Source organism: Eleutherodactylus coqui, chromosome 13 (genome assembly GCF_035609145.1).
Source record: "Eleutherodactylus coqui strain aEleCoq1 chromosome 13, aEleCoq1.hap1, whole genome shotgun sequence".
NCBI classification, from domain to species: Eukaryota; Metazoa; Chordata; class Amphibia; order Anura; family Eleutherodactylidae; genus Eleutherodactylus; species Eleutherodactylus coqui.
The window spans coordinates 129,698,776-129,770,864 of record NC_089849.1 but is presented as its reverse complement, the minus strand read 5'-3'; the positions used below and the strand labels follow the sequence as shown (position 1 = coordinate 129,770,864).

Here is a 72,089-nt window from a genome sequence, read left to right as displayed (position 1 = left end):
GTTTTTTCAGTACATTATATGGTGCATTAAATGGTACCATCTATATATATATAAAGACGAAACCCTCACTGACTGACTCACTGACTGACCCACTGACTAGCTGACTGACTCACTGACTGACTGACTCACTGACTGACTGGCTGACTGACTCACTAACTGACTAATTCACTGACTGACTCGCCACTAATTCTCCAACTTCCCGATGTCGTAGAAGCATGAAATTTGGCACAGCCATAGATTATGTCCAAAATAGGAAAAATAAAGAGGTCCCAACTCGATTATTCAATTCTAAGCGCAAAAGAATTAGCGTCCAAATTTTACGTACGTCATCTAATTCTCTAACTTCCTGATGTCATTTTATATAAAGGAAACGTCGCATGGCTACCTCCACGTGGTGTTTTCTGGGTAACGCAAAGAACCATGCAAAATGGTGAACATATGTTTTTCCTCAGTATCTCTAAAGTAACCACGACTTCATAAGATTTTCCGTGTGAACACCAGATAAACACCAGTACCAAATTAACTCGGGTGAAGCCGGGTATATCAGCTAGTTGAAAAATACAACTCGTCCTGCAAAAAACAAGCCCTCCTACAGCGACATCGGTGGATAAATAAAGGAAGTACGCTTTTTTAAAAGGGGGGAGGAAAAAACAAAAATGGAAACAAAAAAGCTCCGTCACTAAGGGGTCAATAGCCAATCCAATGTCTGGTTTGTGCAACTAATCCTTGAGGAGAGCATTGTTAGTTTTTGTAAAGTGTACCTAACTTTTCAGTGCCACGTGTGTACATGAGGTATAACACTATTTCTAGCCATTATATGACTTGTATCCAGTAGTTTTCCTAGCTGCAGGGTGTACATCTAATTCTCAATCCTCTCTGGACAGGTTGGAGGAGCCTGCTGCTGTATTGTGTTCTATATACCGTACATAGAGAACTACAGATACTTAATGTATGTAACAGACAAAGTCATGTTGTAGTACAGCGTTCAGCGAGAGTGAGCAGTGAAATGTGATTGCTATAGCTAAAACAATGTAAAAAAGTGACCTACCATTAGCTTGCAGGCAGCTTCTGTGTGAATTTCTTCTTCCCTTCCCCTCTGCTCTATATACTTTTCAATGGTCACCATGACTCATCCTCCTCCCTCTCCCCTATACTAAGTTCTCCACAATGGACAACAAACCAGGAGGAAGAGAGACAGCACTTTTTTTTCAGCACAAAAACATCATTTTAGGTAAATCAGCAGTTTTGCTATTTATCACAGAAGCACAAATTGTTTGAAAGGTTAGTGACTAATTAAAGTCCAAGAGCAGTCAGACAAGGGGTCTGGTGCATGACAATAAGAAAAGGTAAGGGGAAGGGCTTGGGTCAAAATATCAAACTTGGCCTACACTTTATGGGATCGGGAAGAGTATTAGTTGCCGAAGCCAAAGGAGTTGAGATTTGAGAAGGAATGGCTGAGAGATGGGGATAAAAAGCCAAGGAAAAAGATGACCTGATCATCCAGTCATTCAGCAAAACTTGTAAGAATTTGATTTGAGAGAGGGATGTTAGTATTTGTATGAAGCCTTTCGTGGCATTCTCAACAAACTTGATGGAAAGGATAGCGCAATGCTATTTTTGCAGTCAAAATGTTGGACACCACAACAGAAACTTGCAGACACCAATCTAAGTCGACGAGGCTCATACATGTTCTATCGGCAATAAATCTGGCGACTGAGCAGCCACGGAAATGTGGCAATGTTGTGGAGACATTCCTGTGAGATCCTTGTGTGTGCGGCCGAGCATTATCCTGCTGGAAAATGCCTCTTGGAAGTCACGAGAGGCAACATATGTGGCTGCAGGATGCCCTGAACATTGTCCCTCATACCACTACTAGGGGTGACCAACTCATATGCGATGGTCCCCCAGACCATCACATCAGCAGGGGGCTGTGTACTGCTCCAGAGCAACAGTAGAATTAAATTGCTCACTACTAAGTCTCCAGATACAAACACGACTGTTGTTAGTGCCCAAACTAAACCTGGATTAGTCAATGAAGACAACCCAGTTCGCCTTCGTAGTCCAGTTTCATCGTTCATGAGTCATGACACTACTGCAAACGGAAGTGATAGTGAGTGTCAATGGCAGTACAAGTAATGGGCACCACAAAACCAAATGTCCTTCAGTTAAGCACCTGGAAATTGATCTAACAGACACAGGGGTGTAACGATGGTGCTATTAACTGGATGGCGGACAACAAAACAATTGGAACTTATACTTATCAGACGGTCCTCTCTACTGGTGGTCTGTCGAGGGTGTCCTGAGTCCGGTCACCTTGTGTGCCCTCACACATCCACTGGTCCCAACACCTCCTAACAGTCTGGTCAGATGCTCCTCTATACTGGTGATCTGTCGGGCGGGCTGAGCCCAGTCACTTTGCATGCCCCCATACACTGATCCCAACGCCTCCTAACAGTCTGGTCAGATGCTCCTCTCTACTGGCGGTCTGTAGGGGGCGTCCTGAGCCCGGTCACCTTGTGTGCCCGTACACATCCACTGGTCCCAACACCACCTAACAGCCTGGTCAGATGCTCCTCTCTACTGGTGGTCTGTAGGGGGTGTCCTGAGCCTGGTCAACTTGTGTGCCCCCATCAACTGGTCCCAACACCTCCTAATACTCTGGTCAGACGCTCCTCTCTACTGGTGGTCTGTAGGGGGCGTCCTGAGCCCGGTCACCTTGTGTGCCCTATCCACTGGTCCCAACACCTCCTAACTGTCTCGTCAGATGCTTCTGTCTACTCGTGGTCTGTAGGGGGCATCCTTAGTCCAGTCACTTTGTGTGCCCCCATCCACTGGTCGCAACACCTCCTAACAGTCTGGTCAGATGCTCCTCTTTACTGGTGGTCTGTAGGGGGCGTCCTGAGCCCGGTCACCTTGTGTGCCCCCACACATCCACTGGTCCCAACACCTCCTAACAGTCTGGTCAGATGCTCCTCTCTACTGGTGATCTGTCGGGCGGGCCTGAGCCCGGTCACCTTGTGTGCCCCCATACACTGGTCCCAACACCTCCTAATACTCTGGTCAGACGCTCCTCTCTACTGGTGGTCTGTAGGGGGCGTCCTGAGCCCGGTCACCTTGTGTGCCCTCACACATTCACTGGTCCCAACACCTCCTAACAGTCTGGTCAGATGCTCCTCTCTACTGGTGATCTGTCGGGCGGGCTGGGCCCGGTCACCTTGTGTGCCCCCATACACTGGTCCCAACACCTCCTAATACTCTGGTCAGACGCTCCTCTCTACTGGTGGTCTGTAGGGGGCGTCCTGAGCCCGGTCACCTTGTGTGCCCTATCCACTGGTCCCAACACCTCCTAACTGTCTCGTCAGATGCTTCTGTCTACTCGTGGTCTGTAGGGGGCATCCTTAGTCCAGTCACTTTGTGTGCCCCAATCCACTGGTCGCAACACCTCCTAACAGTCTGGTCAGATGCTCCTGTCTACTGGTGGTCTGTAGGGGGAGTCCTGAGCCGGTCACCTTGTGTGCCCTCACACATTCACTGATCCCAACACCTCTTAACAGTCTGGTCAGATGCTCCTCTCTACTTGTGATCTGTCGGGGGGCCTGAGCCCGGTCACCTTGTGTGCCCCCATCCAATGGTCCCAACACCTCCTAATACTCTTGAAGTATGGTCATCTCTACTGGTGGTCTGTAGGGGGTCTTGAGCCCGGTCGTCTTGTGTGTTTCCATTTACTGGTCCCAACACCTCCTAACACTCTGGTCAAAAGCTCCTCTCTACTCGTGGTCTGTAGGGGGCGTCCTGAGCCCGGTCACCTTGTGTGCCCTTACTAGAGATGAGCGAGCACACTCGTCCAAGCTTGATGCTCGTTCGAGCATTAGGGTGTTCGAGATGCTCGTTACTCGAGACGAGCACCACGCGGTAGTCGGGTCAATTCCATTTCCTTCCCTGCATGTTTAGCGCCATTTTTTAGCCAATAGACACGCAGGAAAGGGATTACCACTTCCTCCTGTGACGTGTCAGCCCTATCCCACCCCCCTGCAGTGAGTGGCTGGTGAGATCAAGTTACTGCCGAGTACTTAAAGCGGTCCCGCCCGCGGCTCGCCTTAGACACACACTAGGAGAGATTAGGGAAAGTGCTGCTGCTGCTATAGGGAGAGTGTTAGTGTAGGATCCTGTGCTCAAGAACCCCAACGGTCCTTCTTAGGGCCACATCTGACCGTATGCATTACTGTTGTGGCTGCTGGGACCAGTTTTGCACCAATTTTTTTTTTTTTCATCTCGGGCTGTGCAGGCTATTACAGCTATAGCGTTCTAAGTCTGCAGTCTGTAATACAGAGTATAGGGAAAGTAGTAGTGTAGAATCCTGTCTACAAGAACCCCAACGGTCCTTCTTAGGGCTACCTCTGACCGTGTGCATTTTACAGGTTGTCTGGTGGGAGTTGTAGTGCATCACTATTGCACAGCCAGGCCTTCCGTATAATTTTTTTTTGCCTGCAGTTTGCGTTACAATACCGCTGTCAGCCTCCAACTGTACGCCAATAATTCCATAATTATTTACACCGCTCTGTGTCGGCTGTCAACTTCAGGCACAGCGTATGGCCACAGCCACTGATAGAGGGGAAGTCATATACACGCTATATAGCCTGTATTCTTTTTCAAAAAAATTAAAATAAAAGCTCCTTCGTTGGGCTACCTGTGACCGTGTGCAATTTACTGGGTGTCTGGTGGGAGTTGCAGTGCATCACTATTGCACAGCTAGGCCTGTTTGCATACTTCCATATTCTTTGTTTCTGCCTGGAGTTAGCGTTACGATACCGCTGTCAGCGTGAAAGTGTATGCAAATAATTCTGTGTCTGCTGTATTCGTAATCCACCATGCTGAGGGGTAGGGGTAGGGCTAGAAGACGAGGACGAAGAGGTCCAAGTGAGGGTGTGGGCACAGGCCGAGTTCCTGATCCAGGTGAATCGCAGTCGGCTGCTGCGGAATTAGGAGAGAGGCAAGTTTCTGGGGTCCCCAGCTTCATATCACAATTTATGGGTCCACGTGGTAGACCTTTATTACAAACAGAGTCCGTTTGTGGAAAAAAATGTGTAGATCCGCACTCCGAGAATCGGCACTTAGCAACAAGTTTATTCACACAACGCGTTTCGTCCCTACATATGGGACTTTTTCAAGTGTATCCATACCTTAAAACACAATCTATTTATACAAATATCTACATACCTTATCTTCATGCGGTCTGCTCCGTCCTGTGTCTCCTCCAGCGTCCTGCGGCGTCACGCCCCCTCTGTGCGTGTCACATGACTAGGTCACATGGTGCTGTGACGTCACAAGCTCGGGCGCTGCTCCTTCTGTGGGAGAGAGAGCGGACGGGCACGATCGCCACTATACAATACATAAGAAATACGAATGTTACTGGCCTGCATTCATATCCATATCTATCCTAAATTAAAACATTTCTTCTGATATTATTGTTGTTATATCTATATATGAACCGATTTCTTCGCATCCATATATTTATGTCTCATATCTTTGTTAAAGTGTGCAGCATGATTGTATATACAATATAAATATAAAGTTACCTGAATTTCTATAAATTTCATAGTCATAAATATAAATACTAATACTGTATATCCTATTAAAACCATCCATTTTTAATGTCCTAAGAATTCATAATATTATTAAAATATATATAAACTTATGCATAAACATTTTTTTTTTCCGGCAACTGTGAATTCCGAACGTTACTTAACTATGCTGCAGGATTTTTTCCAGCCAGCACTCGAGGCAATGCAATTAGAGGATACATGGTTTCAACAAGATGGTGCCACTGCACACAGCGAGAGTTACCATGAATTTTTGGAGGCAAACGTTTCCTGAACGGCTTATCTCTCTGAGGGGTGATCTTAACTGGCCGGCACGCTCACCAGACTTAGCCCCATGCGATTTTTTCCTTTGGGGTTACCTGAAGTCTAAGGTGTATTGCAACCGTCCCAACACCCTGGAAGACCTAAGGAACAATATTGACGCTGAGATTGCCAGAATACCAGTCGACATGCTTGAAAGAGTGCATGAGAACTTCAGAAAACGTATGCAGCAGTGTGTGGATAGCGAAGGTCAACATTTGCCAGATACAATATTTAAAACCAAATAATTTGTAAATTCCACTACTGTTCAATGTAAATAAAATATAAAATAAAGTTTTTACAAGTTCATTATTTTTTTATTTCACTCCCAAATTAGCAAATTACCGCGCTCCATCCAAGACGACTTGGATAAGGGGTGTGAGTGAGGATCCTATAAACAGGATCTTCACTGAGCACCGGGTGAGTGCAGCAGAATATTATTTTTATGAATATGATATAATATACCAGTATACTCTGGAAGCGCTATCCTGAACTTTTTTTGCTTATTATTTTTATTACAAACAGAGCAGTGTGAGCAGGTCCTGTCGTAGATGGCAGAAAATGCATCCAGCAATGTATCGACCACCCAGACTCCTACGCCGTCCACTGCTGCAACTCTGAATCCTCTCACTGCTTCTCCTCCTTCCTCCCAGCCTCCTCACTCCATGAAAATGACACATTCTGATGAGCAGGCAGACTCCCAGGAACTGTTCTCGGGTCCCTGCCTTGATTGGGAAAGAATGCTTCCTCTCTCACCTGAGGAGTTTGTCGTGACCGATGCCCAACCTTTGGAAAGTTCCTGGGTGATGAGGCTGGGGACTTCCGGCAACCGTCTCAAGAGCTTTCAGTGGGTGAGGAGGACGAAGACGACGAGACACAGTTGTCTATCACATCTAGTAATTGGAGTAAGTCCGAGGGAGGAGCGCACAGAGGATTCGGAGGAAGAGCTGCTGGACGATGAGGTGACTGACCCCACCTGGTTTGCTACGCCTACTGAGGACAGGTCTTCTGAGGGGGAGGCAAGTGCAGCAGGACAGTTTGGAAGAGGCAGTGGGGTGGCCAGGGGTAGAGGCAGGGCCAGAGTGAAGAATCCCCCAACTGTTTCCCAAAGCACCCCTTCGCGCCAAGCCACCGTGCAGAGGCCTAGGTGTTCAAAGGTGTGGATGTTTTTCAGTGAGAGCGCGGACGACCGTCGAACAGTGGTGTGCAACCTGTGTCGCGCCAAGATCAACCAGGGAGCCACCACTACCAGCCTCACCACCACCAGCATGCGCAGGCATATGATGGCCAAGCAGCCCACAAGGTGGGACAAAGGTCTTTCACCGCCTCAGGGTCGCACCACTGCCTCTCCCCTTGTGGCCCAACCTGCCACTCAGATCCAACCCCCCTCTCAGGACACAGGCACGAGCGCCTCACGGCCTGCACCCACACCCTCACCTCCGCTGTCCTCGACCCCATCCAGCAATGTCTCTCAGCGCAGCGTCCAGCTGTCGCTAGCGCATGCGTTGGAGCGAAAGCGCAAATACGCCACCACGCACCCACACGCTTTAAACGTGCACATTGCCAAATTGATCATCCTGGAGATGCTGCCGTACAGGCTTGTAGAAACGGAGGCTTTCAAAAACATGATGGCGGCGGTCCCCAGTTGCCACTATTTTCCTGGTGTGCCGTCCCAGCCCTACACCAGCACGTCTCCCGCAACATCAATGGTGCCCTCACCAACGTGGTTACTGGGAAGGTCCACTTAACCACGGACACGTGGACAAGTACTGGCGGGCAGGGCCACTATATCTCCCTGACGGCACATTGGCTCACGTGCTACCCACACCTAGAATAGCGGGTCCTTCCTCGGTTCTGGTATCTGCAGCGGTCTATGCCACCTCCTCTGAACCCTCCCCCTCCTCCTCCTATGCAACCTCTACCTCTCAATTAAGAAATGTGAGCAGCACGTCGCCAGTAGTCGGTGTGGGGCGGCGCGGCAGCACAGCGGTGGGCAAGCGTCAGCAGGCCGTGCTGAAACTACTCAGCTTAGGTGACAAGAGGCACATGGCCCCCGAACTGTTGCAGGGTCTGACAGAGCCGACCGACCTCTGGCTTTCGCCGCTAAGCCTTCAAGCGGGCATGGTCGCGTGTGACAACGGCCGTAACCTGGTGGCGGCTCTGCAGCTCGGCAGCCTCACACATGTGCCATACCTGGCCCACGTTTTCAATCTGGTGGTTCAGCGGTTTCTGAAAAACTACACGCACTTATCTGACCGTGTCTGCGCACATTTCCGCAAGTCCACCACGGACGCTGCCACCCTGAGGACCCTGCAACATCAGTTTAATCTGCCAGAGCACTGACTGCTGTGTGACGTGCCCACATGGTGGAATTCTACGCTGCACATGTTGGCCAGGCTCTATGAGCAGCGTAGAGCAATAGTGGAATACCAATTCCAACATGGGCGGCGTAGTGGTAGTCAGCCTCCCCAATTCTTTACCGAGGAGTGGGCCTGGATGGCAGACATCTGCCAGATCCTCGGAAACTTTGAGAAGTCTACCCAGATGGTGAATGGTGACGCTGCAATCATTAGCGTTACCATCCTGCTACTATGCCTGCTTAGAAGTTAGCTGCAAGGCATAAAGGCAGACGCTTTGCGGTTGGAACAGGAGACGGGGGATGACAGTATGTCGCTTGATAGCCAGACCACTCTCATGTCTATATCTCATTGCGTTTTGGAGGAGGAGGAGGAGGGGGAGGAGCAGGAGGAGGAGCAGTAGGAGGGGGAAGAGACAGCTGGGCACACTGCAGAGGGTACCCATGCTGCTTGCCTCTCATCTGTTCAGCATGTATGTGCTGTGGAGGAGGAGGATCCTGAAAGTCAGCTTGCTAGAGAGGACAGCCATGTCTTGTGTGCTGGCACCCTGGCACACATGGCTGACTTCATGTTAGGCTGCCTTTCTCGTGACCCTCGCGTTAGGCGCATTCTGGCCAACACGTATTACTGGGTGTACACCCTTCTTGTCCCACGTTACAAGGAGAACCTTTCCACTCTCATTCCAGAAGAGGAAAGGGGTACGAGAGTGATGCAATACCGCAGGGTCCTGGTGGACAAAGTGATGCTAAACTTCCCATCTGACAGCGCTAGCGACAGAAGGCGCAGATCCGAGGGCCAAGTAGCAGGGGAGGCGCGGAGATCAGGCAGCATGTTCAGCGCAGGCAGTGGAACACTCTCCAAGGCCTTTGCCAGCTTTATGGCTCCCTAGCAAGACTGCGTCACCACTCCCAAGTCAAGGCTGAGTCGGAGGGAGCACTGTAAAAAGATGGTGAGGGAGTACGTAGCCTCTGCTCCATACAACTATTGGGTGTCAAAGCTGGACACGTGGCACGAACTTGAGCTGTATGCCCTGGAGGTGCTGGCTTGCCCTGCCACTAGCTTCTTGTCAGAGAGTGTGTTTAGTGCCGCTGGGGGAATCATCACGGACAAGCATACCCGCCTGTCAACTGCCAGTGCCGACATGCTTACACTCATAAAGATGAACAAAGCCTGGATTTCCCCAGACTTCTCTTCTCCACCGGCGGAGAGCAGCAGAACTTAAAGATTCTTTTCATTTAGCTTTGTCAATCTCTCTCGGATACTAGTCCTCCTCCAGAAACAACTTGTCATCGCGCTGAACTGCCAATTTTTCTGCGGCCCAAAAGGCTCATCTAGCAATGTTTTTATGATTTTTAAAAGTTTCAAAAGTATTGATACTTTAACATGAACCAATTTTTTCAACAGGGCTGCCTACAGGCTCTGTTACAAATTAAGCAACAGCGAGCTGTATCTTTCAAAAACTATTTTTGGGTTTCACCTGCCCTCTCGGTTGATAAATTTTTCAGAGGTACACTTGTACTCTTGGTACACTAATTTTTCGGGCCACGCCTACACTCTTATCCAACTAATTTTTACGGCCTTCGCCTACACTCATGGTACCCCAATGTTTCAGAAATTGGCCTATACTATTACTACAGAAATTTTACTGGGGTCTGCCTGCCTATACTTCTGCTACAAGATTGTTACTGGGGTCTGCCTATATTTCTGCCACGTAAATGTTACAGGGGTCTGCCTATACTACTGCTACAAAAATGTTACAGGGGTCTGCCTATACTTCTGCCACGTAAATGTTACAGGGGTCTGCCAACACTTCTGCTACAAGAATGTTACTGGGGTCTGCCTATTTTGCTGCCACGTAAAAGTTACAGGGGTCTGCCTATACTTCTGCCACGTAAATGTTACAGGGGTCTGCCTATACTGTTGCTCCATAAATGTTACAGGGGTCTGCTTATACTGCTGCCACTTAAATGTTACAGGGGCCTGCCTATACTTCTGCTACAAGAATGTTAATGGGGTCTGCCTATACTGCTGCCACTTAAATGTTACAGGGGTCTGCCTATACTTCTGCTACAAGAATGTTACTGGGGTCTGCCTATACTGCTGCCACTTAAATGTTATAGGGGTCTGCCTATACTTCTGCCACGTAAATGTTATAGGAGTCTGCCTATACTTCTACTACAGAAATGGTGCTGGGGTCTGCCTATACTGCTGCTAAAAGAATGTTACTGTGGTCTGCCTATACTGCTGCCACGTTAATGTTACAGGGGTCTGCCTATACTTCTGCCACGTAAATGTTACAGAGGTCTGCCTATACTTCTACTACAGAAATGGTGCTGGGGTCTGCCTATACTGCTGCTACAAGAATGTTACTGTGGTCTGCCTATACTGCTGCCACGTTAATGTTACAGGGGTCTGCCTATACTTCTGCCACGTAAATGTTACAGGGGTCTGCCTATACTGCTGCCACTTAAATGTTACTGGGGTCTGCCTATACTTCTGCTACAAGAATGTTAATGGGGTCTGCCTATACTGCTGCCACTTAAATGTTACAGGGGTCTGCCTATACTTCTGCTACAAGAATGTTACTGGGGTCTGCCTATACTGCTGCCACTTAAATGTTACAGGGGTCTGCCTATACTTCTGCCACGTAAATGTTACAGGAGTCTGCCTATACTTCTACTACAGAAATGGTGCTGGGGTCTGCCTATACTGCTGCTACAAGAATGTTACTGTGGTCTGCCTATACTGCTGCCACGTTAATGTTACAGGGGTCTGCCTATACTTCTGCCACGTAAATGTTACAGGAGTCTGCCTATACTTCTACTACAGAAATGGTGCTGGGGTCTGCCTATACTGCTGCTACAAGAATGTTACTGTGGTCTGCCTATACTGCTGCCACGTTAATGTTACAGGGGTCTGCCTATACTTCTGCCACGTAAATGTTACAGGGGTCTGCCTATACTGCTGCTACAGAAATGTTACAGGGGTCTGCCTATACTGCTGCCACTTAAATGTTACTGGGGTCTGCCTATACTTCTGCTACAAGAATGTTAATGGGGTCTGCCTATACTGCTGCCACTTAAATGTTACAGGGGTCTGCCTATACTTCTGCTACAAGAATGTTACTGGGGTCTGCTTATACTGCTGCCACTTAAATGTTACAGGGGTCTGCCTATACTTCTGCCACGTAAATGTTACAGGAGTCTGCCTATACTTCTACTACAGAAATGGTGCTGGGGTCTGCCTATACTGCTGCTACAAGAATGTTACTGTGGTCTGCCTATACTGCTGCCACGTTAATGTTACAGGGGTCTGCCTATACTTCTGCCACGTAAATGTTACAGGAGTCTGCCTATACTTCTACTACTGAAATGGTGCTGGGGTCTGCCTATACTGCTGCTACAAGAATGTTACTGTGGTCTGCCTATACTGCTGCCACGTTAATGTTACAGGGGTCTGCCTATACTTCTGCCACGTAAATGTTACAGGGGTCTGCCTATACTGCTGCTACAGAAATGTTACAGGGGTCTGCCTATACTGCTGCCACTTAAATGTTACCGGTAGTCTGCCTATACTTCTGCTACAAGAATGTTACTGGGGTCTGCCTATACTTCTGCCATGTAAATGTTACAGGGGTCTGCCTATACTGCTGCTCCATAAATGTTACAAGGGTCTGCCTATACTTGTACAGAAATGGTACTACTGGGGTCTGCCTTTACTCCTGCTACTGAAATGTTACAGGGGTCTGCCTATACTTCTGCCACGTAAATGTTACAGGGGTCTGCCTATACTTCTACTAAAGAAATGTTACTGGGGTCTGCTTATACCTTTTCTACTGGAATGTTACAGGGGTCTGTTTATACTATGGGTGCACACAGACTTCCCATCGTGGCGTTTTACCTATCTGGCCCAAAAACACTGACTGACTAGGGCATGAATTGTGGGCCGAGGCCAATATGTATTTTCTCTCGTGTTACCACAGTTATCTGTGAAACTCGTTTGGGCCACTGAAGAGGAGTGTTACTGCCTTAACCCCTTAACGACCAGCCCATAGTGTTTTTACGTCCTCCCGAAGTGGGCTCTATTCTCTGAGGACGTAAAAACATGCTTCCTGCAGAGAATAGTGCCCCTCGGGCTGTGGACGTGACAGCTCCATGCTGTCGGTGTCCGCAGGTAGCTGACAGCATGGAGCTGTCATCCCGGGCTGTTCGGAGCCCCCCCCGGCATTGCGATCGGCGCTATGCAATGGATAGCGCCGATCGCAAAAAAGTAAATAAAACTACATAAAAGTTAAAGATTCAGCTGCTCCGATGGATCGGATCCATCGGAGCAGCTGAAATTACTCACCCAGGTCTGGCACGCTGCTCCCCGCTCTCCTGCCGCTCCGGGGCCCGAAGCCGGTCTTCTGCGCATGCGCGCCAGGCGGCATTACGTCAGCCGCATGCGCAGAAGGCCCGGCGGCGCGGGAGATTTAAAATCTCCTGGCTCCCGGCTCCTGTAGGTAGCCGGGAGGCAGGAGATGTCAGCGGGGACTGCGGTGAGCGGTCCCCGGTACCGCGATCGCCGTTATCCAATGGTTAGCGGCGATCGCGAAAAAGTTAAAAAAAAGTTTTAAAAAAGTCAGTTTCACCTCCCCTCATGGATCGGATCCATGAGGGGAGGTGAAAATACTCACCCCCAGTCCTCAGCGGTGTCCCGATGTCCCGGGACCCGAATCCCCGTCTGCGCATGCGCGCCCGATGATTGACATCGGGCGCGTGAACAGACGGGCTCGAGCCCCGGGAAATTTAAAATCCCTCTGCTTCTGGCTGCCATGTGTAGCTAGGAGCAGAGAGATTATACCGGGGACATGATCACTGTCATCCAATGGATGACAGTGATCATGTAAAGTGAGAAAAAAGTGTAAAAAAGTTAAAAAAAAAAAAGTAAAAAAAAGTTTTTAAAAGTTTAAAAAGCGTACGTTTCATCTCCCCTCATGGATCATATCCGTGAGGGAGGATGAAAGTACGTACCTAAGGCCCCCAGATTTATCCGCGGACCTTACCACAGCTTCTGCACACGCGCCCGTCGCCAAAATGGCGGGCGCATGCGCAAAAGCTGTGGATTGCCAGGATAATTTAAATTCTCCCTGCTCCTGGCTACAAAACGTAGCCAAGAGCATGGAGATTTAATGGGGGTCCGCGGTGAGCGGTTCCTGGTCACGTGTTCGCCATTATCCAATAATGGCGATCACGTAACAGTAAAAAAAAAAATTTGAAGTTTCATCTCCCCTCACTGATGCGATCGGTGAGAGGAGATGAAACTTTTTACCGGAGGCCTGCGTATTTGAATCCCGACGCGATCTTCCTCCGTGGACCTTCCAGGATTCTGCACATGCGATTGCCGGCAAAAAGCCGGACACATGCGCAGGAGTCAGGGAGCCCAGGAAATTTAAAATCTCCTTGCTCCCAGCGACCAACGGTCGCCGAGAGCCTGGAGCAGCAATGGGTGGCCTCGTTGAGCGGTCCCCGGTCACGTGATAAAAAGGTAGCGATCTACCTTTGGCCGGTCTCACATGACCAGATAGGAATGACGGATTCCGCATGCGTCTGATCCGTGGTAATACGCAGATCAATCGCATTGGATTACACAATTCCGCTCACATTAGCGGGTCAGAATTGCGTAATCCACTCGCAGAAAAGAGAACGCAGCAGGTTCTATTTTACTGCGGATATCGGCAACATAGAGCCCATTGTGCTCCATGGTCGCGGATATACCCGCAGTCCATAGGCAACTACATTGTATACGGGCTGCGGGTACCCGCGTCATCGCTAAGCGATGGTGCGGGAAATACAAACAAAGGTGTACTGTGCATGACCGCCTGTGTGAGTACGCAGTTATGCGCAGTACATTACGCAGCCGTACGCAGGGTCACAGCCGGGCTCACAGATGGGATCCGCTGTGGGCCTCCACAAGCGGATTCCGCCTGCACCCGCGTGAGCCTGGCGTTATTCAGACCGCTACCTGTGATACGTATTTTACAAGAAGCCCCGGGAACGCTCGCTTTCCTGCAGTTCCAGGAGCACCTTGTTGAGCGCCTTCTGTGTGAGACCGCCGCACCTCATCAAGCTTACGGAGACTCACGGAACGCCACTTTTTACACCCCATACCCGCCACTGAGGTCATGAAATACCCCCAAAAAGCATGAGAGGAGGGGGGGGGGGGATACCCGGTTTTATTGCCCCATGGGCCCATTCCAACCAGCCTCCGTAATTACCCCTGTCTTCGGAAATACTACACAGTTCACATTTTTACTTTTATCTAAGATTTGCGAACGCCAAAAAGGGCGCGGAGGGGGAGGGGGGGAATTTTAAGGGAGTCAATCTTTATTCTGTACAAATAAGCAATGGGGCCTGGAATTTATTCAGTTGTGCCCTAAAATCCAACAGGTGTTCCGTCCTTTATAGGCCTTGCCATGCGTCCTGTAAGTAGATTAGGGCCACAATGGGTATGTTTCTGAACTCGGGACAAACGGGGGTATCCATTTTGGGGTGAACGTCTTCATTCTTATGTGCACTGTACAAAAAAACTGTTTTTAAATTGAAAAAATTGCCAAAAAAATTGAAAATCGTAACTTTTTCCTTCTGCTTTGCTTAGATTCATTCAAATACTGTGGGGTCAAAATATGCAGTACACCCCTAGATGAATTCGTTAAGGGGTCTAGTTTTCAAAATGGGGTCATTTGAGGGGGTTCTTTATAGTTTTGGCCGCTCAATGGCTCTATAAGTGGGCAATGGGGCCTGAAATTTATTCAGTGGTACCCTGAAATCCAACGGGTATTCCTTTCATTGTAGGCCTAGCCATGGGTCCTGTAAGTCTATTAGGGCCACAATGGGTATGTTTCTGAACACGGGACAAACAGGGGTATCCATTTTGGGGTGAAAGCCTTCATTTATATGTGTGCTGTACAAAAAAAACTGTTTTTAAATTGACACAATAGCCCAAAAAATGAAAATCCTATTTTTTTCCTTTTGCTTTGCTTAAATTTATTCAAAAACTGTGGGGTCAAAATATGCAGTACATCCCTAGATAAATTCGTTAAGGGGTCTAGTTTTCAAAATGGGGTCATTTGTGGGGGTTCTATATGGTTTTGGGCGCTCAAGAACTCTACAAGTGGGCAATGGGGCCTAAAAGGACTTCAAGCAAAATCTATGTTCTGAAAGCCACCAATTACTCCTTTTATTTTGGGCCCCGTTGTGCATGCGGACATAAGATTAGGGCCACAATGGGTATATTTCTGAAAACAGCACAAACAGGGGTATCCATTTTGGGGTGTAAGTCTTCCTTCATATGTGTGCTGTACAAAAAAAGCTGTTTTTAAAATGACAGAATTGCCAAAAAAACAAAAATCCAATTTTTTTCCTTTTGCTTTGCTTGAATTTATTCAAAAACTATGGGGTCAAAATGCGCAGTACACCCCTAGATAAATTCGTTAAGGAGTCTAGTTTTCAAAATGGGGTCATTTGTGGGGGTTCTCTATGGTTTTGGGCGCTCAAGAACTCTACAAGTGGGCAATGGGGCCTAAAAGGACTTCAAGCAAAATTTGTGTTCCGAAAGCCACCGGTCGCTCCTTTCATTTTGGGCTCCGTTGTGTATCCAGACATAAGATTAGGGCCACAATGGGTATGTCTCTGAACACGGGACAAACAGGGGTATCCATTTTTGGGTGCAAGTCTTCCTTCATATGTGTGCTGTACAAAAAAAGCTGTTTTTAAAATGACAGAATTGCCGAAAAAACGAAAATCACAATTTTTTCCTTTTGCTTGGTTTGAATTCATTCAAAAACTGTGGGGTCAAAATATGCAGTACACCCCTAGATAAATTCCTTAAGGGGTCTAGTTTTCAAAATGGGGTCATTTGTGGGGGTTTTCTATGGTTTTGGGCGCTCAAGAACTCTACATGTGTGCTATGGGGCCTAAAAGGACTTCAAGCAAAATTTCTGTTTTGAAAGACACTGACTACTCCTTTCATTTTGGGCCCCGTTGTGGACTCAGATATAACAATAGGGCCACAATGGGTATATTTCTGGACACGGGAGAAATAGGGGTATCCATTTTGGGGTGTAAATCCTGATTTTCATGTAAACTATAGGAAAAAAATATGTCTTTAAAATGACAGATTTGCAAAAATATGAAATTTTACTTTTTCTCCTCTAAATTGAATTAATTCCTGAAAAAAAACTGTTGGGTCAAAATACTCATGACACCCCTCAGTGAATACATTAAGGGGTGTAGTTTTTAAAATGAGGTCATTTGGGGGGGTATCTATTATTCTGACACTCATGAGCCTTTCCAATCTCGGCTTGGTATAGGAAAACAAAGTGTTCCTCAAAATGCTAAAAAGTAATGTTAAATTTGTACGTCTCCTAAATAGTTAAAAAAAAACGAAAGTTTTTCCAATGTGCGCCCAAAATAAAGTAAACGGGTGGAAATATAAATCTTAGCAAAAATTTCTATATTATGTTTGCACATATTTAAGATATTGCAGTTGGAAATGTGAAAAAATGACGATTTTTTCAAAATTTTCCCAATTTTGGCGCTTTTAATAAATAAACACAATTTCTATCGGTCTATTTTTTCCGCCTAAATGAAGCACAACATGTGGCGAAAAAACAATGTCAGAATCGCTTGGATATGCAAAACCTTTCTGGTGTTTTTCCATGTTAAAGTGACACATGTCAGATTTGCAAAATTTGGCCTGGTCATTAAGGCGCAAACAGGCTTGGTCACTAAGGGGTTAATGAGACGTTCACAGCTGCACTAGCATCGGAGTCCGCTCTAGGCCCGCGCTTGCTGAGGGTGTGTGCAGTGGCCTATGTCCTCGGCGGAGTGAAAGTCTGCCATGTTTGGGCACTATCATTTCTTCATGTTTATTACTTTCTTTTAGTTCCTTCGGCTCGCCTACGCTGTGGGTGCACAAAGACTTCCCATTGCGGTGTTTTACCTGCCTGGCACAAAGTCACTGACTGACTTGGGTAGGGGGCAGAGTGCAGATGGCTTTCCAGTTGCGGTGTCGATTGAGCTATCCGACACCAACACAGAATGAATAGTGTGAAGGGACCCAGATTGCCCATTGCTATGTAACTCGCGGCACCTTGGGTACCACAGTGTGTTTGCTGGAACCAAGCCGTACCAAGGGCCTGCTCACATACTTCCCACACAGGCTACAGTGGGTCCTGGTCATGGTGTCTTGGCCTTGTAAGGCCACCTCCTCCTCCTGCTTGGGGTCAGGGGATCAGCACTGGGCATCATGTATTTTTCTCTTGTGTTACCACAGTTATCTGAGGCACTGGTTTGGGCCAAAGAAGAGGAGCGTTACTGCATTAATGAGACGTTCAATGCTGTGCTAGCATCGGACTCCGCTTCATGCCTGCGATTGCTGAAGCTGTTGGCTGAGGCCTATGTCCTCGGCGCAGTGTAAGTTTGCCATGTTTGGCCACTCTGATTTCTTTATTGTTCATGTCTTGGGTTTCCTAGGACCCACCTATGCTGTGGGTGAACACAGACTTCCCATTGCGGTGTTTGACCTGTCTGGCACAAAGACACTGACTGACTTGGGTAGGGGGCAGAGTGCAGATGGCTTTCCCCTTGCGGTGTCGATTGAGCTATGCGACACCTTGACAGAATGAACACTGTGTGGGCACATGGATTCCCCATTGCTATGCCCACGTGTGCAGCTCCTGACGGAGGTGGCACAGTATTGGATTTCTCATTGCTTCTGTACAGCATTATGGGCTATTACCCCCCCCCCCCTTTTAAAGAGGGTCGCTGCCTGGCCCTGCCAACCCTCTGCAGTGTGTGCCTGCGGTTCCTCCTCATGGCAGACGCACTTATAAATAGACATGAGGGTGCTGTGGCTATGAAGCGAGCATGTGGCATGAGGGCAGCTGAAGGCTGCGCAGGGACACTTTGGTGTGCGCTGTGGACACTGGGTCGTGCGGGGGGGTTGGGCAACATGTAACCCAGGAGAAGAGGCAGCGGTGTGTCCCGCAGGCAGTGCTTGTGCTTAGTTGGAGGTAGTGTGGTGCTTAGCTAAGGTGTGCCTTGCTAATGAGAGTTTGTCCGGAGTAAAAATTGTTGGGGGGGGGGGGCACTCTTGCCGCTATTGTGGCTTAATAGAGAGACCTGGGAGCCTGAGATGCAGCCATGCATGCTGCCCCTGCCCTTCCCTATCTGTTTCTGTGGTGTTTCCATGACTTTCGGATGTTTTCCAGAGTTTCACAAGTGAAGACCTATGCGGAGCATCGGTCATATACAAAAATGCTCGAGTCACCCATTGACTTCAATGGGGTTCGTTACTCGAAACGAGCTCTTGAGCATAGCGGAAAGTTCGACTCCAGCAACGAGCACCCGAGCATTTTGGTGCTCGCTCATCTCTAGTCCTCACACATCCACTGGTCCCAACACCTAATAGTCTGGTCAGATGCTCCGCTCTACTGGTGGCCTGTAGGGGGCGTCCTGAGCCCGGTCACCTTGTGCGCCTCCATCCACTGGTCCCAACACCTCCTAACAGTCTGGTCAGACGCTCCTCTTTACTAGTGATCTGTAGGGGGCGTCCTGAGCCCGGTCACCTTGTGCGCCTCCATCCACTGGTCCCAACACCTCTTAACAGTCTGGTCAGACGCTCCTCTCTACTGGTGGTCTTTAGGGGGCATCCTGAGCCCAGTCACCTTGTGTACCCCCATTCACTGGTCCCAACACCCCCTAGCAGTCTGGTCAGAACGGCCCGGTTGGGGACAATTCATCGATACAACCATCCAGCTTCTCACATCTCAATAATGCGCCCCCCTCTAGTAATGCGGTGAAATCTCTTCTCTGCGTCATAGAGGCGTCTAGTGGCCAACAAGCTCTACACAAGCGGAAGAGGTCACTACACACAAGGAGCCTCCGAGAGCCTCTTATAGGCAAAGGGGGAGCCACTTTTAGGGCTTCCGGTGACCGTCCATCTAATCACAACTCTCAGCATTTACAGATCTGCCTGAGATGGAACTGCAGGATGACAACTTCTTCTAGGAGTAGGATTTTCTTTACAAAGTGTGTACATTACCATTATACAGGCTTGCATCACATAAGGTTTACACTCCTATCAGTGGACCATCATTGGAAAGAGCTTCTCTACTGAGAGATGATATAACAAAAAAGGCAATGAGAGGTAGAATGTCGGCTTAATGTCCTTTGGTGAACTTCAATTAATAGAGTTATCATCCAATGTCGTTTTCTTGGCATTTCACATTAAACACAACATGTGATACAATATTTATCCGGCGCATGTGTGACATGCAGCATGTAGCACGGAGGACTCAAGGACTACTTGGTTTTTACATCAGCTTCAGGCACAACATACTGACGCCAGGATGGTAAGCTGTAGTGATACAATCAAAGGGGCCTTAGAAACGATATCATATTTTTAACTAATAAACCGGAAACTAAAACTAATTAAAACATTTTTTTTTCAATTGTATTCTATTTTCTGTATGTAATTCCAGGGGCAGCGCAGCCATCTTGCCTGAGCTCCTTACCAGCATTAGGAGAGGCTTCACAACAGCCACAAGAAACAATAGACTAGAGAGAGGAGTCATTGGACATCCAGGTATAGGAGAGTGTGCGCAACATGCTGCGTAACCTGATGGTGAGCCGCGACAATCACTATTGTGAATGGTGGATCCTGTGTTATCTATATATAGGTGTCTCCTCTCAGTGTAATGCTGCCTGTACGGGGAGGGGAGGAGGTGAGCTGTGACCATTGTGAATGGTGGGTCCTGTGTTATTTATATATAGGTGTCACCTCTCAGTGTAATGCTGCCTGTACGGGGAGGGGAGGAGGTGAGCTGTGACCATTGTGAATGGTGGGTCCTGTGTTATCTATATATAGGGGTCTCCTCTCAGTGTAATCCTGTCTGTGCAGGGAGGGGAGGAGGTGAGCTGTGACTATTGTGAATGGTGGACCCTGTGTTATCTATATACAGGTGTCTCCTCTCAGTGTAATCCTGTCTGTACAAAGAGGAGAGGAGGTGAGCTGTGACTATTGTGAATGGTGGGTCCTGTGTTATCTATATATAGGGGTCTCCTCTCAGTGTAATCCTGTCTCTGCAGGGAGGGGAGGAGGTGAGCTGTGACTATTGTGAATGGTGAATCCTGTGTTATCTATATATAGGTGTCTCCTCTCAATGTAATGCTGCCTGTACGGGGAGGGGGTGAGCTGTGACTATTGTGAATGGTGGGTCCTGCGTTATCTATATATAGGTGTCACCTCTTAGTGTAATGCTGCCTGTACGGGGAGGGGAGGAGGTGAGCTGTGACTATTGTGAATGGTGGGTCCTGTGTTATCTATATATAGGTGTCTCCTCTCAGTGTAATCCTGTCTGTACAGGGAGGGGAGAAGATGAGCTGTGACTATTGTGAATGGTGGATCCTGTGTTATCTATATATAGGTGTTTCCTCTCAGTGTAAAATGTCTGTACAGGGAGGGGAGGAGGTGAGCTGTGACTATTGTGAATGGTGGCTCCTGTGTTATCTAGCTGTATACTGGAAAAAATGGGATACCGCGCTCCTAGGGATATACACCCTCCGGACAACCGTCTCTTTCTTTTACTCCATTTATTAGAACAACGCGTTTCGTCGATTTGACTTCATCAGGTATAAGTTAGTACATTTAAACACCCTTGTATTTATACATACATTCAATAAACAAGTTTATTACCTTATCCGGTGTTTGCGCGTATGTATGTAAGGTAATAAACTTGTTTATTGAATGTATGTATAAATACAAGGGTGTTTAAATGTACTAACTTATACCTGATGAAGTCAAATCGACGAAACGCGTTGTTCTAATAAATGGAGTAAAAGAAAGAGACGGTTGTCCGGAGGGTGTATATCCCTAGGAGCGCGGTATCCCATTTTTTCCAGTATACAGCTTCTAACTTCAGCGGCTCTCGAGACAGAGAGACGGAGGATCTGCAGACACTCTCCCCTGTCTAGCCCAGCGGGATTTCAAGGGACCCACCGGCAACTTATTCTACAGGCTCTCCTGGATTTAGGGGTGTTGGTAGGGATCTTTTACAGGGTCTCTGCCAAACACCGGGTGAGTGTGATAAATATATATATATATTTTTTTCACACATTGTTAGAGTTTGCCTATCCACACAGGAGCGCTAACCTGGTCTATTTACTTTGGTTTTTCCTGTGTTATCTAAATATAGGTGTCTCCTCTCAGTGTAATCCTGTCTGTACAGGGAGGGGAGGAGGTGAGCTGTGACTATTGTGAATGGTGGCTCCTGTGTTATCTATATATGTGTTACCTTCCATTGTCATTCTATAATAAGGTGACTACTAAAAAAAATGATCCCTATAGAACAAGAATTTCCAGCCTGTTTTGGGGCTCAGTGGTCAGGATCGTAGGGTTTATTCACATAGCGGCATGGAGAATTGGAAAAAATATCACCAAACATTCTTAGTGTTTTGTATTAAAACTGGCATCCTAGGGGGTAACAGAGATCCCCCTGCTATATGCTACAGTACTTCCAGCTGAAAAGTTTTGTGAACTCTTGGCACCCTTCTTAAATTCAAATTGACACTTTATGGCCCATTTACACGGGATGATTATTGTTCAGAATCATTGAAATTCCGGCACCCCCGTTCGTCCCGTGTAAACGCTTGCAGTGACTGGAGGAGAATTGTTACGTTTCTACATGCAGAACACTGAACATTGTCGTTCAGTGTAAACAGCAGCCGTTCACTTCTTAACAACGGTCTGCTTACTGCGACCGCTAACAGGCCGCTCCACCTCCCTGCTGGCCGCGATGCCAGCGATACTTTCTTCTATGGAGCATCACTGGCATGAGCTACTGGGCATCACTTGTCCCGTGTAAATGGGCCATAACTCGTTCGAAGGAGCTGGGTGTCTCCTCAGAGCCCCCCAACATGTGGACTCTCTGCTGTACAGGTTGTTGTTGACCGCGGACACAGGCGATTCCTGCCAGGTTTCTTCTGGGGCCGGTGGAGCGAGTTGGGTCTGTCTTGTAGACATCAAGAACTTAATTATAAGATTCTGACACGGAGAAGCTGCACAAAATGCTTAGCCACGTCTCCCACCTGTGTGGGCAATGTTCGGCCGTGCTACATATATGGTGGCCCACCAATAGCTGCCCTCTGGCCGGATGTTACTGCCTTAACTCCTCTATTGTCCTCACCGCTGAGACGGCCCTCTGGTCAGTGTTCCCTGATCCCGTGTCCCAAACAAAAAAGGGTTTGAGGGTTTGTTCCAGCACTTTTTGCTGGCCGTGCGGCAGGCGATTCCCAGGTGGAGCCTGTTGACCGCTGTGCCCTGTGGGTAGAGGCTATCAAGACTTTGATGCATTTTGAAGATTTGAGAGCAGATGAAGGCAACGCCTTTGAGGGGTTCTTCACCATATGGCAGCCATTTTGGTCAGGTTCACTCAGGGCTTTATGGATTGGATCTCACAGGGCGCGCTTTCCTCCCTGACTATTTAAGCTATTGTAGCTCTAGTACTTTTGTTGAACTGTTTTTTTCATATCTCTTACCCTCCCATTTCTTCCCCCATTTCCCTTTGTTAGGTTTCTTCTATGATTGCAACTAAGTTAGTTAATTGAAAATGCAAATGTGTAATGTCCATGAATGTGTTCCCTCCATATATATATATATATATATGGCACTTTCTGTACCATTGTTGGTTAATGAAAACCTTTTGAACAAAAAACTTGATTGAGACAATGTCATTTTCTGATGACGCATTCCCTTTAAACAAGGAAAAGTCAACTCCGTCACCCAGTTCCGTGTAAGCACGCCCTTATTATAGAAAGTCAAGTGCCACGTTGCAGGATTTTATGAAGGCATGAACACACTTCCAGATTAAAAATGACATTTAAGGCTTATTAAAATGAATGCATAAATCAATAAATCAGCGCCTGATATTTAGCCAGGTGGGTGGGTACTCACCTGGGGCTCAGTGGAATTCTCTGGATAGAGAAACCTAGAATCCACGATGGCCTTGTAAATCAATCTGGGTTCTCGATGCAGCCCACTGGAGAGTCGTCCTGGGGTTGCAGCCTCTATTAACCATATTGGTTCATATTGAGTGATGTGAAATAATAGGGATCAGGACGCTGTGAGATACCTTGTACTTACCACGTGACTTGGGATGACGCGGTGGGTCATGTGAATCAACCTGTCCGATCATGTGACACCAAGATGGCGCCCGCACTGGCGTTCTCCGCGAGCTTGAGTGAGCGTAAGTGGATGTTACATTTTACCTACATAGAGATGTATTGTATTTCATATACTGACTGCACTTCATTTAAGGCTTATTGAAATATTTGTGTAGATCATTTACCCAACAGCGAATGGCTGCACCAAAATTATAATAAAGTCTGTCACCTACTTTTTTGGCTACAAATGGAATATGGTATTAAATGTAGACTGGTACGTTGAATGTATTGACACGCTGAGAAGAAAGGAAGGTGTCTCCACTGTGCAGATATCAGCCCTTAGGGTCAGCCCGCTATATAGCAATGGACCATCTGATGGGTTGTCCACCGCTGCCCATTGTTTCCAAAGCTACCCCATTTGTGAGCATTGAACTCCCCAGCTCTGCCCACTGGAGACATCCCGAATTCCACAGTAACTGATGTCACATACGTCAGCACGGGCCAAGGAGTCACAGGGCATGCACCATCGTCAGCACGGCACAAGTACAGTGACTGTAGAACGCGGGCAGAGCGGGAGGCGTCACGACTCACAGATGAGGCAGGCATAGAGCTCGGCCTGCAGACAGCTGTTGACTGACCATCGGACGATCCATTGCTGAATTTAAGGGCTGCACAGTGGAGACAGCTGAGCAGAAAGTTCTCGATCCATCCCCTCACACATGTAATGGTGCAAACAATGGGGGACAACCTCCGTGTAAATGGCCTAGCATACATGGCGCCAGGAGTCTAACCTGTAGAATACTGTCTAGAGATCCGTAGAGGGTGGGCTTTAAGGAAGCAACAGAAGGCATGTGGTCGCCCTTGTCAGCGGCTCTAGCCTTTAACAAGGTTCCAGAAGTCTGGAGAACAAGCTGGTTTAATCTGTAAGTGCATCTAAAAAAAGCACAAGTTCTTGGTTCTGCAAGAGTTGTGAAAAGTGAGTTTGAAGAGCCTTTGGATGATTGCCCAAGGGGTTGTTCATCTGAATGTTTGTTCCCGATGTCTGCCCGTGTAAACGCGCAATCAAAAGGACAATTCACTCGTCATTCATCACATCTTGTAAATAATTTGTAGGCCGCACATGGGGGACGCAAGCGTAAACGTGGGCAACAAATGATGGTAGAATTGACCACTGATCATTCACATTTACCTCCCAACTACTGAATAGAAAGGCTAGTAAACGAGTGCCCATCGCTTATTAGATTGTTCATTTAACGCTTGTTACAAGCAATTTATCTGCTCGTGTAAACGGACCTTTACTCCTCATTAAAGCTTGTTATCCAAAACGCTGCAACGGTTGTATTGTTGTATCCTCTAGTATTTATCACAACTGCAGATTGCTTCCATCCTGCCCCCATTCTTTACACTGCCGTGCAGCTTACTGTGGACTGGACTTGTTTGGCTCTTACTGGTTCTGTTCAGAAACATAAAGGAGTCGTCAATTTTTGAACAACCACTTTTCATTTCAAAGGAGACTTGACAATAAGTAAATAACAGGGATTCAACTGCTGGGACTCCTTGGGATCTACCATTACAAGTGTGGGCTAGCTCGCATTCATTGACACCAATGGGATATCACACACACATTAAGTCCCTCGGTGGAGGACTCTCTTTATGGAACTACTTTCTATTGTGGTGAATAAGGAGTCTCAGGTAAAGGGAGCCCCTGCAGGGCATTTAAAAATGGTTGCCACTAGTGATGAGCGAGCATACTCGCTAAGGGCAATTGCTCGAGCGAGCATTGCCCTTAGCGAGTACCTGCCTGCTCGAGACAAAAGGTTTGGCTGCCAGCGGCGGGCAGGGAGCGGTGAAGGAGAGCGGGGAGGAACGGAGGGGAGATCTCTCTCTCCCTCTCTCCCCCCCGCGCCCTCCTGCTCACTGCCGCAACTCACCACTCCCCCGCGCCGGCACCCGAACCTTCTCTGCCGAGCGGGGAGATACTCGCTAAGGACAATGCTCGATCGAGTAATTGTCCTTAGCGAGTATGCTCGCTCATCTCTAGTTGCCACATTTCAGAAACTTATATAAAAGTCTGACATATATGTTTGCAAACATAATATAAACTCAGTAAGGCCCCTTGTCCACGGACGAGGCGGAATATTGCGATATTCCGCCGCAGGGGACGAGCTGACAGGTCTCTGCGGTGAGCCTATCTAACAGATAGTCTCACCGCAGAGAATCGCAGCATGCCGCGATTTGAGTCCCGCAAGTGGAGAATCGCTATGATTCTCCGCTAAGCGTGCGCTGCGTACTCACGACTGGATTATCGCCGTGAGTACCGTAATACAAGATTGCCCGTGGACAGGAGCCCTAATACAAAACTTTGCACCAGAAAATGAATCATCTTTTTTCCCCCATATGTATTTTCACATGTCTATTCAAGGTGCATTTCTGACCGAAGGTTTTACCACACTCAGAACACAGATATGGTTTTTCTCCCGTGTGGATTCTCTGATGGAGAATGAGATTCTGGTGAATACTAAAACTCTTGCTGCACTCCGTACATGAGTACGGCCGTTCTCCTGTGTGAACTCTTTGGTGAATAACAAAATCAGACTTCCGAGTAAAACACTTTCCACATTCTGAACAAAAACAAAGTTTCTCCCCGGTATGGATTCGTTGGTGTAGGACAAGGTTTTGGTGAATGGTAAATCGTTTTCCACATTCAGAGCATGGGTACGGTTTCTCCCCAGTGTGAACTCGCTGATGAACAACAAAATCCGCCTTACGGGTAAAACATTTACCACATTCTGGACATGCAAATGGCTTTTCTCCTGAGTGGATCTTCAGATGTTTTACCAGCTGAGACTTGTTGGTGTAACTCTTCTCACATACAGTACAAGGATATGGTTTCTCTCCTGTGTGGAGTCTTTGATGGAAAACAAGACTAGAGTGAGTGTTAAAGCTATTCCCACATTCTGAGCAGGAAAATGGTTTCTCCCCCGTGTGAATTCTTTGATGGGTCACAAGATGTCCTTTCTGAGAAAACTTCTTTCCACAATCAGAACATGAGAAAGGCTTCTCTCCTGTGTGTGTCCGCTGATGTGCGATAAGTGGAGCCTTCTGAGAAAACCGCCGATCACATATAGTGCATGAAAATGGCTTCTCCCCTGTATGAACTCTTTGATGTTTGCTATAGACTGACTTGTGGGTGAAACATTTTCCACATTCAGCACATGAATATGGTTTCTCTCCGGTGTGACCTCTCATGTGTAGGATGAGGCTTGTTTGAGTGTTGAAGCACTTCTCACAGTGAGAACATGAGTATGGCTTTTCTCCAGTGTGGATTCTCTGGTGGGTAATAAGGTTAGATCTTTGGGAGAAACATTTTCCGCAGTCCGGACAGGAGACTGGTTTCTCTCCTGTGTGGACTCTCTCATGTATGATAAGCTGTGCTCGTTGATTGAAGCCTTTCTCACAATGTGAACAGGGATATGGCTTCTCACCAGTGTGCGTTCTTTGATGAGCCACACACTGTTCTTGACGTAGGAAACATCTCCCACAAAAAGAGCATGAAAACCTTTTGTCATCCGTGTGGTATTTTTCATGGATACCTAGTCTTGCCTTTTGCGAAAACCGTTTCCCACAATAGAAACAAGCAAATGGTTTATCCCCTGTATGGGATCTCTCATGGACAGCCACATGGGACTTCTGAGAAAACCTCTTGTCGCAATATGAACATAGAAATGGTTTTTCCCCAGTATGGATCTTCTGGTGTGCGGTGCATTGTTCTAGACGCGAAAAACACTTCTTACAGTAAGAGCAAGAGAATGGTTTCAAACCACTATGGGTTTTATGGTGTCTACTGAGATGCGATTTACAACTAAATCGTTTTTTACACAAGGAGCAAGAAAACGATTTTGCTTCTGATTCATGCAGGTTTCCATCTTCACTTTGGGACCATTCTTCATTTAACCTCGACCCCGTACATTCTGCGGACCGATGATTATCACCGCCTGCAGTGTTGTCATCTTCACCAGAAGCCGGCTCTTCTTTGATGTACACCAGTGTATATTCAGAGAGATTATACTCTTCACGTGAAAACGATTCCTCCTTAATGTGAACAGAATTAGGATGCATTTCTGTAGGATCTATGGAAAGGTCTGTGGGATTTTCACCATTGCATGACTCCAGTTCAGGCTTAATATGAGCGGAAGGAAGTTTTGTATGATCTGTTTGTGAATCAGCATTGGGGTCTTCTTCAGTTGTGTCCAATTCGTCTTTAATAGGAAATGGTGAATATTCTCCAATACCAATAGGTACGTCAGTATCAGTATTTTCTACAGTTGCATCTGATTCCTCTTTAATACGTGCAGATGGATCTTGTTGGGTATGATCTGTGTCAGCATTTGTACGTTCTCGTTTACCATTGGAAACGGGCTCCTCTTTAATACAAATAGATACATTTTGTGTTTGACTTTTAGGTATATAAATGTCAGGGACCAGGAGGTTTCCGTTAATATGAGCGGATGGATGCTGCGTGTCACCGATGGATGTATAAGGGGCTTCGAGGGCTGGTTCCTTCTTAATATGATGACATTGAAATTCTTGTGTATGATCTATGCTTATATTAATGTCGGAGACTGTGAGATTTTCTTCATCACAAAAGAAAGTTTCTTCCTTAATTTGAGTAGATGGGCATTGTGTTTCTCCAAGATTGATGGGCGTAATGTTGTTCTCAACAGTTGATGCCGATTCCCGAGTCTCATCGCTCTCCCAGTGTTGCTTGTCTATGTCTGAATTCTGGTTTGTTAGTTCCATAACACTTTTATCTTTAGCCTTAGAATCCAGAGAAAAGACTGTATCAAATCTTCCAGTCAGATTCCTGATAGATCTAAGAAAAAGAAAAGAAAAGTTGTCAATGGGTATTTCTCCTCACTGCACAGACTTAAAGAGAATAGGTTTACTCATTAAAATCAGGCAGGGAAAACATTTTCTGATGTCACCACAACTGCACATCGAACTTTCAGCTCCTCCCTTTGCATTGCTACACGGTGGATGAATCGGGTCTGTGGACCTCTGAGTGCCCAGGACATCAGGAAACTTTCCTAATAAGGTTTGATCCGGGAGAGGTTGCGCTTTATTGTTGGACTGCATGAATCTGTTTTTCAGTGATACACCAGTTACTATGAAGTGCAAGGTTCGGCCCGCATCTCTACTGTACAACTACACAATAGGTTCAGTCCAATTAAAAAACAAAAAAGTTATATTTCTTAGTTTACTTCACTAGGGAGAAGACCAAACAGAAGAGTCTATCATGTGCGACCTTTCTACAGTTTCTTCATTTTGAACTGTTGTCTAAATGCTAGTTCCCCTAACAAGGTGCTGATTGAAGTGGTCTCTACTATTAATGCCTCAATGGGGGTCAGTAGGACAAATGCCGAGATCTCTGAGTAGGCACTCAAGAAACATACTAAGAGATGAATATAGACTGTGAGCTTCAATAGGGACAGGGCCCAATGTCAGCGAAAATCTTTGTACAGTGCTGCGGTATATGTATGTGCTATAATAATGAATAAAATAAATAAATAAGGGGAAGATAGACTTAGGCCCAATGTCCAGGGGCAGATTTGATTGGCAGAACCCGTGCAGGAGATCCGCATATCAAGCTGCCCATAGGGATGCATTAATGTCTGCAAAACATTTAAAAGCATGCGGATGTCATTTTTTCCCAACGTGCGAATCACACGCATGGGGGTAAATTTGTTTTTCTTTAAAAATCGCAGTGTGCTCTATTTTCTGTGGGTTCCCACACAGACGGCTTCCATTGAAGTCAATGGAAGCCGTCCGATCTGCGGCACACCTGTAGCTGACACTGTGGATGTGCCGCAAATCCGCGGAAAAGCAGGAGATTTTGAAAAAAAATGCACTGTGCAAGAAAGAAGATCCGGCCGGGACGCTGGAGAGCCGCACCGCATCCAGACAGGTAAGAAAACTGTCCACGCCGGTGGGCATGGGTGGATTCTGTGCGTGCCGTGAACATGAGGCTAAGAGGGCCTCCTCTGGTTATTTTAGATGCCCTAATAGACTATTTGAAGATGAATATTTAAATTTGGATAATTCTTTTTTATGTTTGAAAACCTTTACAAAAATACTTTCCTCGCTTGCCCTCCATGTTAGGCATTACAGAAAGAATGTACTAAAACCTTGCCAGTGCCAAACCCTACTCACCAGTACATTCATCATCATCATCATTTAGTTCTGGCTCACAACATTGGTCTTTTATGAATACTGGTGCAGACAATCTCTTGTAAGTTAGGGGCTATAGACAGCTTTGGATCATGTTTTTTTAAGTCACATTATATCTATTTTGTGTTAAAGGGATTGCCAGTTGTATATATTTTTTAATTCTTGCTTCCCATATGTAAAAAACCTATACAACATCCAAAACTCCCCTCTCCTGGCTCCCCGAAGCTCCGATCTCCCCTGTGAAGGCTGCAGTCAGGGGCGCTAGGCTGTGGGAGCCAATCACAGACCCCAGTGCTCGAATGCTGGGGTCTACCATGACTGCAGCAGCCTGTGACGTCCCATAAACAGGAAAGTATAGGAAGCTTTAGTAGTTCGATATTTGGGGAACAGAAATTAAAATAGGCTCAATTTCTATCTTCGTTTTCCGGGAGCTCCTCTCCACGGGGGGACATAGACTGGCTGCTATGAGGTCTCCCACACACTACACAGAGGACATCCCGGGGGAGAAACCTATGCCAAAGGCAGTAAGAACCCTCTTTTAGGTCCCCTAAAATATAACTTTTATTGAAAACTAATACAATTTTACATATGAGCAACTAAAAGCCCAGAGCCCCTACTGCCCCAGTGCAGAGCACAATATAGTCAGGCAAGAAGTGCCCTGTAGATATATGCCCACAGGGGAGGCAGCACTGCTGCACCCTCGAACACCACAGGGTGAAGGCGTGAGCAACCAGACAGGCAAAAACACCGTATATAGATCTGAAAGAAGAAAGAACTGATCCGCCCCAACATGTATCACCAGAGATCTGGCGTCTTCAGGGGACGCGGGGCTATAGACACGCCGCCCAGCAACATACAGCCTCCTTAAAGACCATGGGCTGAGCCAACAGATTACAACTAAAGCCATGACTACCAACTGTTCCCTGCCTTGGCTCCATCCACTTTGGGCAAACGGAGAGCCCTAAAGCCTCATCTACATATCCTACAGCTAAAGCACATTCAATAGCATTGGGGCTTTACATGTCCACTGACCTTTACCTAGCGAGATAAGGTAGCCTCTCGCCTGCAGCTCCACGGTTCCCAGGCTCCCAGTCCCAGACCTGGACTTAACCACAATAGAGTCCCTGATGTCTACAGGCTGTTCCTTTATCATCGTCCACTTGCTTCTGTAAGATGCCTGATCGGCCTGATTTGTACCCTTTTATTTGATAGCTCTTTGCCATTCTCTACGAACTCTCCAGGTTGTTGGGTCATGCAGCCATCATCGGACCAGACGGTAGTGTGGGACTCTCCATTGCTAAAAGCTACCCGACAAAATGTTATTATGGTTACTGGCTGTTTTGTATCTCCCAATCCCAAGTATAATGAATGCATTTCATTCTACAAAATTAGTCTTCTCTTAAGGCCCATTTACACGAGCGATGATCGCTCAGACAGTGACAGCTTTGAGCGATCATTTTGAATAAACTATTAAGCAGCTACTCAATTTAGAGTGCAAACGAAGCCTTAGCTGAATGCAGCTAATAGCCCAAGGGCTCTTATCTGCTTTCAGTTCCTTTGTTCTCCACGGGGAAACAATGCTATCAGCACTACCTGTGGAGAACTCCTGATAAGGCTGAAGGACGATTTTTAGGTTGGCCTGAATTTAACGATCAGCTAGCAGTGCACGATGGCCGCGCATTTAAACACAGTGATGATCACTAAAACGATCGCTTTTTAGCGATTTTTGAGTGATCATCACTCTGTGTAAATGGGCCTTAACACTTTTAAATCACTCCTCCCCTAGTACCACCTGCATGATTCCTGGCATGAAATGAACCCAACTAATAAAGATTTTCTGCATTTTTCGATTGCCCATTTTATATATATTTAAAAATCGACCATATTTTAGTACCTGCCTCCTTATTACTCCAACTAACACACTGGATAACACTCTGGGTTCCCTGGTCAGATCATAGCTTGGTGTCAATCATACGTTGTTCTTTAACCCCTTAAGGACACGGCCTATTTTAGGCTTAAAGGGGTTGTCCCGCGCCGAAACGGTTTTTTTTTTTTTTTTCAACCCCCCCCACCGTTCGGCGCGAGACAACCCCGATGCAGGGACCTAAAGAAAGCTTACCGGAGCGCTTACCTTAATCCCTGCGCTCCGGTGACTTCTATACTTACCGGTGAAGATGGCCGCCGGGATCCTCTTCCTCCGTGGACCGCAGCTCTTCTGTGCGGTCCATTGCCGATTCCAGCCTCCTGATTGGCTGGAATCGGCACGTGACGGGGCGGAGCTACACGGAGTCGGCATCCTGCACGAGAGGCTCCATAGAAGAAAGCAGAAGACCCGGACTGCGCAAGCGCGGCTAATTTGGCCATCAGAGGCCGAAAATTAGTCGGCACCATGGAGACGAGGACGCCAGCAACGGAGCAGGTAAGTAAAAAACTTTTTATAACTTCTGTATGGCTCATAATTAATGCACAATGTACATTACAAAGTGCATTAATAAGGCCATACAGAAGTGTATAGACCCACTTGCTGCCGCGGGACAACCCCTTTAAGGACGCAACGATTTTTGGCGGATTTTCTTCTCCATTTATCAAAAGTCATAACTTTTTTATTTTTCCGTCGATGCGACCGTATAAGGGCTTGTTTTTTGCGTGGCGAGCTGTAGTTTTTATCGGTGCCACTTTTGGGTACATAGACTATATTGTAAAACTTTTATTTTTTTTTATGATAACAGGGAGAGAAAACGCATCAATTCTGCCATAGATTTTTTTTTTACAGCGTTAATCATGCAGCATAAATGACACAATCCATTTTTTCTGCGGGCCAGTACGGTTACAACGATACCAAAATTCTTACATTTTTTTTTAGGTTTTTCCACTTTTCTGCATTAAAAACCCTTTTTTTGGAAATTATTTTTTTTCTAAATCGCTGCATTCAAAGTCCTGTAACTTTATTTTTTGATGTGCGGAGCTCTATGAGGGTTTATTTTTTGCGAGACGAACTGTAGTTTTTATTGGTACCATTTTGGGGTACACATGGCTTTTTTGATCACTTTTATTGCGTTTTTAGAGAGGCAAAATGTGCAGCTTTTTGTACGCTTTTTGTATGCGGCATAGCGCGAGATCATCCCTATGACGTAAGGGTACGTCATTTTGCAGGAAGTACTCCGCTCACATGACGTACCCTTACGTCACGGGGAGGGAAGGGGTTAATGTCCAAACCCACTACCATAGCCCGGTCCCTCAGCGATTCTCTTCTGACCATCCCTGCGGCTTTATCCCCTCTGAAAGCACAACTTGATGACCACTGTACAATAAACGGCCTTTCTGTTTTTCTCCTATGTCTTTGTGGCAGTGCTTCGCAGCTTCTGTATCTAATTAGCAGCTCGACGTACGCAGGAACGCGTAATGCTACAGTTGGATCTGGAAGGGTTAGAGATGGTGACAAAAGCACATCCATTAGAGAGTAATCCCAAAGCACTCTCTCAGGCCAAGACCCCAGTGGACCCATGCCTTACAGAGATGATTGAATGAAAAATCTAATGGTCCTGCCAACATAACTACATGTAGAATAACAAGCCACCCACATCTCTGGCTCAATCAAACCCTCCTATGGAGTCCCTTCTATAGACTTTGCACCAAATATGGCATAAGCACTGCAAACCCACTTACTATAGTCTTAAGTTCCATTTACACGCAAAGATGATCACTCAAAATTCATTCAAAAGATAGCTTGAATGACAGTTTGAGCGATCATTTTGCATAAACTACTAATGGGTACTAATGCCCATTAGTAGCTTATTAGCTTCATTTGCGTGTAAATGGGCCTCCCTTTGCTGTATGCAAATGGTGGACTGCTATCTTCATAGAGCTCTATTGGTCTCCCAGGGAAGAGCAGCTGAATACAATTTTATCAGCGCTCCAGCGGAAAATCACAGCATGCGGTTCCTGCTATCAGCTGGCCAGCCGAAGGATGGTTTTTATGCTGAACTAAAAATCATTGTTCGGCAGAAACGCAAACGATGGTAGCATTTACACATAATGATTATTACTCAAAAGAGTGATAATCATTGCATGTAAATGGGCCTTTAGAGTTTAGACACTTCCTCGTTGAACTCTACTTTCAGTCACACCCTCCCTGACATTAACAATTAGCTTTAGATTTCTAAAATATTGCATCCCCCACACTGACTGACGTATTTTTAGAATGTCTTGCCTCGAAAATTACCCTAGACGAGGTAGCAGATGCTATTAAAACACTCAAAGCTAATAAGCATCTGGGCCCGGATGGCTTTCAGTCTCATATTATAAAATCTTTTCACCAATCCTGAGTGTGCATCTAATAATTATTTTAACGCCATTCGAGAGGAATACCTGGTTGGGCAAGCTTCTCTTCTGGCAGCCATCTCTAGGATTCCTCAACCAGAAAAAGATTCATTAGACGAACAAAACTACATCCCCAATTCCCTCATAACCGTGGATATGAAACTTCTTATCAAGATCTTAGCCAACATGTCTAAGTGCAGCTCTCCCATTGATAATGGGAAACGATCAGGTTGGGTTTATCCCAGGTCGTCAAGCCCCAGATAATAATCGCCGAATTGCCCGTCTCACACACATTTGTCGCACTCGGGGTCTTCCTGCCATGCTGATCTCCTTGGATATATAAGGCTTTCCACACCCTGAGTTGTTTATATTTGTTCTTAGCACTGGTAGACTCCTACTGAATGTCTTACATGGTTCCGAGTGTCATACATCCCCTAAAGCCTTGGTTCACTACAAGGGCTTCTGTCCATCGGGGCACTCGGCAGGGATGGCTGGTATTCCCACACCCTCCTTTTTTATCTTAGCCATGGAACCCTTGGCAATTAAAATTCATAGCAAGTCAGACATTAAAAGGATCAAAATGGCATGTTCGCAGATGACATATTATTGTGGGTGTCCTCCCCCCGTGCCACTAACCCAACCTACTAACCACACTGTCCCAGACTCTTGGTTCACACTCAGGTCTAACAATGCAAAATCAAGAGCCTTTACTCTCACATTACCTCTGAATCTGCTCTCTAAGCTTTAATCAAATTTCCAATTTCAGTGGTCATCGGGGTCACTGGACTATCTGGGCATCCATTTACACATCATTATATTCTCAGAATTATACTCCTCTCCTCTGCAAATTCAGACTCCCCGAAAGCTGGAGTTGTTACCATATCTCATGGAGAGGAAGAGGTCATTCTTTAAAAATGACATTCCTTCCCAAACTGCTGTACTTTTTATTAGGGCTCTTCCGGTCAACGCCCAGGGCACATCCTGAGAACATTCCAACAACCATCTCTTCGTTTTGTCTGGAAGGGCTCTAGTCGTGTTCCACTTTATACAGACACAGACTGAAAGGAGGACGGGGCGCTTTTTGAAGTATTTTCAGGCTGCCCCGATAGCCCAACCGTCTCTAGTTTGTTCCTCTTTGGCCCCTGAGGTCCTCTCACTACTGAATTAATCTTGTGAACCCCACTAATAACCAGACCACCTATTACCAGACACTCTCTTAAGTTCTTAAAAAATGGGAAAAAAGCCAGTGAAAAAAATATTAAAAAATACGGAGAAAGAAGACGCAGCAAAAAGAATTTTGGTAGCTTAAGGAAAAAAATAGGGCAGTAAAACCAACACAGGGGTAAAATCTCCAAAAAGTGTCTGGTCCTTAGGGGGTTAAATACCCGCAGGCTAAGGGTCTTATCTCGCAAATATATTCCAGACTTGTCCACCCCTCTACCACGCACAGCTGACATATGTTTCACGTTGGGATCCCCCTTTGCTGACGAGGATTGGTCTCAGATATGGGAATCAACCAACAAGTGCTGCAATCTACTAATGTCATCATTTAACGCTGTTTTCGGGGATGCTCCTCCCCAGGAGACATGCTTCATATCTGGCAGTCCTGCCCCAAGTTAACCCCATAGTGACGGCCCCATAGTGTTTTTATGACCTGCCGTTGCAGGATGTGTATGGACAGAGATAGCGCAGGCGTCAGCTGTTTATTACAGCTGACACCCGTGCCCCCCCCCCCCCTCCCCGTGGTGAGATCGGGGGGAGCCGTGCAGGTGTCATGGGAGCTGGGGGCCTTCTTAAAGGCCGTGGGGTGGCCTGTCAGAATGCAGTATGACATAATGCTATAACATTACGTCATACTGCAGGAGTGATCAAAGCATCGCTGGTTGTGGTCCTCTAGGAGGACTAAAAGAAAGTGTAAAAATAAGATCAATAAAGTTTTACTAATTATTAAAAAAAAAAAAGTCATAAAAGTAAAAAAAAAAACCTTTTGCCATATATGCAATAAAAAATCAAAATAATAAACTCAAAATATGTGTTTGGTATCGCTGAGTCTAGAAAAGTCCGATCTATCAAAGTAATGTATTATTTATCCCGCATGGTGAACGTCATCCGAAAAAAACCATAAAGAACGCCTGAAATGCACTTTTTTGGTCACCTTATCTCCGAGAAAAAACGTAATAAAAAGCAATCAAAAAGTCAATTGTATGCAAAAATGGTACCAACGGAAACGACAGGACGTACCGCACAAAATGAGCCTCGCACAACCATGTCAACAGAAAAATAAAAAAGTTATTGTGCCCAGAAAATAATTTAAAAAAATGAAATATCTTAAAAAAAAAATACAAGTAGTACAGCAAACAAAAACTCTACAAGTTTGGTATCGTAGTAATCGTACCGACCCGTAGAATAAAGTTATCGGGTCATTTTTGTTGCAGTTTTTGTGCGCCGTAGAAACAAGACGCACTGAAAGATGGTGGAATGTCGTTTTTTTTCATTTCTCTCCACTTAGAATTTTTTAAAAGTTTTTCAGTACATTATAGGGTGCACTAAATAGCACCACTGAAAAATACAACTCGTCCCGCAAAAAACAACAAGCCCTCATACAGCGACGGCGATGGAGAAATGAAGAAGCTACCATTTTTTTAAAAGGGGGGAGGAAAAAACAAAAATGGAAAAAAGCAAAAAAGCTCCGTCACTAAGGGGTTAAGAGACTCTGGATCCCAGACACATGGGGAAATTAATCATTCTTTCCCTAGCTCCTGAACAAATCATTGACCAATCATGGTGAAGGGCATCCTTTGGCTTCTCCGAGGAAGAGCGTTGAATGCAATTGGTATTTAATGAATGAAAAATTAACATAATTGCTAATTGACATGATGAACTTCTGAGAGTCTGGACCCCATTGGCAGAGTATGCCCTCCCTTCCCAAAATAACACGTCCTTAAGTCTCCTTATACGCGTAGTAGGTCATCTGAGATACTCCACACAGTCTTGTATCTCCTTCCCAAGAGGGAAGGTTCCCCTTTATCAGTTTAGCCCTGGCCCGGCCATTACTTTACCTGTAACCCTTCCAGTATAGGTGTTTGCACATGAAGGTATCTAAGAGAGGGTCACCTGTTGTACCTTTATCTTACACAATATTTGATATGCAGTGCATTTACAATATGCCTTATTTTCTGATTGTTCCCTTTATTATAAATTTCAAAAACTTAAATAAAAACAATATAAAAAAACTCCCTAAAAAAAACAAAAAGATAACACATAATAAGTACTACAATACAAAATATTCAAAAGTCGTCCACAGCCTTTAAACACTCTGAAGCCATTAAGCTTCCACAACCATAATATTATGGCATATAGGTTTATGGAGCCCTGGTGTCATATAGAAGCCAACAGTCATTGATGGTCGAGTAGAGACCCTGGCATCAGATTGCCTACTAGTCACTGGCTCAGCCAGGAGAGGACTACTGACCACCTCCTGGTATCCATCACCCCATCGGCAGACAGTTTGTGCAGACCAGAAACAATTCTGAAGACAATACAGAAAATAAAAGAGTCTGCAGCCGCTCCTCCCATGTTCCCGGATTTCTCTTGGAGGAACAGAAGGCTTACCTCCCAACTGTTCCAGCAGGATAGTCCTGTCTCAGGAGGTCACCTGACAGTCCCACGCAGGCGGGTGATCGCTGTCCCTCAGATGGGATGGCATTGGGTCATGCCAGTGCAGGAGGCAGAGGAAGGCTTATGCCCATCCTGCAGGGCAGACTGGGCCCATTTTGGAGAAGTTGAGTCCAGAAAATGAGGCTCATTGATGTTGATGACTGCAAGGAGAAAGTAGGAGCCAAGCAGCAAGGAGATCCAGCCATCTGTGAACCGCAGCGCTGTCTTCTAAACTCTCCTTGTGGCAGCTGACTGGCCAGTGTTCAGGGAGTATACCGCTTACATTGGTGAATAGCTGAGCACCGGCAGTGCTACACTCTTCTCATTACATGGCTGGCTCCTGCCTGGGCTGCAGCATGAACTGCAGCTCTGAGGTAGCAATAGGGGGGAAAGGTGGGGAGGCGCAGGCTACCAGTCATTGCTGGGAGGATGGGGTCATACATCCCAGCAACTCTGCAAATCTGAACAGCCTTATTGACATTAGTGGGATTAGTCTTACCGGTAACGCAGCTTCTACGAACCATCCATGACGGCTCCAATGGGGTTGTCCATCATTCCTAATAGGGACAGGAAGACAGAAGAGGTTAAAAGCCCCTCGCCATCCCGCCATCACTGGGATTTACAAATGATTAGTCAGGCAAAAATACATCCTTCAACTGAAGTGTTAAGGCTGGTTTAGGCACAACGATTATCACTCAAAAATCACTCAAAGCCGTCTCTTCAGCGATATCGCTGTGTGACCGCTGACATCCTGCAGTTTTCGTTCCCCCGTTGCTCCTCGTTGTCTGTCAGCGTGCTGACGATGAGCCTCATCAGGGATTCACAGCGGGATACAGCTGATACTATTGTTTCATCCCGCTCCCTGATGACAGGCTGGTATGAAGAACAGAGCGGTCCAGCTGCATTCTCCATACCCCGCTCGGAGCGCTCAGCTGTATACCAGCTGAAGGTAGAACACAAGCGGGGACACCCCTGTATAACAGCCGGGCGCTCCGAGAAGAGAACAGCTGAATGTAGAACACAAGCGGGGACACCCCTGTATACCAGCCGGGCGCTCCGAGCAGAGAACAGCTGGGTGTAGAACACAAGCGGGGACACCCCTGTATAACAGCCGGGCGCTCCAAGCAGAGAACAGCTGAATGTAGAACACAAGCGGGGACACCCCTGTATACCAGCCGGGCGCTCCGAGCAGAGAACAGCTGGGTGTAGAACACAAGCGGGGACACCCCTGTATACCATCCGGGAGCTCCGAGCAGAGAACAGCTGGGTGCAGGAGACAAGCGGGGACACCCCTGTATACCAGCCATGCGCTCCGAGCAGAGAACAGCTGAAGGTAGAACACAAGCGGGGACATCCCTGTATACCAGCCGGGCGCTCCGAGCAGAGAACAGCTGGGTGCAGGAAACAAGCGGGGACACCCCTGTATACCAGCCGGGCGCTCCAAGCAGAGAACAGCTGGGTGCAGGAGACAAGCGGGGACACCCCTGTATAACAGCCGGGCGCTCCAAGCAGAGAACAGCTGGATGTGTAACACAAGCAGGGACACCCCTGTATACCAGCCGGGCGCTCCGAGCAGAGAACAGCTGGATGTGTAACACAAGCAGGGACACCCCTGTATACCAGCCGGGCGCTCCGAGCAGAGAACAGCTGGGTGCAGGAGACAAGCGGGGACACCCCTGTATACCAGCCGGGCGCTCCGAGCAGAGAACAGCTGGATGTGTAACACAAGCAGGGACACCCCTGTATAACAGCCGGGCGCTCCGAGCAGAGAACAGCTGGGTGCAGGAGACAAGCGGGGACACCCCTGTATAACAGCCGGGCGCTCCGAGCAGAGAACAGCTGGATGTAGAACACAAGCTACCCCGCTTGTCTTCTGCATCCTCCGCTTGGAGCGCAAAGTGATTGCTCAACACTGTCAATCAAACTGCCGTTTAAGCGATCACCTTGCCTTGTAAAGGCACACGAGGATTATCGCTCAAAAGACATCTTTTGAGCGATAATCATTGTGTCTAAACCAAGCATAACCCCTTAGTGGCTGCCGAATAGTCGTCTTATGGCAGACGTTCAGGGAATACACTCCACAGGACAGCAGGACGTTGCGGGCTGCGGTCCTCATACCTTTTACAAAGACCAATGACTGTAAATGAGAATTCATTGGAATATTTGTTCACTTAATTATTGCCCCATAAAACAGGGCAGCGATCAGCTGACAAACGAGCCAACGCTCATGGGTACGGTACCAGGAAGGGAGCGGGACCAATAAGGCTGGTCACCAATCACTGTTAGATTGTGTGGTGACAGCATCCAAGGAGCTTGTCAGCCGGAGGGCTACAGTTTCCTTCCAGTAACCAGCCCCCCCAGGTCTGCCAGTGTCAGCCCGTCAGACCACGGCATAATACTAATGCTGCTTAAGGTCTCTTAGGGGAACAAATAAATTAAAAAAGGGTAAAAATACATTTAAAGGGGTTTTCCAAGTTATTATTTAACTGTCCAACCCTTATGCTGGCTTCATGACATCTCCAAATATACATCTCCACGCTTGTGTGCATGTACTTACCGTATGTATGTATACAAGCATATAGATTTTAATGCATATTTATATCTATATACACACACATTTCACTTTCTTACATTTTGTTGTTTTGGCCTCATGCAAATTCAAAAAAAGATTTACCTTTTCCCCCTCATTCTGCATTCAGGACCCCATACTGACAAAGGATGACCGGAAAAATCTCTGTAAAATCAACTTTCCCCCCACAGTACCAGAAGTATTCCCACCCTGTACTCAGTATTAGTCGGAGCCCCTCTGGCAGTGATTCCAGCCTCCAGTCTTCTTGAGGATGATGCCACAAGCTTTACCCCCTGGGTTTGGGTTGTTCTGCCCTCTGTCAGGTTGGATGGGGGCCGTCTGTGAACAGCCATTGTCAGGTCTCCAGAAATGTCCCATTGGGTTCAGGGCTCTGGATGGCCCCTCAAGGACATTCAAAGTTGTCCCACACCTGCGTGGTCTTGGCTGGGGTCTTAGGGTCATTGTCTTGGAAGATCAGCCTTCTGCTCGGAAGTCCCTTGTGTTCTGGATCAGATTTTACTCAAAAATATGTCTGTACTTTGCTCCATTCATCTTTCCCTCCACCCTGACTGGTCTTCCCTCCCCTAGTATTGGGTAGGTGATGAGCGGCGCCTGTTTTCCATCCACCCTGACCGGTCTTTCCTCCCCCGCATGATACTCCACCGCCAGACTTCACTGTAGGGATGGTATTGGACAGGTGGTGAGCGGCGCCTGGTTTCCATCACCCCTGTCCGGTCTCCCCTCCCACAGCATGATGCTCCACTGTCAGGCTTCACTGTAGGGATGGTATTGGGCAGGTAATGAACAGCGCCTGGTTTCCATCCACCCTGGTGGAGGCTGCAGTGATGGTTGACCTTCTGGACGTTTCTCCCATCTGCACACAGGATCTTTGAAGGTCAGCCATTGGGCTCTTGGTCTCCTCTCTTACCGAGGCCCTTCTCCCCCAATGACTTAGTTTGGTGGGTCAGTGGCTCTAGGAAGACTCCTGGTTGCTCTTCCATTTAGGTATTATGAGAGACGCTGGGTTCTTAGTATCCTCTCTTACAAGACCCTTCTCCCCCTTAGTTTGGTGGGTCAGAGCCTCTATGATGAGTCCTGGTTGTTCTTCCATGTAAGTATTATGGGGGCCGCTGGGTTCTTGGTCTCCTTTCTTACAAGACCCGTCTCCCCCTTAGTTTTGTGGGTCAGCGGCTCTAGGAAGAGTCCTGGTTGTTGTTCCATATAAGTATTATGAGAGCCGCTGGGTTCTTGGTCTCTTCTCTTACTGAGATCCTTCTCCCACTTAGTTTTGGGGTCGGCAGCTCAAGGAAGAGTCGTGGTTCTTCTTCCATGTAAGTATTATGGAGGCCGCTGGGCTCTTGGTCATCTCTCTTACAGGACCCTTTCCCCCTTAGTTTGGGGGTCAACAGCTCTAGGAGGAGTGTTGGTTGGTCTTTCATGTAGGTATTATGAGGGCCGCTGGGTTCTTGGTCTCCTCTCTTACCGAGGTTCATCCCCCCCTTAGTTTGGTGGGTCAACGGCTCTAGAAAAAGTCCTGGTTGTTCTTCCATGTAAGTATTATGAGGGCCGCTGGGTTCTTGGTCTCCTCTCTTACAAGACTCTTCTCCTCTTAGTTTGGTGGGTTGGCGGCCTTAGGAAGAGTCCTGGTTGTTCTTTTATGTAAATATGTTGGCCGCTGGGTTCTTGGTCTCCTCTCTTACCGAGGCCCTTCTCCCCCTTAATTTGGTGGGTTGGCAACTCTGGGAAGAGTCCAGGTTGTTCTTCTATGTAAGTGTTATTGGGAATGCTGGGTTCTTGGTCACCTCTTTTACCGAGTCCCTTCTCCCCCTTAGTTTGGTGGGTCAGCAGCTCTAGGAAGAGTCCAGGTTGTTCTTCCATGTAAGTATTATAGGGGCCGCTGGGTTCTTGGTCTCCTCTCTTACAAGACCCTTCTCCCCTTAGTTTGGTGGGTCAGCAGCTCTAGGAAGACTCCTGGTTGTTCTTCCATGTAAGTATTATGAGGGCCATAATATTATTATTAAAATTATATTATTATGGTCTCCTCTCTTACCGAAGTCCTTGTCCCCCTTAGTTTGGTTGGTCAGTGCCTCTATGATGAGTCCTGGCTGTTCTTCCATGTAAGTATTATGGGAGCCGTTAGGTTCTTGGTCTCCTCTCTTACCGAGGTTCTTCTCCCATTTAGTTTGGCGGGTCGGTGGCTCTAGGAAGAGTCCTGATTGCTCTTCAATTTAAGTATTATGAGGGCCGCTGGATTCTTAGTATCCTCTCTTACAAAACCCTTCACCCCCTTAGTTTGGTGGATCGGCAGGTCTAGGAAGAGTCCTGGTTGTTGTTCCATATAAGTATTATGAGAGCCGCTGGGTTCTTGGTCTCCTCTCTTACTGAGGTCCTTTTCCCCCTTAGTTTGGGGGTCGGCAGCTCAAGGAATAGTCCTGGTTCTTATTCCATGTAAGTATTATGGAGGCCGCTGGGCTCTTGGTCACCTCTCTAACAAGACCCTTCTTCCCTTAGTTGGGGGGTCGACAGCTCAAGGAAGAGTCCTGGTTGTTCTTCCATGTAAGTATTATGAGGGCCGCTGGGGTTCTTGGTCTCCTTTCTTACAAGATTCTTCTCCTCTTAGTTTGGTGGGTTGGCGGCTCTAGGATGAGTCCTGGTTGTTCTTCCATGTAAGTATTGTGACGCTCCAGGGGGTTTAAATTAAACATCAGGCAAACAACCAAAGTCTGTTCGTGTTGGTTTATTCACACGAGAGGTTATAACATAAACATCTGGTATCCCAGTAAAAGTGGAAGGAATCAAAAGTCCTTCTAATTCAATGCAGTAGTACTAGTCCATAGCAATAAGCATTATAACAGTGGTAGCTCTGTTTCAGGCAGCTTTTACCAGCTTGAAGTTGAGCCTCTTTGGTAGCAACCTCCTAGCAGAGTTTTGAGTAGCTTCCTCTAGTCAGTAGTAGCAGGGACTGGGATCTCATCAGCCTCCTGGGAACACAAACTCCTGTTTTAGGCTAGGGTCACACAGGGCGGATTTGTTGCGGTTTTGCTGCGGTTTTTCCGTTGCGGTTTTGACACAGAAGAACTGCTTCTGCAGCAAAACCGCTTCAAAGGGTAATTTAGGCTTGCGGATTTTCGTGCGGAAAAATCCGCGTTTTTTCCCGCAGCGCTGTTTTACTTTTGTCGCGTATTTGGTGCGGTTTTGGCTGCGTCCATAGAGGTCTATGGACAAAAAAGCGCTGCGGAAACGACCAAAGAATGAACATACTGCATCTTTTAAAACCACGACGCAGTTGCATTTCCGCACTGCGGCTGTGCGGAAAAAATCCGTCCTGTGAGAACAGCTTTTTGGCAAATCTCATTTGTGCTGCATTGCACTGCAAGCGCAGCGGTTTTGCCGCAGTGCGGATATGTAACGGCAATCTGCAGCAAAACCGTGGCAAATCCGCCCTGTGTGACCCCAGCCTTAGTCTTCCACAGTGCACATGTCACACACGCACGCACGCACGCACGCACGCGCGCGCACGCACACACGCACGCACACACGCACACACACACGCACACACGCACGCACACACACACACACACACACTCCTTTTATATCTAGCAGGTGCCTGAGCTCCACCTGGTTCCCTGGCTCAGGTAAAAACCTGTACTGGAGAGGATGCGAGGCCTACATCACCGAGTTGAGCAACCTCTGCGACACATATCTTCCATCCCTGACTTCTCCTCTGACCCTGCTACAGTATTATGAGGTCCGCTGGGTTCTTGGTCTCCTCTCTTACCGTGGCCCTTCTCCCCCTTAGTTTGGTGGGTTGGCGGCTCTAGGAAGAGTCCAGGTTGTTCTTCTATGTAATCATTTTTGGGGCCGCTGGGTTATTGGTCACCTCTCTTACCGAGGCCCTTCTCCCTCTTAGTTTGGTGGGTCAGCGGCTCTAGGAAGAGTCCTGGTTGTTCTTCCATGTAAATATTATGAGAGCCACTGGGTTCTTGGTATCCTCTCTTACCGAGGTGCTTCTCCCCCTAAGTTTGGTGGGTCGGTCACTCTAGGAAGAGTCCTGGTTGGTCTTCCATGTAAGTATTATGAGAGACGCTAGGTTCTTAGTATCCTCTCTTACCGAGGCCCTTCTCTCTCTTAGTTTGGTGGGTCGGTTGTTCTAGGAAGAGTCCTGGTTGTTCTTCCATGTTAGTATTATGGGGGCCGCTGGGTTATTGGTCTCCTCTCTTACCGCGGCCCTTCTCCCCCTTAGTTTGGTGGGTTGGCGGCTCTACGAAGAGTCCAGGTTGTTCTTCTATGTAATTATTATTGAGGCCGCTGGGTTCTTCGTCAACTCTCTTGCCGAGGCCGTTCTCCCCCCTAGTTTGGTGGGTCGGCAGCTCTAGGAAGAGTACTGATTGTTCTTACATGTAAATATAATGAGGGCCCCTGGGTTCTTGGTCTCCTCTCTTAACGAGGCCCTTCTCCCCCTTAGTTTGGTGGGTCAGCGGCTCTAGGAAGAGTCCTGGTTGTTATTCCATGTAAGTATTATGAGAGCCACTGGGTTCTTGGTATCCTCTATTACCGAGGTCCTTCTCCCCCTAAGTTTGGTGGGTCGGTCCCTCTAGGAAGAGTCCTGGTTGGTCTTCCATGTAAGTATTATGAGACGCTAGGTTCTTAGTATCCTCTCTTACCGAAGTCCTTCTCCCTCTTAGTTTGGTGGGTCGGTTGCTCTAGGAAGAGTCCTGGTTGTTCTTCCATGTTAGTATTATGGGGGCCGCTGAGTTCTTGGTCTCCTCTCTTACCGAGGCCCTTCTCCCCTTTACCTTGGTGGGTCAGTGGCTCTAGGAAGAGTCCTGGTTGTTCTATATAAGTATTATGAGAGCCACTGGATTGTTGGTCTCCTGTTACCGAGGTCCTTCTCCCCCTTAGTTTGGGGGTCGGCAGCTCAAGGAAGAGTCCTGGTTGTTCTTCCATGTAAGTATTATAAGAGCCGCTAGGTTCTTAGTATCCCCTCTTACCGAGGTCCTTCTCCCCCTTAGTTTGGTGGGTCAGTTGCTCTAGGAAGAGTCCTGGTTGGTCTTCCATGTTAGTATTTTGGGGGCCGCTGGGTTCTTGGTTTCCTCTCTTACCGAGGCCCTTCTCCTCCTTAGTTTGGGGGTTGGCAGCTCTAGAAAGAGTCCAGGTTTTTCTTCTATGTAATTAATAATGGGGCCGCTGGGTTCTTCGTCACCTCCCTTACCGAGGCCCTTCTCCCCTTTACCTTTGTGGGTCAGTGGCTCTAGGAAGAGTCCTGGTTGTTCTATATAAGTATTATGAGAGCCACTGGGTTCTTGGTCTCCTGTTACCGAGGTCCTTCTCCCCCTTAGTTTGGGGGTCAGCAGCTCAAGGAAGAGTCCTGGTTGGTCTTCCATGTAAGTATTATGAGAGCCACTGGGTTCTTGGTATCCTCTCTTACCGAGGTCCTTCTCCCTCTTAGTTTGGTGGGTCGGTTGCTCTAGGAAGAGTCCTGGTTGTTCTTCCATGTTAGTATTATGGGGGCCGCTGGGTTCTTGGTCTCCTCTCTTACCGCGGCCCTTCTACCCCTTAGTTTGGTGGGATGGCGGCTTAAGGAAGAGTCCAGGTTGTTCTTCTATGGAATTATTAATAGGGCCACTGGGTTCTTGGTCTCCTCTCTTACCGAGGCCCTTATCCCCTTTACCTTGGTGGGTAAGTGGCTCTAGGAGGAGTCCTGGTTGTTCTATATAAGTATTATTGAGCCATTGGGTTCTTGTTACCGAGGTCCTTCTTTCCCTTAGTTTGGTGGGTCAGTCGCTCTAGGAAGAGTCCTGGTTCTTCTTCTATGTCAGTATTATGGGGTTGCTGGGCTCTTGGTCATCTCTCTTACAAGACCCTTCTCCTCTTAGTTTAGGGTCGGCGGCTCAAGGAAGAGGCCTAGTTGTTCTTCCATGTAAGTATTATGAGGGCCGCTGGGTTCTTGGTCTCCTCTCAAATACCTCCCCCCCCCATACACTAGGTGTAGATATACAGTATGTACATATATATATACGCCCCCCCGTATACTAGGTGTGCATGTACAGTGTATATACAGCCCCAACCCGTATACTAGGTGTAGATATACAGTATGTACATATATATACGCCGCCCCCCCTGTATACTAGGTGTGGATATGCGGTATATATACAGCCTCCCCCATATACTAGGTGTAGATATACAGTATGTACATATATATATATATATATATATATATATATATATATATATATACGCCCCCCCCTGTATACTAGGTGTGGAATTACAGTATATATGCAGCCCCCCCTGTATACTAGGTGTGGATATACAGTATATATACAGCTCCCCCCCATATACAGTATGTATATATATATATATATATATATATATATATACGCCTCCCCCCCCCCCCCGGATACTAGGTGTGGATATACAGTATATATACAGCTCCCCCCGTATACTAGGTGTAGATATACAGTATGTACATATATATATATATATATACAGCCCCCCCCGTACACTAGGTGTAGATATACAGTATGTACATATATATACGCCGCCCCCGTATACTAGGTGTGGATGTACAGTATATATACAGCCCCCCCGTACATTAGGTGTACATATACAGTATGTACATATATATACGCCGCCCCCGTATACTAGGTGTGCATGTACAGTGTATATACAGCCCCAACCCGTATACTAGGTGTAGATAAACAGTATGTACATATATATACGCCGCCCCCCCTGTATACTAGGTGTGGATATGCAGTATATATACAGCCTCCCCCATATACTAGGTGTAGATATACAGTATGTACATATATATATATACGCCCCCCCCTGTATACTAGGTGTGGAATTACAGTATATATGCAGCCCCCCCTGTATACTAGGTGTGGATATACAGTATATATACAGCCCCCCCCCCATATACTAGGTGTAGATATACAGTATGTACATATATATATATACGCCCCCCCCTGTATACTAGGTGTGGAATTACAGTATATATGCAGCCCCCCCTGTATACTAGGTGTGGATATACAGTATATATACAGCTCCCCCCCATATACAGTATGTATATATATATATATATATATATATATATATATATATATATACGCCTCTCCCCCCCCCCCCCGTATACTAGGTGTGGATATGCAGTATATATACAGCTCCCCCCCCCATATACTAGGTGTAGATATACAGTATGTACATGTATATATACGCCTCCCCCCTCCCCGTATACTAGGTGTGGATATACAGTATATATACAGCTCCCCCCGTATACTAGGTGTAGATATACAGTATGTACATATATATATACAGCCCCCCCCCCCATACACTAGGTGTAGATATACAGTATGTACATATATATACGCCACCCCCGTATACTAGGTGTGGATGTACAGTATATATACAGCCCCCCCCCCCCGTACACTAGGTGTAGATATACAGTATGTACATATATATACGCCGCCCCCGTATACTAGGTGTGGATATGCAGTATATATACAGCCCCCTTCCCCCCGTACACTAGGTGTAGATATACAGTATGTACATATATATATACGCCGCCCCCGTATACTAGGTGTGGATGTACAGTATATATACAGCCCCCCCCCCCCGAACATTAGGTGTAGATATACAGTATATATACAGCCTCCTCCCCCCGTATACTAGGTGTAGATATACAGTATGTACATATATATACGCCGCCCCCGTATACTAGGTGTGGATGTACAGTATATATACAGCCCCCTCCCCCCCGTACACTAGGTGTAGATATACAGTATGTACATATATATACGCCGCCCCCGTATACTAGGTGTGGATGTACAGTATATATACAGCCCCCCCCCCATACACTAGGTGTAGATATACAGTATGTACATATATATATATACGCCCCCCCCCGTATACTAGGTGTGGATGTACAGTATATATACAGCCTCCTCCCCCCGTACACTAGGTGTAGATATACAGTATGTACATATATATACGCCGCCCCCGTATACTAGGTGTGGATGTACAGTATATATACAGCCCCCTCCCCCCGTACACTAGGTGTAGATATACAGTATGTACATATATATACGCCGCCCCCGTATACTAGGTGTGGATGTACAGTATATATACAGCCCACTCCCCCCAGTACACTAGGTGTAGATATACAGTATGTACATATATATATACGCCCCCGGACATTAGGTGTGGATGTACAGTGTATATATACAGCCCCCTCCCCCCAGTACACTAGGTGTAGATATACAGTATGTACATATATATATACGCCCCCGGACATTAGGTGTGGATGTACAGTATATATACAGCCTCCTCCCCCCGTACACTAGGTGTAGATATACAGTATGTACATATATATACGCCGCCCCCGTATACTAGGTGTGGATGTACAGTATATATACAGCCCCCCCCCATACACTAGGTGTAGATATACAGTATGTACATATATATATATATACGCCGCCCCCGTATACTAGGTGCGGATGTACAGTATATATACAGCCCCCCCCCCGTACATTAGGTGTAGATATACAGTATGTACATATATATACGCCGCCCCCGTATACTAGGTGTGGATGTACAGTATATATACAGCCTCCTCCCCCCGTACACTAGGTGTAGATATACAGTATGTACATATATATACGCCGCCCCCGTATACTAGGTGTGGATGTACAGTATATATACAGCCTCCTCCCCCCGTACACTAGGTGTAGATATACAGTATGTACATACATATACGCCGCCCCCGTATACTAGGTGTGGATGTACAGTATATATACAGCCCCCTCCCCCCGTACATTAGGTGTAGATATACAGCATGTACATATATATACGCCGCCCCCGTATACTAGGTGCGGATGTACAGTATATATACAGCCCCCCCCGTACACTAGGTGTAGATATACAGTATGTACATATATATACGCCGCCCCCGTATACTAGGTGCGGATGTACAGTATATATACAGCCCCCCCCGTACACTAGGTGTAGATATACAGTATGTACATATATATACGCCGCCCCCGTATACTAGGTGCGGATGTACAGTGTATATATACAGCCCCCTCCCCCCCGTACATTAGGTGTAGATATACAGCATGTACATATATATACGCCGCCCCCGTATACTAGGTGCGGATGTACAGTATATATACAGCCCCCCCCGTACACTAGGTGTAGATATACAGTATGTACATATATATACGCCGCCCCCGTATACTAGGTGCGGATGTACAGTATATATACAGCCCCCCCCGTACACTAGGTGTAGATATACAGTATGTACATATATATACGCCGCCCCCGTATACTAGGTGTGGATGTACAGAATATATACAGCCCCCCCCCCCCGTACACTAGGTGTAGATATACAGTATGTACATATATATACGCCGCCCCCGTATACTAGGTGTGGATGTACAGTATATATACAGCCCCCCCCCCCATACACTAGGTGTAGATATACAGTATGTACATATATATACGCCGCCCCCGTATACTAGGTGTGGATGTACAGTATATATACAGCCCCCTCCCCCCCGTACACTAGGTGTAGATATACAGTATGTACATATATATACACGCCGCCCCCGTATACTAGGTGCGGATGTACAGTATATATACAGCCCCCTCCCCCCCGTACACTAGGTGTAGATATACAGTATGTACATATATATACGCCACCCCCATATACTAGGTGTGGATGTACAGTATATATACAGCCCCCCCCCCGTACACTAGGTGTAGATATACAGTATGTACATATATATACGCCCCCGGACATTAGGTGTGGATGTACAGTATATATACAGCCCCCCCCCCCCCCCGTACACTAGGTGTAGATATACAGTATGTACATATATATACGCCGCCCCCGTATACTAGGTGTGGATGTACAGTATATATACAGCCTCCTCCCCCCGTATACTAGGTGTGGATATACAGTATGTACATATATATATATATATACGCCGCCCCCGTATACTAGGTGTGGATGTACAGTATATATACAGCCCCCCCCCCCCCCCCCGTACACTAGGTGTAGATATACAGTATGTACATATATATACGCCGCCCCCGTATACTAGGTGTGGATGTACAGTATATATACAGCCCCCCCCCCCATACACTAGGTGTAGATATACAGTATGTACATATATATACGCCGCCCCCGTATACTAGGTGTGGATGTACAGTATATATACAGCCCCCTCCCCCCCGTACACTAGGTGTAGATATACAGTATGTACATATATATACACGCCGCCCCCGTATACTAGGTGCGGATGTACAGTATATATACAGCCCCCTCCCCCCCGTACACTAGGTGTAGATATACAGTATGTACATATATATACGCCACCCCCATATACTAGGTGTGGATGTACAGTATATATACAGCCCCCCCCCCCGTACACTAGGTGTAGATATACAGTATGTACATATATATACGCCCCCGGACATTAGGTGTGGATGTACAGTATATATACAGCCCCCCCCCCCCCCCGTACACTAGGTGTAGATATACAGTATGTACATATATATACGCCGCCCCCGTATACTAGGTGTGGATGTACAGTATATATACAGCCTCCTCCCCCCGTATACTAGGTGTGGATATACAGTATGTACATATATATATATATATACGCCGCCCCCGTATACTAGGTGTGGATGTACGGTATATATACAGCCCCCCCCCCCCATACACTAGGTGTAGATATACAGTATGTACATATATATACGCCGCCCCCGTATACTAGGTGTGGATGTACAGTATATATACAGCCCCCTCCCCCCCGTACACTAGGTGTAGATATACAGTATGTACATATATATACACGCCGCCCCCGTATACTAGGTGCGGATGTACAGTATATATACAGCCCCCTCCCCCCCGTACACTAGGTGTAGATATACAGTATGTACATATATATACGCCACCCCCATATACTAGGTGTGGATGTACAGTATATATACAGCCCCCCCCCCCGTACACTAGGTGTAGATATACAGTATGTACATATATATACGCCCCCGGACATTAGGTGTGGATGTACAGTATATATACAGCCCCCCCCCCCCCCGTACACTAGGTGTAGATATACAGTATGTACATATATATACGCCGCCCCCGTATACTAGGTGTGGATGTACAGTATATATACAGCCTCCTCCCCCCGTATACTAGGTGTGGATATACAGTATGTACATATATATATATATATACGCCGCCCCCGTATACTAGGTGTGGATGTACGGTATATATACAGCCCCCCCCCCCCCCGAATATACTAGATATACAGCACATATAAATGTACACAGCCCCCCCTCCTCCAGTATACTAGATGTGGATGTGTATATGTCTCTCCCCTGACATGTGGCTGGTATGATTTGAGCGCACGCCGGCCGCTGTACACACTGCTCCGGTACAAGGGACAGACCAGCACGTTCTACACTGCAGATGGGTTCTATGACGTATAACACGGTCTGACGTCACATAACGGGGTATGATACAGCAGTGGGCGGGGCTGAGAAGAGAGAGAGTCACCAACCTGCCGCTCATCACCATGGGCCACACAGACTAAGGCGGCTGCAGGACCTGCGGTGACGTCACGCCCATGTGACGGACACGTGACTAATGTGTGGCGAAGCAAGGCTACTGTTCTCTGCAGTACTGCGCTCCCCCTACAGGTGTAATACTCTGCAGTACTAGGCTCCCCCTACAGGTGTAATACTCTGCAGTACTAGGCTCCCCCTACAGGTGTAATACTCTGCAGTACTAGGCTCCCCCTACAGGTGTAATGCTCTGCAGTTCTGGGCTCTGTGTGTCCTCTCCTCCTATAGGTGTAATGCTCTGCAGTACTGGGGTCTGTGTGTTCTCTCCTCCTACAGGTGTAATGCTCTGCAGTACTGGGGCACTGTGTGTCCTCCCCTCCTACAGGTGTAATGCTCTGCAGTTCTGGGCTCTGTGTCTCCTCTCCTCCTACAGGTGTAATACTCTGCAGTACTGGGGCTCTGTGTGTCCTCTCCTCCTACAGGTGTAATACTCTGCAGTACTGGGGCTCTGTGTGTCCTCTCCTCCTACAGGTGTAATGCTCTGCAGTATTGGGGCTCTGTGTGTCCTCTCCTCCTACAGGTGTAATGCTCTGCAGTACTGGGCTCTGTGTGCTTCTCCCCCTACAGGTGTAATACTCTGCAGTACTGGGGTCTGTGTGTCCTCTCCTCCTACAGGTGTAATACTCTGCAGTACTGGGCTCTGTGTGTCCTCTCCTCCTACAGGTGTAATACTCTGCAGTACTGGGGCTCTGTGTGTCCTCTCCTCCTACAGGTGTAATACTCTGCAGCACTGGGGCTCTGTGTGTCCTCTCCTCCTACAGGTGTAATACTCTGCAGTACTGGGCTCTATGTGTCCTCTCCTCCTACAGGTGTAATACTCTGCAGTACTGGGGCTCTGTGTGTCCTCTCCTCCTACAGGTGTAATACTCTGCAGTACTGGGCTCTGTGTGTCCTCTCCTCCTACAGGTGTAATACTCTGCAGTACTGGGCTCTGTGTGTCCTCTCCTCCTACAGGTGTAATACTCTGCAGTACTGGGGTCTGTGTGTTCGCTCCTCCTACAGGTGTAATGCTCTGCAGGACTGGGGCTCTGTGTGTCCTCTCCTACAGGTGTAATACTCTGCAGTACTGGGGCTCTGTGTGTTCTCTCCTCCTACATGTGTAATACTCTGCAGTACTGGGCTCTGTGTGTCCTCTCCTACAGGTGTAATACTCTGCAGTACTGGGCTCTGTGTGTCCTCTCCTCCTACATGTGTAATACTCTGCAGTACTGGGGCTCTGTGTGTCCTCTCCTCCTATAGATGTAATACTCGGCAGTACTGGGGCTCTGTGTGTCCTCTCCTCCTACAGGTGTAATACTCTGCAGTACTGGGCTCTGTGTGTCCTCTCACCCTACAGGTGTAATACTCGGCAGTACTGGGCTCTGTGTGTCCTCTCCTCCTACAGGTGTAATGCTCTGCAGTACTGGGGTCTGTGTGTCTTCTCCCCCTACAGGTGTAATGCTCTGCAGTACTGGGGCTCTGTGTGTCCTCTCCTCCTACAGGTGTAATACTCTGCAGCACTGGGGCTCTGTGTGTCCTCTCCTCCTACAGGTGTAATACTCTGCAGTACTGGGCTCTGTGTGTCCTCTCCTCCTATAGGTGTAATGCTCTGCAGTACTGGGCTCTGTGTGCTTCTCCCCCTACAGGTGTAATACTCTGCAGTACTGGGCTCTGTGTCCTCTCCTCCTACAGGTGTAATGCTCTGCAGTACTGGGGCTCTGTGTGTCCTCTCCTCCTACAGGTGTAATACTCTGCAGTACTGGGGTCTGTGTGTCCTCTCCTACAGGTGTAATGCTCTGCAGTACTAGGGTCTGTGTGTCCTCTCCTCCTACAGGTGTAATGCTCTGCAGTAATGGGCTCTGTGTGTCCTCTCCTCCTACAGGTGTAATACTCTGCAGTACTGGGGCTCTGTGTCTCCTCTCCCCCTACAGGTGTAATGCTCTGCAGTACTGGGGCTCTGTGTCTCCTCTCCCCCTACAGGTGTAATACTCTGCAGTACTGGGGCTCTGTGTGTCCTCTCCTCCTACAGGTGTAATACTCTGCAGTACTGGGGCTCTGTGTGTCCTCTCCCCCTACAGGTGTAATACTCTGCAGTACTGGGCTCTGTGTGTCCTCTCCCCCTACAGGTGTAATACTCTGCAGTACTGGGGCTCTGTGGGTCCTCTCCTCCTACAGGTGTAATGCTCTGCAGTACTGGGGTCTGTGTGTCCTCTCCTCCTACAGGTGTAATACTCTGCAGTACTGGGCTCTGTGTGTCCTCTCCTCCTACAGGTGTAATACTCTGCAGTACTGGGGCTCTGTGTGTCCTCTCCTCCTACAGGTGTAATACTCTGCAGTACTGGGGCTCTGTGTGTCCTCTCCCCCTACAGGTGTAATACTCTGCAGTACTTGGGCTCTGTGTGTCCTCTCCTACTACAGGTGTAATACTCTGCAGTACTGGGGCTCTGTGTGTCCTCTCCTACAGGTGTAATGCTCTGCAGTACTGGGGCTCTGTGTGTCCTCTCCTACAGGTGTAATGCTCTGCAGTACTGGGGCTCTGTGTGTCCTCTCCTACAGGGGTAATACTCTGCAGTACTGGGGCTCTGTGTGTCCTCTCCTCCTATAGGTGTAATGCTCTGCAGTACTGGGCTCTGTGTCCTCTCCTCCTACAGGTGTAATACTCTGCCGTTCTGGGGTTTGTGTGTCCACTCCTCCTACAGGTGTAATGCTCTGCAGTTCTGGGGTTTGTGTGTCCACTCCTCCTACAGGTGTAATGCTCTGCAGTTCTGGGGTTTGTGTGTCCACTCCTCCTACAGGTGTAATACTCTGCAGTACTGGGGCTCTGTGTGTCCTCTCCTACAGGTGTAATACTCTGCAGTACTGGGTCTCTGTGTGTCCTCTCCTCCTATAGGTGTAATGCTCTGCAGTACTGGGCTCTGTGTCCTCTCCTCCTACAGGTGTAATACTCTGCAGTACTGGGGCTCTGTGTGTCCTCTCCTCCTACAGGTGTAATACTCTGCAGTACTGGGGTCTGTGTGTTTTCTCCTTCTACAGGTGTAATACTCTGCAGTATTGGGCTCTGTGTGTCCTCTCCTACAGGTGTAATACTCTGCAGTACTGGGGCTCTGTGTGTCCTCTCCTACAGGTGTAATACTCTGCAGTACTGGGGCTCTGTGTGTCCTCTCCTCCTATAGGTGTAATGCTCTGCAGTACTGGGCTCTGTGTCCTCTCCTCCTACAGGTGTAATACTCTGCAGTACTGGGGCTCTGTGTGTCCTCTCCTCCTACAGGTGTAATACTCTGCAGTACTGGGGTCTGTGTGTTTTCTCCTCCTACAGGTGTAATACTCTGCAGTATTGGGCTCTGTGTGTCCTCTCCTACAGGTGTAATACTCTGCAGTACTGGGCTCTGTGTGTCCTCTCCTCCTACAGGTGTAATACTCTGCAGTTCTGGGGTTTGTGTGTCCACTCCTCCTACAGGTGTAATGCTCTGCAGTTCTGGGGTTTGTGTGTCCACTCCTCCTACAGGTGTAATACTCTGCAGTACTGGGGCTCTGTGTGTCCTCTCCTCCTATAGGTGTAATACTCTGCAGTACTGGGGCTCTGTGTGTCCTCTCCTACAGGTGTAATACTCTGCAGTACTGGGTCTCTGTGTGTCCTCTCCTCCTATAGGTGTAATGCTCTGCAGTACTGGGCTCTGTGTGTCCTCTCCTCATACAGGTGTAATGCTCTGCAGTACTGGGCTCTGTGTGTCCTCTCCTCCTACAGGTGTAATACTCTGCAGTACTGGGGCTCTGTGTGTCCTCTCCTCCTACAGGTGTAATACTCTGCAGTACTGGGGTCTGTGTGTTTTCTCCTCCTACAGGTGTAATACTCTGCAGTATTGGGCTCTGTGTGTCCTCTCCTACAGGTGTAATACTCTGCAGTACTGGGGCTCTGTGTGTTCTCTCCTCCTATAGGTGTAATGCTCTGCAGTACTGGGTCTCTGTGTGTCCTCTCCTCCTATAGGTGTAATGCTCTGCAGTACTGGGCTCTGTGTCCTCTCCTCCTACAGGTGTAATACTCTGCAGTACTTGGGCTCTGCGTGTCCTCTCCTCCTACAGGTGTAATACTCTGCAGTACTGGGGCTCTGTGTGTTCTCTCCTCCTATAGGTGTAATACTCTGCAGTACTGGGCTCTGTGTGTCCTCTCCTCCTACAGGTGTAATACTCTGCAGTACTGGGCTCTGTGTGTCCTCTCCTACAGGTGTAATACTCTGCAGTACTGGGCTCTGTGTGTCCTCTCCTACAGGTGTAATACTCTGCAGTACTGGGGCTCTGTGTGTTCTCTCCTCCTATAGGTGTAATGCTCTGCAGTACTGGGGCTCTGTGTGTCCTCTCCTAGAGGTGTAATGCTCTGCAGCACTGGGGCTCTGTGTGTTCTCTCCTCCTACAGGTGTAATGCTCTGCAGTACTGGGGCTCTGTGTGTCCTCTCCCCCTACAGGTGTAATGCTCTGCAGTACTGGGGCTTTGTGCTTCTCCCCCTACAGGTGTAATGCTCTGCAGTACTGGGGCTCTGTGTCCTCTCCTCCTACAGGTGTAATGCTCTGCAGTACTGGGCTTTGTGTGTCCTCCATAGGTGTGATGCTCTGCAGTACTGGGCTTTGTGTGTCCTCCATAGGTGTAATACTCTGCAGTACTGGGGATCTGTGTGCTTCTCCCCCTACAGGTGTAATGCTCTGCAGTACTGGGGCTTTGTGCTTCTCCCCCTACAGGTGTAATGCTCTGCAGTACTGGGGCTCTGTGTCCTCTCCACCTACAGGAGTAATGCTCTGCAGTACTGGGCTTTGTGTGTCCTCCATAGGTGTAATGCTCTGCAGTACTGGGCTTTGTGTGTCCTCCATAGGTGTAATGCTCTGCAGTACTGGGGCTCTGTGTGCTTCTCCCCCTACAGGTGTAATGCTCTGCAGTACTGGGCTTTGTGTGTCCTCTCCTCCTACAGGTGTAATACTCTGCAGTACTGGGCTCTGTTTGTCCTCTCCTCCTACAGGTGTAATACTCTGCAGTACTGGGGCTCTGTGTGCTTCTCCCCCTACAGGAGTAATGCTCTGCAGTACTGGGCTTTGTGTGTCCTCCATAGGTGTAATACTCTGCAGTACTGGGGCTCTGTGTGTCTTCTCCTACAGGTGTAATACTCTGCAGTACTGGGGCTCTGTGTGTCCTCTCCTCCTACAGGTGTAATGCTCTGCAGTACTGGGGCTCTATGTGTCATTTCCTACTACAGGAGTGATGCTCTGCAGTACTGGGCTTTGTGTGTCCTCCATAGGTGTAATGCTCTGCAGTACTGGGGCTCTCTGTGTCCTCCATAGGTGTAATGCTCTGCAGTACTGGGGCTCTGTGTGCTTCTCCCCCTACAGGTGTAATGCTCTGCAGTACTGGGCTTTGTGTGTCCTCTCCTCCTACAGGTGTAATACTCTGCAGTACTGGGGCTCTGTGTGTCTTCTCCTACAGGTGTAATACTCTGCAGTACTGGGGCTCTGTGTGTCCTCTCCTCCTACAGGTGTAATGCTCTGCAGTACTGGGGCTCTATGTGTCATTTCCTACTACAGGAGTGATGCTCTGCAGTACTGGGCTTTGTGTGTCCTCCATAGGTGTAATACTCTGCAGTACTGGGGCTCTGTGTGCTTCTCCCCCTACAGGTGTAATACTCTGGCGTACTGGGCTCTGTGTGTCCTCTCCTCCTACAGGTGTAATACTCTGCAGTACTGGGCTCTGTGTGTCCTCTCCTCCTACAGGTGTAATGCTCTGCAGTACTGGGCTCTGTGTGCTTCTCCCCCTACAGGTGTAATGCTCTGCAGTACTGGGGCTCTGTGTGTCCTCCATAGGTGTAATGCTCTGCAGTACTGGGCTTTGTGTGTCCTCCATAGGTGTAATACTCTGCAGTACTGGGCTTTGTGTGTCCTCCAAAGGTGTAATACTCTGCAGTACTGGGCTTTGTGTGTCCTCCATAGGTGTAATACTCTGCAGTACTGGGGCTCTGTGTGCTTCTCCCCCTACAGGTGTAATGCTCTGCAGTACTGGGGCTCTGTGTGCTTCTCCCCCTACAGGTGTAATGCTCTGCAGTACTGGGCTCTGTGTGCTTCTCCCCCTACAGGTGTAATGCTCTGCAGTACTGGGGCTCTGTGTGTCCTCCATAGGTGTAATGCTCTGCAGTACTGGGCTTTGTGTGTCCTCCATAGGTGTAATACTCTGCAGTACTGGGCTTTGTGTGTCCTCCATAGGTGTAATACTCTGCAGTACTGGGGCTCTGTGTGCTTCTCCCCCTACAGGTGTAATACTCTGCAGTACTGGGGCTCTGTGTGCTTCTCCCCCTACAGGTGTAATGCTCTGCAGTACTGGGGCTCTGTGTGGTTCTCCCCCTACAGGTGTAATGCTCTGCAGTACTGGGCTCTGTGTGCTTCTCCCCCTACAGGTGTAATGCTCTGCAGTACTGGGCTCTGTGTGCTTCTCCCCCTACAGATGTAATGCTCTGCAGTACTGGGGCTCTGTGTGTCCTCTCCTCCTACAGGTGTAATACTCTGCAGTACTGGGGATCTGTGTGTCCTCTCCTCCTACAGGTGTAATGCTCTGCAGTACTGGGGTCTGTGTGTCCTCCCCTCCTACAGGTGTAATGCTCTGCAGTACTGGGGCTCTGTGTGCTTCTCCCCCTACAGGTGTAATGCTCTGCAGTACTGGGCTCTGAGTGCTTCTCCCCCTACAGGTGTAATGCTCTGCAGTACTGGGGTCTGTGTGTCCTCTCCTACAGGTGTAATGCTCTGCAGTACTGGGCTCTGTGTGCTTCTCCCCCTACAGGTGTAATGCTCTGCAGTACTGGGCTCTGTGTGCTTCTCCCCCTACAGGTGTAATGCTCTGCAGTACTGGGGCTCTGTGTTCTTCTCCCCCTACAGGTGTAATGCTCTGCAGTACTGGGCTCTGTGTGCTTCTCCCCCTACAGGTGTAATGCTCTGCAGTACTGGGGTCTGTGTGTCCTCTCCTCCTACAGGTGTAATGGTCTGCAGTACTGGGGCTCTGTGTTCTTCTCCCCCTACAGGTGTAATGCTCTGCAGTACTGGGCTCTGTGTCCTCTCCTCCTACAGGTGTAATACTCTGCAGCACTGGGGCTCTGTGTGTCCTCTCCTCCTACAGGTGTAATACTCTGCAGTACTGGGCTCTGTGTGTCCTCTCCTCCTATAGGTGTAATGCTCTGCAGTACTGGGCTCTGTGTGCTTCTCCCCCTACAGGTGTAATACTCTGCAGTACTGGGCTCTGTGTCCTCTCCTCCTACAGGTGTAATGCTCTGCAGTACTGGGGCTCTGTGTGTCCTCTCCTCCTACAGGTGTAATACTCTGCAGTACTGGGGTCTGTGTGTCCTCTCCTACAGGTGTAATGCTCTGCAGTACTAGGGTCTGTGTGTCCTCTCCTCCTACAGGTGTAATGCTCTGCAGTAATGGGCTCTGTGTGTCCTCTCCTCCTACAGGTGTAATACTCTGCAGTACTGGGGCTCTGTGTCTCCTCTCCCCCTACAGGTGTAATGCTCTGCAGTACTGGGGCTCTGTGTCTCCTCTCCCCCTACAGGTGTAATACTCTGCAGTACTGGGGCTCTGTGTGTCCTCTCCTCCTACAGGTGTAATACTCTGCAGTACTGGGGCTCTGTGTGTCCTCTCCCCCTACAGGTGTAATACTCTGCAGTACTGGGCTCTGTGTGTCCTCTCCCCCTACAGGTGTAATACTCTGCAGTACTGGGGCTCTGTGGGTCCTCTCCTCCTACAGGTGTAATGCTCTGCAGTACTGGGGTCTGTGTGTCCTCTCCTCCTACAGGTGTAATACTCTGCAGTACTGGGCTCTGTGTGTCCTCTCCTCCTACAGGTGTAATACTCTGCAGTACTGGGGCTCTGTGTGTCCTCTCCTCCTACAGGTGTAATACTCTGCAGTACTGGGGCTCTGTGTGTCCTCTCCCCCTACAGGTGTAATACTCTGCAGTACTTGGGCTCTGTGTGTCCTCTCCTACTACAGGTGTAATACTCTGCAGTACTGGGGCTCTGTGTGTCCTCTCCTACAGGTGTAATGCTCTGCAGTACTGGGGCTCTGTGTGTCCTCTCCTACAGGTGTAATGCTCTGCAGTACTGGGGCTCTGTGTGTCCTCTCCTACAGGGGTAATACTCTGCAGTACTGGGGCTCTGTGTGTCCTCTCCTCCTATAGGTGTAATGCTCTGCAGTACTGGGCTCTGTGTCCTCTCCTCCTACAGGTGTAATACTCTGCCGTTCTGGGGTTTGTGTGTCCACTCCTCCTACAGGTGTAATGCTCTGCAGTTCTGGGGTTTGTGTGTCCACTCCTCCTACAGGTGTAATGCTCTGCAGTTCTGGGGTTTGTGTGTCCACTCCTCCTACAGGTGTAATACTCTGCAGTACTGGGGCTCTGTGTGTCCTCTCCTACAGGTGTAATACTCTGCAGTACTGGGTCTCTGTGTGTCCTCTCCTCCTATAGGTGTAATGCTCTGCAGTACTGGGCTCTGTGTCCTCTCCTCCTACAGGTGTAATACTCTGCAGTACTGGGGCTCTGTGTGTCCTCTCCTCCTACAGGTGTAATACTCTGCAGTACTGGGGTCTGTGTGTTTTCTCCTTCTACAGGTGTAATACTCTGCAGTATTGGGCTCTGTGTGTCCTCTCCTACAGGTGTAATACTCTGCAGTACTGGGGCTCTGTGTGTCCTCTCCTACAGGTGTAATACTCTGCAGTACTGGGGCTCTGTGTGTCCTCTCCTCCTATAGGTGTAATGCTCTGCAGTACTGGGCTCTGTGTCCTCTCCTCCTACAGGTGTAATACTCTGCAGTACTGGGGCTCTGTGTGTCCTCTCCTCCTACAGGTGTAATACTCTGCAGTACTGGGGTCTGTGTGTTTTCTCCTCCTACAGGTGTAATACTCTGCAGTATTGGGCTCTGTGTGTCCTCTCCTACAGGTGTAATACTCTGCAGTACTGGGCTCTGTGTGTCCTCTCCTCCTACAGGTGTAATACTCTGCAGTTCTGGGGTTTGTGTGTCCACTCCTCCTACAGGTGTAATGCTCTGCAGTTCTGGGGTTTGTGTGTCCACTCCTCCTACAGGTGTAATACTCTGCAGTACTGGGGCTCTGTGTGTCCTCTCCTCCTACAGGTGTAATACTCTGCAGTACTGGGGCTCTGTGTGTCCTCTCCTCCTACAGGTGTAATGCTCTGCAGTATTGGGGCTCTGTGTGTCCTCTCCTCCTACAGGTGTAATGCTCTGCAGTACTGGGCTCTGTGTGCTTCTCCCCCTACAGGTGTAATACTCTGCAGTACTGGGCTCTGTGTGTCCTCTCCTCCTACAGGTGTAATACTCTGCAGTACTGGGGCTCTGTGTGTCCTCTCCTCCTACAGGTGTAATACTCTGCAGCACTGGGGCTCTGTGTGTCCTCTCCTCCTACAGGTGTAATACTCTGCAGTACTGGGCTCTATGTGTCCTCTCCTCCTACAGGTGTAATACTCTGCAGTACTGGGGCTCTGTGTGTCCTCTCCTCCTACAGGTGTAATACTCTGCAGTACTGGGCTCTGTGTGTCCTCTCCTCCTACAGGTGTAATACTCTGCAGTACTGGGCTCTGTGTGTCCTCTCCTCCTACAGGTGTAATACTCTGCAGTACTGGGGTCTGTGTGTTCGCTCCTCCTACAGGTGTAATGCTCTGCAGGACTGGGGCTCTGTGTGTCCTCTCCTACAGGTGTAATACTCTGCAGTACTGGGGCTCTGTGTGTTCTCTCCTCCTACATGTGTAATACTCTGCAGTACTGGGCTCTGTGTGTCCTCTCCTACAGGTGTAATACTCTGCAGTACTGGGCTCTGTGTGTCCTCTCCTCCTACATGTGTAATACTCTGCAGTACTGGGGCTCTGTGTGTCCTCTCCTCCTATAGATGTAATACTCGGCAGTACTGGGGCTCTGTGTGTCCTCTCCTCCTACAGGTGTAATACTCTGCAGTACTGGGCTCTGTGTGTCCTCTCACCCTACAGGTGTAATACTCGGCAGTACTGGGCTCTGTGTGTCCTCTCCTCCTACAGGTGTAATGCTCTGCAGTACTGGGGTCTGTGTGTCTTCTCCCCCTACAGGTGTAATGCTCTGCAGTACTGGGGCTCTGTGTGTCCTCTCCTCCTACAGGTGTAATACTCTGCAGCACTGGGGCTCTGTGTGTCCTCTCCTCCTACAGGTGTAATACTCTGCAGTACTGGGCTCTGTGTGTCCTCTCCTCCTATAGGTGTAATGCTCTGCAGTACTGGGCTCTGTGTGCTTCTCCCCCTACAGGTGTAATACTCTGCAGTACTGGGCTCTGTGTCCTCTCCTCCTACAGGTGTAATGCTCTGCAGTACTGGGGCTCTGTGTGTCCTCTCCTCCTACAGGTGTAATACTCTGCAGTACTGGGGTCTGTGTGTCCTCTCCTACAGGTGTAATGCTCTGCAGTACTAGGGTCTGTGTGTCCTCTCCTCCTACAGGTGTAATGCTCTGCAGTAATGGGCTCTGTGTGTCCTCTCCTCCTACAGGTGTAATACTCTGCAGTACTGGGGCTCTGTGTCTCCTCTCCCCCTACAGGTGTAATGCTCTGCAGTACTGGGGCTCTGTGTCTCCTCTCCCCCTACAGGTGTAATACTCTGCAGTACTGGGGCTCTGTGTGTCCTCTCCTCCTACAGGTGTAATACTCTGCAGTACTGGGGCTCTGTGTGTCCTCTCCCCCTACAGGTGTAATACTCTGCAGTACTGGGCTCTGTGTGTCCTCTCCCCCTACAGGTGTAATACTCTGCAGTACTGGGGCTCTGTGGGTCCTCTCCTCCTACAGGTGTAATGCTCTGCAGTACTGGGGTCTGTGTGTCCTCTCCTCCTACAGGTGTAATACTCTGCAGTACTGGGCTCTGTGTGTCCTCTCCTCCTACAGGTGTAATACTCTGCAGTACTGGGGCTCTGTGTGTCCTCTCCTCCTACAGGTGTAATACTCTGCAGTACTGGGGCTCTGTGTGTCCTCTCCCCCTACAGGTGTAATACTCTGCAGTACTTGGGCTCTGTGTGTCCTCTCCTACTACAGGTGTAATACTCTGCAGTACTGGGGCTCTGTGTGTCCTCTCCTACAGGTGTAATGCTCTGCAGTACTGGGGCTCTGTGTGTCCTCTCCTACAGGTGTAATGCTCTGCAGTACTGGGGCTCTGTGTGTCCTCTCCTACAGGGGTAATACTCTGCAGTACTGGGGTCTGTGTGCTTCTCCCCCTACAGGTGTAATGCTCTGCAGTACTGGGCTCTGTGTCCTCTCCTCCTACAGGTGTAATACTCTGCCGTTCTGGGGTTTGTGTGTCCACTCCTCCTACAGGTGTAATGCTCTGCAGTTCTGGGGTTTGTGTGTCCACTCCTCCTACAGGTGTAATGCTCTGCAGTTCTGGGGTTTGTGTGTCCACTCCTCCTACAGGTGTAATACTCTGCAGTACTGGGGCTCTGTGTGTCCTCTCCTACAGGTGTAATACTCTGCAGTACTGGGTCTCTGTGTGTCCTCTCCTCCTATAGGTGTAATGCTCTGCAGTACTGGGCTCTGTGTCCTCTCCTCCTACAGGTGTAATACTCTGCAGTACTGGGGCTCTGTGTGTCCTCTCCTCCTACAGGTGTAATACTCTGCAGTACTGGGGTCTGTGTGTTTTCTCCTTCTACAGGTGTAATACTCTGCAGTATTGGGCTCTGTGTGTCCTCTCCTACAGGTGTAATACTCTGCAGTACTGGGGCTCTGTGTGTCCTCTCCTACAGGTGTAATACTCTGCAGTACTGGGGCTCTGTGTGTCCTCTCCTCCTATAGGTGTAATGCTCTGCAGTACTGGGCTCTGTGTCCTCTCCTCCTACAGGTGTAATACTCTGCAGTACTGGGGCTCTGTGTGTCCTCTCCTCCTACAGGTGTAATACTCTGCAGTACTGGGGTCTGTGTGTTTTCTCCTCCTACAGGTGTAATACTCTGCAGTATTGGGCTCTGTGTGTCCTCTCCTACAGGTGTAATACTCTGCAGTACTGGGCTCTGTGTGTCCTCTCCTCCTACAGGTGTAATACTCTGCAGTTCTGGGGTTTGTGTGTCCACTCCTCCTACAGGTGTAATGCTCTGCAGTTCTGGGGTTTGTGTGTCCACTCCTCCTACAGGTGTAATACTCTGCAGTACTGGGGCTCTGTGTGTCCTCTCCTCCTATAGGTGTAATACTCTGCAGTACTGGGGCTCTGTGTGTCCTCTCCTACAGGTGTAATACTCTGCAGTACTGGGTCTCTGTGTGTCCTCTCCTCCTATAGGTGTAATGCTCTGCAGTACTGGGCTCTGTGTGTCCTCTCCTCATACAGGTGTAATGCTCTGCAGTACTGGGCTCTGTGTGTCCTCTCCTCCTACAGGTGTAATACTCTGCAGTACTGGGGCTCTGTGTGTCCTCTCCTCCTACAGGTGTAATACTCTGCAGTACTGGGGTCTGTGTGTTTTCTCCTCCTACAGGTGTAATACTCTGCAGTATTGGGCTCTGTGTGTCCTCTCCTACAGGTGTAATACTCTGCAGTACTGGGGCTCTGTGTGTTCTCTCCTCCTATAGGTGTAATGCTCTGCAGTACTGGGTCTCTGTGTGTCCTCTCCTCCTATAGGTGTAATGCTCTGCAGTACTGGGCTCTGTGTCCTCTCCTCCTACAGGTGTAATACTCTGCAGTACTTGGGCTCTGCGTGTCCTCTCCTCCTACAGGTGTAATACTCTGCAGTACTGGGGCTCTGTGTGTTCTCTCCTCCTATAGGTGTAATACTCTGCAGTACTGGGCTCTGTGTGTCCTCTCCTCCTACAGGTGTAATACTCTGCAGTACTGGGCTCTGTGTGTCCTCTCCTACAGGTGTAATACTCTGCAGTACTGGGCTCTGTGTGTCCTCTCCTACAGGTGTAATACTCTGCAGTACTGGGGCTCTGTGTGTTCTCTCCTCCTATAGGTGTAATGCTCTGCAGTACTGGGGCTCTGTGTGTCCTCTCCTAGAGGTGTAATGCTCTGCAGCACTGGGGCTCTGTGTGTTCTCTCCTCCTACAGGTGTAATGCTCTGCAGTACTGGGGCTCTGTGTGTCCTCTCCCCCTACAGGTGTAATGCTCTGCAGTACTGGGGCTTTGTGCTTCTCCCCCTACAGGTGTAATGCTCTGCAGTACTGGGGCTCTGTGTCCTCTCCTCCTACAGGTGTAATGCTCTGCAGTACTGGGCTTTGTGTGTCCTCCATAGGTGTGATGCTCTGCAGTACTGGGCTTTGTGTGTCCTCCATAGGTGTAATACTCTGCAGTACTGGGGATCTGTGTGCTTCTCCCCCTACAGGTGTAATGCTCTGCAGTACTGGGGCTTTGTGCTTCTCCCCCTACAGGTGTAATGCTCTGCAGTACTGGGGCTCTGTGTCCTCTCCACCTACAGGAGTAATGCTCTGCAGTACTGGGCTTTGTGTGTCCTCCATAGGTGTAATGCTCTGCAGTACTGGGCTTTGTGTGTCCTCCATAGGTGTAATGCTCTGCAGTACTGGGGCTCTGTGTGCTTCTCCCCCTACAGGTGTAATGCTCTGCAGTACTGGGCTTTGTGTGTCCTCTCCTCCTACAGGTGTAATACTCTGCAGTACTGGGCTCTGTTTGTCCTCTCCTCCTACAGGTGTAATACTCTGCAGTACTGGGGCTCTGTGTGCTTCTCCCCCTACAGGAGTAATGCTCTGCAGTACTGGGCTTTGTGTGTCCTCCATAGGTGTAATACTCTGCAGTACTGGGGCTCTGTGTGTCTTCTCCTACAGGTGTAATACTCTGCAGTACTGGGGCTCTGTGTGTCCTCTCCTCCTACAGGTGTAATGCTCTGCAGTACTGGGGCTCTATGTGTCATTTCCTACTACAGGAGTGATGCTCTGCAGTACTGGGCTTTGTGTGTCCTCCATAGGTGTAATGCTCTGCAGTACTGGGGCTCTCTGTGTCCTCCATAGGTGTAATGCTCTGCAGTACTGGGGCTCTGTGTGCTTCTCCCCCTACAGGTGTAATGCTCTGCAGTACTGGGCTTTGTGTGTCCTCTCCTCCTACAGGTGTAATACTCTGCAGTACTGGGGCTCTGTGTGTCTTCTCCTACAGGTGTAATACTCTGCAGTACTGGGGCTCTGTGTGTCCTCTCCTCCTACAGGTGTAATGCTCTGCAGTACTGGGGCTCTATGTGTCATTTCCTACTACAGGAGTGATGCTCTGCAGTACTGGGCTTTGTGTGTCCTCCATAGGTGTAATACTCTGCAGTACTGGGGCTCTGTGTGCTTCTCCCCCTACAGGTGTAATACTCTGGCGTACTGGGCTCTGTGTGTCCTCTCCTCCTACAGGTGTAATGCTCTGCAGTACTGGGCTCTGTGTGCTTCTCCCCCTACAGGTGTAATGCTCTGCAGTACTGGGGCTCTGTGTGTCCTCCATAGGTGTAATGCTCTGCAGTACTGGGCTTTGTGTGTCCTCCATAGGTGTAATACTCTGCAGTACTGGGCTTTGTGTGTCCTCCAAAGGTGTAATACTCTGCAGTACTGGGCTTTGTGTGTCCTCCATAGGTGTAATACTCTGCAGTACTGGGGCTCTGTGTGCTTCTCCCCCTACAGGTGTAATGCTCTGCAGTACTGGGGCTCTGTGTGCTTCTCCCCCTACAGGTGTAATGCTCTGCAGTACTGGGCTCTGTGTGCTTCTCCCCCTACAGGTGTAATGCTCTGCAGTACTGGGGCTCTGTGTGTCCTCCATAGGTGTAATGCTCTGCAGTACTGGGCTTTGTGTGTCCTCCATAGGTGTAATACTCTGCAGTACTGGGCTTTGTGTGTCCTCCATAGGTGTAATACTCTGCAGTACTGGGGCTCTGTGTGCTTCTCCCCCTACAGGTGTAATACTCTGCAGTACTGGGGCTCTGTGTGCTTCTCCCCCTACAGGTGTAATGCTCTGCAGTACTGGGGCTCTGTGTGGTTCTCCCCCTACAGGTGTAATGCTCTGCAGTACTGGGCTCTGTGTGCTTCTCCCCCTACAGGTGTAATGCTCTGCAGTACTGGGCTCTGTGTGCTTCTCCCCCTACAGATGTAATGCTCTGCAGTACTGGGGCTCTGTGTGTCCTCTCCTCCTACAGGTGTAATACTCTGCAGTACTGGGGATCTGTGTGTCCTCTCCTCCTACAGGTGTAATGCTCTGCAGTACTGGGGTCTGTGTGTCCTCCCCTCCTACAGGTGTAATGCTCTGCAGTACTGGGGCTCTGTGTGCTTCTCCCCCTACAGGTGTAATGCTCTGCAGTACTGGGCTCTGAGTGCTTCTCCCCCTACAGGTGTAATGCTCTGCAGTACTGGGGTCTGTGTGTCCTCTCCTACAGGTGTAATGCTCTGCAGTACTGGGCTCTGTGTGCTTCTCCCCCTACAGGTGTAATGCTCTGCAGTACTGGGCTCTGTGTGCTTCTCCCCCTACAGGTGTAATGCTCTGCAGTACTGGGGCTCTGTGTTCTTCTCCCCCTACAGGTGTAATGCTCTGCAGTACTGGGCTCTGTGTGCTTCTCCCCCTACAGGTGTAATGCTCTGCAGTACTGGGGTCTGTGTGTCCTCTCCTCCTACAGGTGTAATGGTCTGCAGTACTGGGGCTCTGTGTGCTTCTCCCCCTACAGGTGTAATGCTCTGCAGTACTGGGGCTCTGTGTGTCCTCTCCTCCTACAGGAGTAATGCTCTGCAGTACTGGGCTTTGTGTGTCCTCCATAGGTGTGATGCTCTGCAGTACTGGGCTTTGTGTGTCCTCCATAGGTGTAATGCTCTGCAGTACTGGGGCTCTGTGTGCTTCTCCCCCTACAGGTGTAATGCTCTGCAGTACTGGGCTCTGTGTGCTTCTCCCCCTACAGGTGTAATGCTCTGCAGTACTGGGCTCTGTGTGCTTCTCCCCCTACAGGTGTAATGCTCTGCAGTACTGGGGCTCTGTGTGTCCTCTCCTCCTACAGGTGTAATACTCTGCAGTACTGGGGTCTGTGTGTCCTCTCCTCCTACAGGTGTAATGCTCTGCAGTACTGGGGATCTGTGTGTCCTCTCCTCCTACAGGTGTAATGCTCTGCAGTACTGGGGTCTGTGTGTCCTCCCCTCCTACAGGTGTAATGCTCTGCAGTACTGGGGCTCTGTGTGCTTCTCCCCCTACAGGTGTAATGCTCTGCAGTACTGGGCTCTGAGTGCTTCTCCCCCTACAGGTGTAATGCTCTGCAGTACTGGGGTCTGTGTGTCCTCTCCTCCTACAGGTGTAATGCTCTGCAGTACTGGGCTCTGTGTGCTTCTCCCCCTACAGGTGTAATGCTCTGCAGTACTGGGCTCTGTGTGCTTCTCCCCCTACAGGTGTAATGCTCTGCAGTACTGGGGCTCTGTGTGCTTCTCCCCCTACAGGTGTAATGCTCTGCAGTACTGGGCTCTGTGTGCTTCTCCCCCTACAGGTGTAATGCTCTGCAGTACTGGGGTCTGTGTGTCCTCTCCTCCTACAGGTGTAATGCTCTGCAGTACTGGGGCTCTGTGTGCTTCTCCCCCTACAGGTGTAATGCTCTGCAGTACTGGGGCTCTGTGTGTCCTCTCCTCCTACAGGTGTAATGCTCTGCAGTACTGGGGCTCTGTGTCCTCTCCTCCTACAGGAGTAATGCTCTGCAGTACTGGGCTTTGTGTGTCCTCCATAGGTGTGATGCTCTGCAGTACTGGGCTTTGTGTGTCCTCCATAGGTGTAATACTCTGCAGTACTGGGGATCTGTGTGCTTCTCCCCCTACAGGTGTAATGCTCTGCAGTACTGGGGCTTTGTGCTTCTCCCCCTACAGGTGTAATGCTCTGCAGTACTGGGGCTCTGTGTCCTCTCCCCCTACAGCAGTAATGCTCTGCAGTACTGGGCTTTGTGTGTCCTCCATAGGTGTAATACTCTGCAGTACTGGGGCTCTGTGTGTCCTCTCCTCCTACAGGTGTAATGCTCTGCAGTACTGGGGCTCTGTGTGTCCTCTCCTCCTACAGGTGTAATGCTCTGCAGTACTGGGGCTCTATGTGTCATTTCCTACTACAGGAGTGATGCTCTGCAGTACTGGGCTTTGTGTGTCCTCCATAGGTGTAATACTCTGCAGTACTGGGGCTCTGTGTGCTTCTCCCCCTACAGGTGTAATGCTCTGCAGTACTGGGCTCTGTGTGCTTCTCCCCCTACAGGTGTAATGCTCTGCAGTACTGGGGCTCTGTGTGTCCTCCATAGGTGTAATGCCCTGCAGTACTGGGCTTTGTGTGTCCTCCATAGGTGTAATACTCTGCAGTACTGGGCTTTGTGTGTCCTCCATAGGTGTAATACTCTGCAGTACTGGGGCTCTGTGTGCTTCTCCCCCTACAGGTGTAATGCTCTGCAGTACTGGGGCTCTGTGTGCTTCTCCCCCTACAGGTGTAATGCTCTGCAGTACTGGGCTCTGTGTGCTTCTCCCCCTACAGGTGTAATGCTCTGCAGTACTGGGCTCTGTGTGCTTCTCCCCCTACAGGTGTAATGCTCTGCAGTACTGGGGTCTGTGTGTCCTCTCCTCCTACAGGTGTAATGCTCTGCAGTACTGGGCTCTGTGTGCTTCTCCCCCTACAGGTGTAATGCTCTGCAGTACTGGGCTCTGTGTGCTTCTCCCCCTACAGGTGTAATGCTCTGCAGTACTGGGGCTCTGTGTGCTTCTCCCCCTACAGGTGTAATGCTCTGCAGTACTGGGCTCTGTGTGCTTCTCCCCCTACAGGTGTAATGCTCTGCAGTACTGGGCTCTGTGTGTCCTCTCCCCCTACAGGTGTAATACTCGGCAGTACTGGGGTCTGTGTGTCCTCTCCTCCTACAGGTGTAATACTCTGCAGTACTGGGGCTCTGTGTGTCCTCTCCTATAGGTGTAATACTCTGCAGTACTGGGGTCTGTGTGTCCTCTCCTCCTACAGGTGTAATACTCTGCAGTACTGTGGCTCTGTGTGTCCTCTCCTCCTACAGGTGTAATACTCTGCAGTACTGGGGCTCTGTGTGTCCTCTCCTCCTACAGGTGTAATACTCTGCAGTACTGGGGCTCTGTGTGTCCTCTCCTCCTACAGGTGTAATACTCTGCAGTACTGGGGCTCTGTGTGTCCTCTCCTCCTACAGGTGTAATACTCTGCAGTACTGGGGCTCTGTGTGTCCTCTCCTCCTACAGGTGTAATACTCTGCAGTACTGGGGCTCTGTGTGTCCTCTCCTCCTACAGGTGTAATACTCTGCAGTACTGGGGCTCTGTGTGCCCTCTCCTCCTACAGGTGTAATACTCTGCAGTACTGGGCTCTGTGTGTCCTCTCCTCCTACAGGTGTAATGCTCTGCAGTACTGGGGTCTGTGTGCTTCTCCCCCTACAGGTGTAATACTCTGCAGTACTGGGCTCTGTGTGCTTCTCCCCCTACAGGTGTAATACTCTGCAGTACTGGGCTCTGTGTGCTTCTCCCCCTACAGGTGTAATGCTCTGCAGTACTGGGGGCTCTGGGTGTCCTCTCCTCCTACAGGTGTAATGCTCTGCAGTACTGGGGCTCTGTGTGTCCTCTCCTACAGGTGTAATGCTCTGTGTGTCCTCTCCTCCTACAGGTGTAATGCTCTGCAGTACTGGGGCTCTGTGTGCTTCTCCCCCTACAGGTGTAATGCTCTGCAGTACTGGGCTCTGTGTGTCCTCTCCCCCTACAGGTGTGATGCTCTGCAGTACTGGGGCTCTGTGTGTCCTCTCCTCCTACAGGTGTAATACTCTGCAGTACTGGGGCTCTGTGTGTCCTCTCCTCCTACAGGTGTAATGCTCTGCAGTACTGGGGCTCTGTGTGTTCTCTCCTCCTACAGGTGTAATACTCTGCAGTACTGGGCTCTGTGTGCTTCTCCCCCTACAGGTGTGATGCTGTGAGTGATGGTGGATTTCCTCATTAATGGAGACCTCCCACGGTACAAACATGCGGTCAATAGCACAGGCTGCCGTTTCTTTCCCGCTGATGTAGCACTGGCTCGTTAGAACCTAATACCTGTGGAATTCCCATGCGGTAAGCATCCGTTTGTGGGCACTCGCCCCTCGTGTTGCTGCAGACATGAGTCGGTTGCTAGTGGGTACTGGTCGCCCTCCATGCACCCTCTGCATCGGTTGTCTTCTTCTCCCTGTGATGGGGTTCGGGCGCCTCCTGCACGCGATCATCTGATGCTTCCATTACCCTTCTGAACCCAATATGTCCACCTTGTATTCCCACACTGCCAGCCGTGTCTCAGGGGGCCCAATGAATACTACAGCCCTTGGGCCCCCAGTGCCATCATACTGCAAAGCTTGCAGCGTTGTCGTACCGTTCATCCACCATTCCATCCCACCGTTACGGTCAGAGACTGATCCTACTGGAAGCTCCTCCTCCTTTCAGGTTGTTTATATACGATTGCTAATGTTTATTGTCCCAAGCGGGGCGGGTTCCCTTCGGGGTCCGGACTCTTCAAGAATTAGCACATTCCCAGATAGATCCAGGCCTGTCCTGGGTGAAGCCTTCCAGCTCGGGTGCGGTCCTTCTCTGCACACGTTGGAGGCCAGGGCTTTGATCTTCCATCCTGCAGTTAGCGGACTCCGCTGAGGGTGCAGCTCGGTGACTTATGGCGGCTATTACCACCAACCCTAAAGGGTTTTTTTCCATTCTTTAGCTCACAGTAGTTACGGCAGCGGTGACAATATCTGTGGTCTATGGCCCGACCATGCTCCAATCTCTGGGAGCTTGGAGGGTAGTACCAGATGCCATAGCTGGCACCTACATGCCTTGTGGATATTAAGCAAACCCTCAGTTCCTTCCTCTCCCCATATTCATAGTCTGGTCATGTGATAGCCAACATACTAAATGACTCATGTTCAGCCTATGATCTATTAGTATACCCAAGTCTTTCTCACATGTGCTGCTGCTTAGCCCGATTCCTCCCATTCTGTATGTGCTTTCTTCATTTTTCTTGCCCAGATGTAGGACTTTGGTATTTACCAAGGAGAAATGCATTCTGTTAGTCGCCGCCCACTGTACAAGCTTGTCTAGATCTTTCTGAATCTTCCCTAGTGGTAGCGATCCCTCCTAGCTTTGTGGCGTCGGCACATTTGATCATTTATAACAATGTTGCCCACCGCTGGGCCCGCGACAGCAAGTCCTTCAGCGACTTACAATTTTAAATTTGTATCCCGATTGCACAGAACCCGCCCAAACTACATAAAGTGCCCATTGGTCGCTGACCGACGCT

At 48.5% G+C, this 72,089-nt stretch overlaps 1 protein-coding gene across 1 annotated transcript; it reads right to left on the bottom strand.

Annotated features, from left to right (window-relative positions):
* Positions 1–24,941: 24,941 nt before the first annotated feature.
* Positions 24,942–51,859, bottom strand: LOC136588510 (zinc finger protein 271-like). The gene is made up of 3 exons (XM_066587789.1): positions 51,802–51,859; positions 38,165–38,222; positions 24,942–28,333 (listed from the first exon to the last, which is right to left on the bottom strand). The coding sequence occupies exon 3, from the start codon at positions 28,258–28,260 to the stop codon at positions 25,840–25,842; it is 2,421 nt and encodes an 806-aa protein (XP_066443886.1). The 5' UTR covers positions 28,261–28,333; positions 38,165–38,222; positions 51,802–51,859; the 3' UTR covers positions 24,942–25,839.
* Between the last annotated feature and the right edge of the window lie 20,230 nt (positions 51,860–72,089).

Coding starts and splice junctions, on each gene's coding strand:
- LOC136588510 (XM_066587789.1), bottom strand. CDS start 28,260: ATGGAACTAACAAACCAGAATTCAGACATAGACAAGCAACACTGGGAG.